Source organism: Rutilus rutilus (genome assembly GCF_951802725.1).
Source record: "Rutilus rutilus genome assembly, chromosome: 9".
In the NCBI taxonomy this organism is placed as follows: domain Eukaryota; kingdom Metazoa; phylum Chordata; class Actinopteri; order Cypriniformes; family Leuciscidae; genus Rutilus; species Rutilus rutilus.
The window spans coordinates 41,965,006-42,037,094 of NC_140223.1; the positions used below are offsets into that span (position 1 = coordinate 41,965,006).

The following is a 72,089-nucleotide window of genomic DNA, read 5'->3' on the forward strand; positions in this document are numbered from 1 at the left end:
CTACTGATATCAACTGTCTTTCACTTTAATTAGACTAAAATATATCTACTAACGCTTAGTTGAGAAGTTCTATTAATAGTCTACTGATCATAAACAATTTCTTTGTCGACAAGCAACAAATAAGCAAATACATGTTATCTTTAGTTGACTATCAACAGATTATCTACAATTTTTAAAAACAGTTTTAAATCAGCTAAAATAATTATTAATTTGATGCATATGAGACCCCTTGAGTAGGATATACAGTATCATATACTTCATATGCTGACATGACTGTTGACATTTAACTGACAGATTGATCTTGAGTTGTTGGTACTCAATCTACAGAAAGTTAATTGTTTAATAACCTGTTGCAAAATAACATTGACAGTCAACAGGCACTTTTTCGTAAAATCTGTAGATTAACACTTGAATTGTACCTTATAGTCTATAGGCAGTCAGTTGAACGTATGTTACTTGTCTGTTGAAACAGTGTTGTTGAATGTCAACTGGTGCACTGTTAACAAGCTACTGAATGGCTACTAATAACTAGTATAGTCTCAACGAACGGACTATCAAAATAAAGTGTTACCATTTTTTTCTTTTCCTGGAAGAACTTGATAGACCTGCTCTGTTTGTAATATGACTGCTGCCCAGTAGCAAACGTGTAGCAGAAGTTTTGGTGAATGTTGTCAGGAGGTATTCCTGAGTTTTTATTTGTTTTGTTCATTTTGGCATTTTGTTTTGTTTTTATGACAACTGAGTAATAAAAATCTCTAAAGCCTTGCGGATGTGTTCTCCCTCGTTGACTTCACGGAGTTGAGTCTGAATGGCATCATCTGTTCCTGTGGCTGCTCAAGTATTGCACAACTCTCTGAGTGTAGTGGGGTGTTGATGAACTGCAGATTGAAGTTCTCACAGAAATTGTGCAGCACAATGCATGCTGTGACCATGTATTTTATGTTGCTTGTCCTCGAGTCATTCCTTTTCATCAGAGTCCGCCATCTGCCCTTAAGGCGTCCTCATATGCATGCACACATGGATGGGTGCCCGACTCGGGTGCTCATTGAAGCTGCGCTGTGATGCAGTTACTCTGCCTTCAGGGAAAGGCTTCATAACTTTCTTGCTTAGACTGTGTGCAGAGTCGGCCACAATCAAAACAGGTATATCAACCCTGTTAATCTTTCTCGTTATTTTGGGAAAGAATGATCCATTCTCAAGCTTTTGGAAGAGGAGAGAACATTCAAACACGAAAGCATCGTGGCATTTCCCCGGTCAGCCAACATCGAAGTCAAGGAACTTGTACTTGCAGTCTACAAGGCCCTGAAGCAGCACACTGTACCAACCTTGACAGTTGTGGTATGCTGAAGGTGCACTGATGGGGATGTGTGTGCTGTCGTTGGGAATCCAGACTTGCTTTCAAAGACACCAATGATAGCTTGCATGTCTGCCTCATTTTTTGGCCTTGTCACATACTTCTCCCTAATTTGGCAAAGTGCCTTGCACACCTCCCCAAAATATGTCTTCGCTGATACCAACTCCAAATAAATTGGCCACATCATGGAACTCCATATTGCTTGCCAATTTATAGAGAGTGATGAAAACTCTCTTTTCCAGGGGTACAGGATTATTCATCTTAGTTATTTGGGGGTGAATGGCAGGGGCGAGGTCATTGCAAAGTTGATTAAATGCTGTTTTTGGCATCCTGAAATCGAGGTACCAGCCATCATCATCAAAATGTTGCACATCTATATCCCAGAAATGTATATGTATAATGTATAATGACCCCTGTATATTATCTTTTGAGGATTTATAACACACTGCAGCGATGCTGGTGATGTAAGTGTCATCTTTATGAATGTATAACAGGGGATGTATAACACTACACTGGATCTGTAAAACTATAAACGATTTTAATTAAACAAAAACAAAAAAGCTACACACTTTACACACTTTCAACAACATACACACTTTCGAAAACTCACAATTCACCTTTGTCGCAATGTGGAGAAAGGACCAAAAAGCGAAAGCTGGTTACTGAGATTTATTGCTCAGTAGCATAAGGCAGTCTGCCATTCACCAGCCATTTTGGCGGACACAGAACTAGGGAAGGAAACTCAAAAATGGCCTGGCAGCAACCAGTCGGAGTTTAGGAGGTATGCTGTAGACAGAAGACACATAGGGAGATATGAGCGCAGACTCAGCAGCACAGTTACTGCCTTTTCTGTGTTTGCGAAGGCAGTTGGCTGGCCTGTCAGGATTTTTTCTGCAAACTAAAAAGTAGTATTTCAAATAAACACAACTAAACACACTTATTACAATCTAACAATCTATTGTATGCTTACCTTACATACAAAAACACCACAAGATGTGCCGTCACGTTGCACAGGGTGATGAACTGTGTCACACTTTGCAGCCTTTACTCCTCATAAAGACTCTACAAAGAGAATTAATAAATATTCATGTAACAGTCCCATTGTGCCCATAACACTAAAGATACTAAATATTGTTTTGAATTTGTTACCTAGTGGTTTCCAGGCACTTATGTAGTTTGCGTGATGATTCTCCCATGGGATCCAAAAAAAGGGTTCTCTTTTGGGATGAATAAATGGCCTAAAAATTAAACAAATCACAACCTGTCTATCAGTTGCTACATATTGAATATAACTTTCAAAACTGTTGCTTTTATTTCACAAATGATTGACCAAGTAGTCTCTGTTTGCTACCGTTGGATTATCTGTTTTGCTTTATTGACTAAACTGCTTTGTTGTTTAGTACCTTGTTTACCTTCATCATCATTGGGCATTAAACGTTACACATATTTGCGAGACGTACATTTAATACAGGTTTAATCAGATTTAACTTCATTTTGAGGTGTATTCATGGATACTCACAGCAATAGTCCAGTGATTATGCTCATTTATCACACCCAGAAGAACTTTATACTGGCGTGGATCACACTAAAATAACAATAATAATAAAAACAGATTACTAAATCAAATTAACAAAGCAATACAGAATAGAACCAATAAAAAAAATATTAATCATTAGAAAAGATTGTTAAATTAGATAGGGAAAATTAGTTTTGTAAAATATTTATTAGTATCAGTCCTAGATAAAGTTACCCTGCTTAAGGTGAGATATGACCCTTCCCATATTTTGGTCATTGCGTAGGAGTCTATCATGTATGCCTGGTCCTGGTTATCCTGGTTATACTTCCTCACCAACATAAAAATGTGTGCATTAATAACCTTCAGAGAAACAAACATATTGGTGTTACATTGGTAACATAGTCTTGAATTTTAACATGTTTTGAATTTACAGGCTATATATATAATTTACATTTTTAATACATCTAAATCCTAAAACACCAATAGCACATGATGAGTATTCTTTAGACTGAAAATGCTGAATACTGTACCTCGCTCTCCGCTTCCCTGCCAGGTGCAAGGTTTGATATGTCCATGGAAAAAGTTTTGTATGGCCCAATTTTGGCCATCAGGACACAAACATTTTTACCAGACCAAATTGCATTGATGCCTGCGAAAATTATGTAAGGGATAAATGACATTAATAACAATAAGTTACCTTGGTTCAGAACTGAAAAAAATATAATATAACCAGGCCATCAGCACCAGATGCACCTGCTAACGCTCTCTTCAGTACATGATCAACTCTTTCATCTGAAACACCGTTCCAGTGCATACCCAGTTACCAACCACCTCTGTTTCCCTGGTCAGGTGAGCCTTTGGAAGTTCCAGCTGTGAACCACTGGATGCAGGAGCGTGAGATACTATATTAAATACTATATTTAAGATGCAACTTACTTTTTTCAATATCACAGACAGGGACCGGTGTGCCTGGGACCAGGACCGGAGGCGCTGGGTTCACTGTCTCAAACCTTCTAAGCCTGTGAGGAACTCGAGCTACTTCCTCCACAAATGGGACCAAGTGATCTAGATTAATTTTCTTGAATTTCACTCCATCATCGCTAATTAAATCTGCACTTTTGCCTTGTAAGGAAGTAATCGTGAAGGGCCCCAGAAAACCTCTGTCTAACTTCCCTCCTTTCCTCTGCTGACTTCTGATGTTCCTTCTGAGCACCTTTTCCCCAAGAACAAAGGTGTGAATTACAGCTCTTGCATATTTTTCTTCACTGCCTCATACACTTGGTCCTGCATCTGTATGGCGGGCTTGATTAGCTCTTCCTGGAGCACATCTTCCACTGTTTCAGTTACTTAGACAATAATAGGAAATGATATATAAAAGTAGATATTTAAAAATAATTGAAACAAGATATAGATATGCAGTGAATTAACTCACACTAAAAGATTCAGGAACTTCTGAGAAGTAGCATTCCTCTCTTCCAAACATCAGGTAAAATGGTGAATACTGGGTAGTCAGTTGTTTTTTGGACCTGATGTTAAACAGCACAGCATCAAGGTATTTGTCCCATGTTTGTGGTTTGTCCTGACACAGTTTTCCAAGGGTGCTGAAAAAAATAAAATAATCTACTTTAATCTACTTCTTTGTTGATATGGTAAAACGGTCCCCCCTGTGTTCTCAGTGGAAGAGACTGATCTGTGGATGTGACAGTGTTTACACATAAAAGATGACACTTAAATACATCATCAGCATCGCTGTAGTGTGTTATAAATCCTCAAAAGGTAATATACAGGACCACTTTTTCTGGGCCTCCTGGTAGACGAGTATCATAAAATATCGTAAATGAAAATTGCCCTCTCGGTTGGTGGCAAAACTCGTGCGGTATGTAAGCACATATTGCGCGGCTGGCAAAGACTTACTTGAGAGCACACCTGGCACCGGTCAGAGCTGAGCGTGTGTGATCATCAGCTGGAAACATTGTCAACAGAAAGCACTCAGCATTTGCTCAGATCAAGTTGAGCTTCTGGTGTTTTTGACGAACAATATGTAGTACAAGTGGATTATTTCTGAATGGCAGTTTGCTATTTTGTGTTGATGTAGTTCATTACGCTGTGTGTTGAAGTGTGTTTTCTCAGTTACTGATGCTCGAACACAGTTTTATGCACTATTGTAGCCTAATTGTCCTTGCATGCACATTGTCATTAAGGAAATTATATTTTATTTAAGAACAATTGTTTGAAAAGTTAATGCACTTTAAAAAGTGAATGTCATTTCATTTCAATAAAAGATACGATGCTTGATTTGGTTCATATTTGTTTATTGTGCTCGCTTGCACCCTCTTGTGGGCGTAGGAGACAACACAGTACTTTTTTCCTCTAATGTCAAGTATTGCCTTTAGAATTCGAATGTAATTTGAATTTTGCTAATATTTAAGAGAGAAATGCGAATTTAGCTTTTCAGCCATTTTGACAGCCCTAACGCACATGCCATCGCAGTGACATCCTGACGCCACGTGTCTTTATGGGATTTTTACGGGATGTGTGTGAACGCACTTACAGATTCCGGAAAATCACTGGCAGTGTGAATGAACAAAATCAAACGATCCCGGGACACATTATCCATGTATTTTCCGGAATCTCTGTGTGAAAGGGGCTTCTCTCTCTCTGTGCGTGCTTCGGGTGTATGTGGCTGTGCACACAGAACACAGATGTGCAAGACCCGATTTTCGCCTCTTCTTCTGCGATTAAAATTGTTTGAATGTGTAAATTGTCAAGACAAAACACGTCCAAATTATAAACTTTCACTCTATGATGGTTAAATTTAGTAGCCTGGAAATCCAGACCTAAATCTGAAAGATTAATGGTCTGGTGTCGACTAATGAAAATCGGCCAGCTCGAGGGGCGGCACCAAGCATGCATTTGAAAATCTCACTGCACGCAATTGGCTAACACTATGACCAATCACAACAATAAACCCCATACGCTTAGCTACCAGCGGAGCTAACTGGTAGATTATACTTTTAGATAGATTAACGTCTTTCTTGCAAAGGAACAATTCGAGTGGCGTCTTCTGTTCCTGTTTTAGATAAAAAGCCAAGTCTAACTCGTTCATTGTAGGGGCCAAAGTCGTTTCAAACAACTGGTAACCCTAAGCCCATCCATAGCCATCTTGCAATGTTTACTAATGACTTCGACATCACAACGCTGTCGTCCTCTTTAGCTCGCTTCTGGCCCGCCTATATCAGATAACCCGATGTGATTGGTGCAGCTCAGATCGAGGGGCATATTTAATGAGCATCATTATTCGACACCAGAGTAAACTCGCTGAGTAAATTCAACTTGTGCTCTCGCAAGAACTCTGGATTACCAGGGTATAAATTTAGCAGTTAATCCGCGAATCACATGCATGTCGAACCGCGGGGCCTGATCCTGATCCGATCAACTGCAATCCGTTGAACCCCTAATGTATAGGCATTTCATCACCCCAAATAACAAAGTAAAAATCTGACCCAGTCAAAAAAGGCGCGATGCTTTCTGCAATTGGGTCGGGTCATGTTCACACCTGGAACATGAGGGTCTCGGTATGGGTGTTTGGTCCGCACCCGAGTGCGATTGCTGTATTCACTCCTGCCCAAAAGATCCGCACCAAAGGGAGAAACGAACTTGAGTTCGATTCAATCGAACCAAACAAGTCAGGTGTGAATACACCCTAAGACATTTTCAGGTTTTCAATGGCTACCCTCGAACAACGTCTCTTTTGATCCATCCTCAAACACTGGGGTTTTAGCTGAGGCCGGGAATAGTTTGGTTTGTGTTGTCGACAAGTCGAGAAGACGCTGTTGCGAAAATAAATTTTGCATGCAATTACAAAGTAGGAGGACTTGAGTTGTCGAAATTAAACTTTAAGTGAAACGATCAAACTGAAGCCATCGTTATTGTTTGTATCACTGTGTATCAAGTGCTGAGGAATATCCGGAGCTGAAATTCAGATATGCTAATGAGCGTTTTGTTTGCAACACACTGTAAGGGGTCGACTAATCACAACAGACTGACCAATCAGCACATCTGACCAATCAAAGCACAGAGCAGGCTCTCTGAAAGGAGGAGTTTAGAGAGACCGAATCCTTGACCTAGCTGTTTCAGACACTGTGAGAAATTAGCTGATGATGAGGCCTCCACAAAAAAAAATAGAAACCTTTAAAATAGTGAAATAGGGGCATTTACTGACCCCATGTTACCAAGGTGCTGTAATTTAAGAGACTGATGGTTCTGCTCAGGTGTTTAACCCCCTGAGGTCGGCAAACGCGCGGGCGCGTTTAGCTAGATTTTTTTCACATAGCATCAAAATAAACTTAAAATACTCCGTCATTTATGGTCATACAGACTTAAGAAATATGAAAAAATAAACTGTTAAATGTCTACTAAATGTTTTATGTGTCCACTTACAAGCGAAAAAAAAACATTGTGTTTTTGTCAAATAAAGAAAATAAACAGGGTGTGCTTTCTGCCTATCCGTCTCGGTGAACGTCTCAGCTTTTTTTGGAGCACGTCTCTAAACTTAAACAAAACTCAGCGAATACTATTTACCCAGGCATGAGCAATATATCTTTATAATCATTCAAGTGTGTACTTTTAAATGATTATTTCAAAGCTAAATCAAATATTCTCTGTTTATGTAATCTGTATGAAAAGAGAGAGATGTCAGTCGTGCTCATTATTTTTAATGTGATCCCGCCCATGGAGAGCGCGCGCCATTCAAACACAAATGCAATCCATGCAAACTGTGAACGCCCCCATATCAGCTCGAGAAAACACATTGTACTTGTTTACACCGTCTCGCAGCGCTGTGAGGAATATCACTATCGTAATAATAATAATGGAAAATGTACCTCAGAAGTGCTGGTATTTCGAGGAGTAACAGATACAGCTGAGCTGAGGAATACTGTAGTAAGTTTTTTTTCATTCTCAAGTGAATCACGTTTCTGTGTGTGAATGAATGAACGGCAGAGATGCGCGCTGTTTACCACAGCTCACAAATAGACGGTTTAAATTTTAATAGCGTTTCTGTGTGTGAATGAATGATCCGCTTTTAGCAAACTGTATTGCTATGGGCTACTGAGATGCGTAAAAATCGACTGAAATATGTTGAAATAAAATGTATTTGTATAAGCAACACATTAAACTGCAAATTAACATTTATATTCCATATAATTTTCACATCATTTTGAAGAAAAAACTCTAGGCGACGACATTCATTAGTCAAAAGTCTTGTGGACACATATTTAGTATGTGTTTTGTGGCCTTATTTCAAAAACTTTAGTTTTTAGTTTTTTCAATAACCATGCATAAACATTATTCTCTCAAAAATACAAATATGTACATACATGTTGCTCACATATTATGGTAGCCCTGTTTGTGCTAAATAGAGTGTAATTACACCTTTGCCATTAATATGTTTATAAGCAACTGAAAAAAGCACAAATGTCAGGGCATGTCGGAACACCTCAAGGACCCCATAAACACCTTAGACCCCAGAGGGTTAACCTACTTCCATAATACCATAGCTTCTTCCCCCTGCTTCTTTTACAGTTTCATTCATCCACTTTTACTTTGTATTTCCTTTGTGTAAATATGTACGAATGTATATGTGTACGTATGTAGATTAGCTATTGAGTGTTCTGTTGATGTTAAACAAACTTATGTGTACATTCACCTGCATTTTATTCTGTGTTCACTGCTTACAGACAAAGTCATTTAAACAATCCGAGCATCTAATACTGATAGTACTTTAAGAAAGTTATTTTCAATTGCCAGGATAGGAATAATCGATGAACTTTGTTTTTGGTAATTCATGGAACAGATACACGTCTTTGTAATGGGATGTGTTTTATGTGACTTCTGTGACGTCTGTTTGCTGAAAACATTGACATGCAACTAGCTGGCAGTGAAGCTTGTTCTCATGTCATATATGGATTGTTATTAACCACAAATGTGTTTCCCAAAAGCATTGTTAGCCAACTATGGTCGCAAGTACTGTCGTTATCAGGATAGTTCAACAAGTCGATGTTTCCAGAAACAATTTAGGTTCCAACAAACATTCACAAATGGCATCACAAAGTTGTGTGTTTGGAACGACAGCTCTCGACCTGTGGTTGGAAGCAGAGTTTCTTGTTTGTATGACATGTGGACTTAATAAATCCTTGTCATGTGCAAAATAAGCAAGCTGACATTCAGCACAATCTATATATTTCATTTAAAATACATACAAATGTAATTTCCATCTTTTAGTTAGTCAAGAGATTTAAAGCATTGTTTTTGAAGAGTGTGCATGTACGTGCTCTAGTACATAAGATCTAGTACTAGAACGAGCCTATGATTGAATCTGGAAATATTACTCCAACACCTGCATGACATCATTAACCAACGTGGTTGAATGACAAATTTGCGACAATTCAATTTCAGGAAACAGTCGTGACTAGCTAGTTGATTTCTTCAATGATGCATTGTACTATTGTAACAATGCAGGCTGAATCAAAGGAGGAAGCAGGATCCACGTGTAACAGCTTTATTAGATGAACTCAAAACTAGACAGACTAGGGAACAGGAGTCAGGAACAGAACAAACAACATTACAAAGTCAAGAACCCACAAACACTGAAACAAGACACAGGGTTTAAATACAGATACTAACAAGCTAAACAAGATAACAAGGGGGTGTGGCTAATCAGAAACACCTGTGGAGCCTAATAACCAAGAAAAACTACAAGGGACTACAGAACATGGTACAGGACAGGAAATGACAAAAGTCCACACAAGACAAGGGGAACATAAGACAGGAATCATAACAGAGCCCCCCACTTAAGGAGCGGATTCCAGACGCTCCTCAGGAAACCACAGTCAAGGAGGGTAGTGGAGCGGAGGCGGACCCGAGCGCGGGATGGAGGGCCAGGCCCATGGAGCGGAAGAGGGCCTGGAGACTGCAGTAGGACGGGAGGCCAGGGTGGAGCAGGCAGTTCAGGTGGCCAGGGCGGACCAGGCTGAGCAGATGGCCAGGGAGGAGATGACCCTTCAGGCAGCCAGGGAGGAGACGACCCTTCAGGCGGCCAGGGAGGAGATGACCCTTCAGGCGGCCAGGGAGGAGAAGACCCTTCAGTCGGCCAGGGAGGAGACGACCCTTCAGGCAGCCAGGGAGGAGACGACCCTTCAGGAGGCCAGGGAGGAGACGACCCTTCAGGAGGCCAGGGAGGAGACGACCCTTCAGGCAGCCAGGGAGGAGAAGACCCTTCAGGCGGCCAGGGAGGAGACGACCCTTCAGGCGGCCAGAGTGGAGACGGCCCTTCGGCGGCCAGGGAGGAGACGACCCTTCAGGCGGCCAGAGTGGAGATGACCCTTCGGCGGCCAGGGAGGAGACGACCCTTCAGGAGGCCAGGGAGGAGACGACCCTTCAGCTGGCCAGGGAGGAGACGTGTGGACCTATCAAGGGACCATTTCCTTGGGGGCGGCTATGGGTTTATGGGCAGGAACAGACACCGGCTCAGGAACAGGAACAGACAGCGTGGCAGCGGCCATCTCTTCTGAGGACTCAAGTTCAGGCTGGTCAGCGGCCATCTCTACTGAGGACTCAGGTTCAGGCGGGTTGGCGGCCATCTTTGCTGAGGGCTCAGGTTCAGGCATGGCGGCGGCCATCTCTGCTGAGGGCTCAGGTTCAGGCGTGGCGGCGGCCATCTCTGCTGAGGACGATCTCTCAGGCGACGTGGCGGCGGTCATCCTGGGAACCAAAATCAGGCGCCTTCTTGGCTGGAGACTCTTAGGCGACGTGGCGGCGGTCATCCTGGGAACCAGAATTAGGTGTGGCCACCTTCTTGGCTGGAGACTCCCCAAAGCTGCTGCTAGATCCATTTGTGGTGGGTTCTTCTGTAACAATGCAGGCTGAATCAAAGGAGAAAGCAGGTAGTGATGTGACATTTGAACCGAGGCATCTGAGCTTTTGTCGAGAAAAAATGGGCGTGCCAGATGAAGCCACGATTCGAGGCTTGTGTTGTTAACGTGAAAATCACGTGACCAATGACAAACCAGGCCTCGGTTTGTGTGGATACGTCATCGGTTCGGTCTGAGTGTCGCTTCTGGATAAAGGGGGTTCGAAACTCGCTCCACCTTGTGAGTGTTGTCAGCAGTAGTAGAAGGAGTTGTAGTGGTGTCAGAGAGTCAGAGAGTTAGAGAACTATCTTTGTCATTGTCGTTATTGTGTCATAGGCCTATATGTGTTAGGGCTGTATATTATTACATTATATCAGGTTAGAATAGTTATAGTATATTGTTATTATGAATTATAATAGCTATATTATAGTCTTGTTATATTAATTAGATCAAATTATTTGGATTGCTTTAGATTATTGGATCTGGACTGGATTGCTTTTTGATTTGGATTGCCCTTTTTGATTTGTTTGCTTTTTGTGACCTCTTCCTTTTTCCTGGTAATGGACCAGCAAGAAAGAGGAAATCCTCCCCTGTCTGGGCTCAACAGAAGCATCAGGATCCTCATTTATACCAGCTGGCACTGGCATTTTTATGTTCCCCTGCATCGTCTGTGGCTGGAGAGGTTTTGTCCAAGAAGAGGAATTGTCTAAACCCCAACACACTTGAAAAAATTCCCCAGTCCCATAAGCACAACACTGCAAACAATGTTGTGCTTATGCTTATGCAACATAGCTTATGCGAGGTCTCTGTGGTTCAGGAAGCCTCATTTTGCCATCACTAGAACCAGGATCCACATGCAACAGCTTTATTAGATAAACTCAAAACTAGACAGACTTAGACTAGGGAACAGGACTCAGGAACAGAACAAACAACATTATAAAGTCAAGAACCCGCAAACACAGGGTTTAAATACAGAGACTAACAAGCTAAACAAGATAACAAGGGGGCGTGGCTAATCAGAAACACCTGTGGAGCCTAATAACCAAGAAAAACTACAAGGGACTACAAAACATGGTACAGGACAGGAAATGACATAAGTCCACACAAGACAAGGGGAACATAAGACAGGAATCATAACAACTATAGTAGTTAAGCAGAGAGTTGTACAGGAAACACACTCAACATATTTTAGTTTGTTGCTGATAACACCCCTAGAGAAAAAAACCTAAACCATAAGGCATTTAAAATACATTTATTTCATACTAAGTATACTAAAAATACATTAACATATTTCTTGAAATATCGCTTGAGACTTACTGATGTAAATATTATAATTAAACTTTTTTTGGAGTACTTCTTTATTGCACAATGCACATTTCTTAATATAAAGCCTAAAGTGTTTTATATCACTATTAGTAAGGATATAGTTATTTCTGTATAATATCAGTCTTTAAATGGAAGATTTAAAGCGTACCTAAAGTATACTTGCAATAGTCCACTTTAGCAAAGTCAAATATACTTAATTATATCTTTAGTTGGACCTCAGTAATATTTCTAGATGACTAAAGTGCATTAAGGACAAAATTAGTTGTTCCAATTTTGCAGATTTTAAGGATACTAATTTATTATGCCAACAGTACAAGAGCAGGGTATTTATATTAAGTACATGAATATGTAAATGTATTTGTAGTATACTTAGCATAGAATAAATGTATTTCAAATACATTTTAGCATATTTATTTTTCACTCCCTACATTTTACAATTGAATTGCTTTGTTTAATGGCTTTTACTATAACATTATTAATTACATTTAGAACATGTAATTGATAGCTATTACCAATTCACCAGGCCACTTCAGTCTGAAGGTTTGTATCTAAATGTTTCAGTCATTAAGTTTATTTTCATTATTTTAACATCTGCATAGATTAATGTATGAATGATGAGTCCAAAACTTAATTAATCAATTGGAAAATTAAATTCAGTCATATACAGATAAATCTTCCTGATGGCCTTAAAGCACCTTTTTGTTATTCTGGTCTGCTCCATACCCTTCAGTGTTTTACTCATTAAAAACATTCCTTCAAAGCTTTGCCTTGAGTCAACACTGAAAAAGGAACAAAGAGTGGGTGGGAATGCTGTGTTTTATTCCCTGTAGACGCTCAGATGAATAGACGGAGTTCAGGCCACGTCTGAATTCAGCTCATTGTAATTTCATTTACAACAGGAAAGAACAGTATATTACAACATGAGTGTTTGGGTGTGTTTAACCAAGTAGGGCTTATATTTGTTTATAATTGTTCTCTGCAGCTGCTAATAATTGTTCAGATGAAAATGCCGTAGCCTGTTCTTTGTTGAAACTGAACCTGCATAAACTGCTGTACTCCCTTCTGTCATTGCCCGAGAGAGATTTAAGCTGAATGTCCATAAACTACCAGTAGTTTCTGGAGAGAGACTGAAACAGATTAACTCTCTCATGATATATAGTAATGAAATGCAATGTTATTATATTTTATTACAAGCTTGTCATCAACATTTCATCAACCGATTTTCAGATCGGATCAGAAAGTTCTGCATACACATATGATCGTAACTCCCTGAAGCACACATACTACTCTCCACTGGAAATTAATGACTTCTGGTTTGTTGGAAATGTGTAGTGATAGTACTGTAATGAAAATGAGAAGTTGGAGAAAGTTACTGTTAAAATTAATGTGTTACAATATTGTGTTACTCTCTTAAAAAGTAACTAATTGTGTGACTTATTTACATTTTATGGAAGGTAATGCATTAGGTTACTTTTATGTTACTTTTTCTCACCTGAGCTGGGCTTGCTTGCTTGTTTTTAAATAACAAAAAAGAGAAGAGCAAAAGTGAAATGAATAAGCCTCAGGCTGAAGGAAATGTGAATTCCCTCCTGTACAGTAGAGGGCGCCGCTCAAACAAACCTTTCAGCTGTGCTGCCATTCTGGATTGCAGAAGAATAGGACACGGAAGAAAAAAAAGTTCAACATTTTTACTTCAGCAATAAAAAAGATAAAAAACAACAACAGAAGAAACACAAATGTGTTTGCTTATTCGTATGGTTGAACTGGATCATTAAAGGTCAGTAGGTGCCACCGCTGGTCTGCCATCAGGACCAACGGCCTGACACAGCATGTGAACCAGCATCTCAAGGGAATGGTCCAATGCCTGGGCTCCTATAAGCCCTCTTCTTGGAGTTGGCAGTTGGTGTCGGCTGAGTACGCCGGCATCTTTTTTACAATGTCCAGTGGTTTTTAAAGCATGAAGTTCAGTATGTAACGGGACTGTAAGTCTCGCCTCGTAGGGGAAAATTAAAACACTACCTTGGAAGACTTAAAAGCGAAAGGATCTTAGTCCCCGCTCCAGTGCTTTGAGCCTCAATATGCAATATGTTATGTATATGTTTTCTCTTACACTATTTTATACTACAGGAATAGGTAGCGTAGGCTTCAGGTGAGTATGTCGACACGGTGGCTTCCTGAAGTGTATGTGGTGAAAAATAAATTGAAATTCACATCCCCACCCACCTAATCCTAATAGTGTAAGTGAGACGCCCCTACCCCAAGGTAAGTTCAAAAATAACTGTCAAATGTCTTAATTTGATCAACTGGTAATTTATTTTCCTTCTCTTTGTAAATTATATTTCTGTTGGAAGGATCTGTTTCAATAGCATCAAATACTAAAAAGTAACAAAAAATAAAATAAAATAAACAGTTTTGAGATTGTTTTCTTGAAAGATCTTCAAATAGTTAACACTTTCAAAACAAGCCTCTTTTAACACCTCAAAAGTGTCTCCCAAAATTAATGTCAGTATAGGGCACAAACTTATTTACAGACAACACTGGATATAGATGACTCTTATAGTTTGATCCAAATGATTCACTTCATAATCTCACTCCACTTAAATGACTCACTTCTAACAACTCATTTCGAATGTAGGTAACCTTGAAATCACTTGAACGATTCCCATGAATCAATTTTATGATTCAGTTTCCAAACAACTCAGTTAGCACAAACACAGTTCAAATTGACAGTTGAAACCCTCAGTTTGTTCAAACACTCAGTTCAGTTCACACTATATCAGTGAAATGTTCGTGTTTGTGTGTGTGTGTGTGTGTGTATCGAACTGTAGTACCAGTCTGTGGCAACGACAACTTTGATGTGATGACTTGCGATGACTTGTGATGACTTGCGATGACTTGTGATGACTTGCGATGACTTGCGATGACTTGAACAACAGATGTAACGATTGAATGAACAGCTGAGACAGGACAGTGAGATGTCGTAAGGATGGCAGGGCAAATAAAAATAAAAAATAAAAAACACAAGAAAGTTTCAGCGTGGCTCAGGAAAACTCAAAATGGCGCAGCTCAGCCCAGCTCGCACGCATTAATCAAATGATCTGGATCACACAAAAAAACGTCTTTCAAAAACAAATCTTCACCATTGACGATCGTCAGTCTCCCAAAAACGAATCACTCCTTCAAGATCGATCGATCAGCTCACATAAGCATTCTCGCGCACTGAAAAGTGCACTCAAATGATTCTCAGAAAAATAAATGTCTCTCGTTCCAACACGGTCTGTAGATCACCCAGAAAAACAGCAGGACGCTCAAAAATTCTTAGTCAGACTAACGGAAAAACAAGTGTTCCGAATGAAACTCACGGCTCTAGCAACTCTCTCTCGTGCTCTCAGCCAGTCTCCAACACTGTTCTCCGTCCGATGACGCAATCGACCGAGAACCTCTGTTTCAACTGCGTCTACAGTTTCACATGACAATGTTGATGTACACTAAACTCACGAAACTTAATCCGAATGTGCACCACTGTTTTACATTACAGCTTCAACAGAAAAATATCGACCTCTTGTACAGCAATCATGGCGTGCCTGCCTCGTAAACTATTGCGCTCTCTTCTTCTTCCCAGACGTCTTTGCATCTCCCTCGAGCACGCCGGAGAAAGAAAAACCCGTCAAAATAAAAGTCCCCATAGAGAAAAATACCTCCGTTACATTCCCCCCTGCTAAACCCTGCCATACCATCGACATCTCCAGACAGCCTGCCCCTGGAACATAAACAGAACACAGTTTAAAAGTGCAACATTGTACAAAATACATTCTTTTCAATCTCAAACAAGTTCATACATATTTCTCATCACAACCTCAGTTAATTTTTTCTTCTTTCTACCTTATTTCATCAGATAATCAGCTCTATACCTCACAGGTAATTTACCACGATTTTGTCTTTGAGAGCGTCTGAGCTCTGGAACATTTTCACATTCAACATCTGAAATGTCAGCATCATCAGAAACTTCATGTACTCCCCACTCTACTTCAGAGACCACATCTTCCACTACATTCTCCTGTTCTTGTGTTACACTCCCTCTTTGTTCTACATCATTGGTTTCCATCTGTACCACCCCTTTATCTTTACTCTGTCTATGTGCAGTGGCTGGAAAACAAACAAGATCTGGGAATTCGGTTTCGGAGTCTGACTGGTTTACGGGTCTACATGTGGTTGTACGTGGCGTACTAGGTGACAAAGGAAAGGTGCAGTGACGGAGCTGATCTCTGTGTACTACTCTGGACGGACCCCCTTTTTCAGGTTTGATAGTAAATACAGGTATGTCTGAATGATTCTGCTTTACTACAATGTACGGTGCATGTTCCCACTTGTCTTGAATCTTATTTCTGCCCCTATGTTTGTGATTACGTAGCAACACACGGTCACCAGGCCTTACAAGCGCTCCAGAAGATTTGCGGTCATACACTCTTTTCCGTCTCTTGGAAGCTTCCTGTGCGACCATATTTGCGACTTCTACGGCAGTCTTTAGTCGACCATGATGACTCTTCACCCATTCGTCCAAGTCTTCTGCATCACTTTCCTCCACATCCTTTCCACCCAACACATCTAATGGAAGGCGCGCATCCCTCCCAAACATCAAGTAAAAGGGAGAATAGCCAGTAGATGAGTGGACGTGATTGTTGTATGCCATTACTAGCTCAGGTAGGTGAGTTTTCCAGTCTTTCTTTTTCTCAGGTGTCAACGTTCTCAGCATATCATGCATTGTGCGGTTGAACCGCTCGCACTGAGAGTTTCCTTGAGGATGGTAGGGACTTGTACGACTTTTTCCAATACAATAGGCTTTACAGAGTTCCTTGATCACTTGCGCCTCGAAACATCTTCCCTGATCTGAATGCAGACGAGCTGGGCACCCGTAGCATACGAACCAATGTTTGATGAGGGCCTTTGCAGTGGTACTCGCTGTCTGGTTCTTGGTTGGGACAGCAACTGTAAACCGGGTAAACATATCAGTTAGAACCAGTACATTTTCATACCCTCCTGAGGACATTTCCAGCTGAGTATAGTCCATTGCCAGCACTTCTAAAGGAGCAGTGACATTGCTACAAGTCATCGGAGCTCGGATTCTTGGAAAGACATCCTTTGCAAGGGTACATCTTTTACACTGTGCTATCCATCCTTGAACATCCTTAGACATTTTAGGCCAATAGTAGCTCCGCCTCATCAGTGTCAGAGTACTCTTTTCTCCGAAATGACCCCCATGCTCATGTTGACTGTCATAAACTGATCGCTGTAATGGGACCGGAACAACCAGCTGCTTAATTTTTTCTCCATCCCTTGGATCAAGAATGCATCTAAACATCACTCCATTATGCAGTTGAAGACGTTCAAACTCTCTGTAAAGTTTTTTTGACTCTGGTGGCATACTCTGTTGTTCTGTCCTGCTTGGTTTTTTCTCTTTGAACAGTGCATTGTACACGGGACCCATCAAGGCATCAGTTCTTTGCAGCTCCCTTATTTCATTCCAGCTGTAACCATTCAACACTTTCTTGATGGACGCTTGTACGGCCACTTGAACATCAGTCCCGCCCTGCTTGGAGTCTTGCGCGGGCCACAGGCATGCACGCACTTCCTCAGAGTTCAGTCTGATGAAATCCTTCTCTGTGTCTTCCTGTTCTGGAACTTCACTGGAGGGAATTCTTGATAGAGCATCCGCATTGGTGTTCAGTCTTCCAGGCTTATACAGAACCTCGAAATTAAGCTCCGCTAACTGGGCCACCCAGCGTTGCTCAACTGCACCAAGATTTGCAGTCTCCAGATAACGCAGTGGATTATGGTCAGTGATTACAGTGAACTTGGAGAACATCAGATACTCTTTAAACTTTTCTGTTGCAGCCCACTTAAGGGCCAACAGCTCCAGTTTGAATGCACTATAGAACTTGTCATTCCGCTCTGATCCTCTCAGGCCTCTGCTAGCAAATGCAATGACGCGCTCTGCTCCACCTTGTTTTTGGCTCAATACAGCTCCGAGGCCCTGTTGACTTCCATCTGTAGTGAGGATAAATGGAAGGCCAAAGTCGGGGTAAGCAAGAACAGGTGGTGACATCAGGTATTGTCTCAATTTGTTAAACGCAGTCTGGCATTCGCTACTCCACATGAACAGTTCAGAGGCTCTCCTTTTGTCTTTGCTGCCCATCAACGCATGCAATGGTTTTGCTATTTGAGCAAACTTTGGTACGAACCGCCGGTAATAACTCATGAATCCGATCAATTGTCTCACCTCTTTCACACTTTTAGGCACAGGCCAAGCATCCAAGGCACTAACCTTTTCACTGTCGACTTGGATTCCTTCAGAGGAAATCACGTGGCCCAAGAATTTTACTTCAGATCTGAAGAGAAAGAATTTGCTTGGTTTTAACTTTAGGCCATGCCGCTTCAGTCGATTGAAGACCAGCTCTAGTCTCTCACAGTGACTCTTGAAGTCTTTAGAAAACACAATAATATCATCAAGATATATCAAGAGGACATCGAAGGTCAAATCCCCGAGCACTACTCCCATAAGGCGCTGGAAGGTGGCTGGCGCGTTGCACAGCCCGAATGGCATCCTTGTCCACTCAAACAGTCCAAACGGGGTAGTGACTGCTGTCTTTTCACGATCACGCTCATTTACAGCTACCTGGAAATAGCCGGCCGTAAGATCTAGGGTGGAGAACAGCTGAGCATTTCCCAGTGCATCCAGAGATTCTTCCACTCTGGGAAGTGGATATGCGTCTTTGCAGGTGACTTGATTTAACCTCCTGTAATCACAACAGAAACGCACACTGCCGTCTTTCTTCACGACTATTACTGCTGGGGATGCCCACGGACTTGCGCTCTCCTTAAGGATGCCTTGTGACACTAGATCCTGCACGTGTTTTTTGAATTCTTGGAAAACATGTGGTGGTACTCTACGGTGCCTTTGTTTCACTGGCGGAGCATCACCGGTGTGAATGTCATGGGTAACTGAATGTGTGTACCCGTAGTCACTGTCACTTTTGGAGAATATGTCTCTGTACTTTGCCAACAACTGATTAAGTTCCTCTCTTTGTGCAGGGGTGAGCTTTTCGTAATTCACCTGGACTGGTACTGGGGGGTTATCAGAGATTTTGACTGCTTGGACATGCGCCACTCGTCGGACATGAAGTGTCCCTTCCTCCTCCTCAAACTCTAGTGTATTCTCAGTTAACACCTCCTGTGGTTTAGACACTACTGCCACTCTGCATCTTGGGTTAAGTCTGATTGTCCGCTCGCTCGAATTCATGACACGTACAGAAACTTTACCACCCTCAGTTTTTGTTAGCACATTAGCCACTAGGAGCCCCTTGGGTAGACTCACACCAGTGGTGGGCTCAATTAATACTTGGCACTTCACTTTAGGTGGCACTCTGCAACGACCTTCGAACACCTTTTCACTTAGTGGAGGAATGGTGATGACCTGTTTTCCACCAACTTTGACGAACCCAATCTTGCCATCAGGACTCAAGGTTTCGGTTTTCTCAACACTGGCTAACACCCTTCGTATCTTTGCTTCTGCGGGTTGTCCATATTTGTTGGCTGACTTCACATTCTCTCCTGTAACGAACACGGACTTGAACTCCCTGATTATGTTCATTCCAATGATTCCTGAAAGTCCCTTTATCTCCTCTGCTTGTGGGCTCGTGTCTGTCAGCACAAAGATGCACTTCCCCGGGAGAACCTGCCCCATGCACTCCACATCAGCTTGCAAACATCCTAAGACAGGAATGTCGAGTCCATTAGCTGCGGTGAGTCTAACCCAGTGAGCAGATGACAGCCTCAGCTCTTGTTCTCCGAAATGCTTCCTAAAGTGTGACTCGGTAATAGTGGACACTTCTGAGCCTGTATCCAGTAAGCAGCTTGTCTTGACACCAGCTATTCTAACTTCAACAGTCAGACAATCTCCAAATGCGCCACTTTTCAACGTCTCTGTCACTTCGTCAGTCCATTCAGCTGTATGACTTCTTATCATAGATGGCCCAGGGCTGGTTTGCGCTGTACGTGATGGAACATTTTCTGTGTTAGTTCCAGGTACCCCTGTAGAACGTCGGGACCGATCAGTCACTGTAGCTGCTTCAGCACCTTGTGGACATTGCCTGCTAGTGTGCCCCGGTTCACCACATGAATAACAGATGTATCTGCCATCACTGTCCTTCAGGGGTTGTCTTTTTGGACGGCTCTGTTGAAACCTGCTATTACTGTGTACTGCTTGGTAAAGTTCATCTTGACGGGCGGCAATCTTTTGTATATGTGGCAGGTCTAATGAAATATATCCTGCCTGCAGGTGGCTGATTAATTCATTTGAGCTCGTCCTATCAGTGAGCTGTAATAGCGCATATAAACAAGCTGGTTAGAGTGTATGGTGTCATGAGGCACCGCCCCTTCCCGTGTCGTCATTCAGGGCGACATGCAAGTTTTCGCGGCTGGCATTCGGCTGAGGTTGTACCCTTGATGGTCAAAGTATGTTTATACTTCATGTCCGGAATGCTTAGTTATTGCCGACGCGCACGCTGTCCACCTGATAGATGGGATGAGCCCACATGTATGTTGTCTGCCTGACTGAGTTGGTCCCCCAGAGATCGCACCTAAAAGATGTAGTACGGACCAATGGGTCGCATCTGCACCACCGATTAGTTCCGTGCGGTTGACTGCGTGGGACTACTTCTGGAGGCGCTGTTGCTTTTGCTGCTTTTGCTGTTGCTTTGCTGCTTTTGCTGTTGCTTTGATCCGCTGTGGACAAAGGACTGAAAACACTGTCCTTTGTGTTTATTTTAGTGTGTGTGCCTCCATGTGAGCCCTTTATTTCGGGGTTGTCTCTGTGTCTTGTGACACCAGGAAAGTTTTCTTTTCGTTTGTATTAGTTTTTATTTTGTATTTTGACTCAGAATTTTGTAATATGTTTAACGTGAAACTGAACATCTCTACTCCAATTTCTGTCTCTTGGAGTGACAGTTCTGAGTGTGTTTCAACAGTGACAATTCTGAGTGTGTTTCAACAGTGACAATTCTGAGTGTGTTTCAACAGTGACAATTCTGAGTGTGTTTCAACAGTGACAATTCTGAGTGTGTTTCAACAGTGACAATTCTGAGTGTGTTTCAACAGTGACAATTCTGAGTGCGTTTCAACAGTGACAATTCTGAGTGCGTTTCAACAGTGACAATTCTGAGTGCGTTTCAACAGTGACAATTCTGAGTGTGTTTCAACAGTGACATTTCTGTTCCAGGAGCTGAGTGCACAAAGCAGGGGCGGATTGTTGGTGGTGGTCTCCCTCACGAGTGTGGTGTGCTGAGTGGTGTGAGTGTGTGTGTACTGGTGTGCGTGTATATGCACAGGCGTACGGAAAAGGTGACTTGTCGTGGAGGCCTTATGTGCCCTTATCCACTGCTCTGCCTCGGCTCCTGTCCTGCTGACTCAGGTCGCTCCATGTGTGCTTGTGGAACCACAAAATTGTCTACATTGAGTGCTGTTGATGTTTGTGCATTTTATATTGATTATTTATCTTTAATAAAACAAATTTATATTTTTGTACCCACGTCTCCTGCCGCCTTACTGTGGACGAACCTGTGTTTCCTTAAATAACAAACTATATTTTATTGTCCCTGGCAAGATTCCAGGGTGGCGTAGTCGTTAGCAGAGATCATTTTATGTTTAAAGTCATTCTATCCCATCCTCGTGCTGCTACATTCTGGCGCAGTCGGCAGGGTTCCACGGTTGTCAGGTGGAGACGTGGGTAATCATATTGGTTTATATTTGGTGTTTTGTGTTTTCTTGTGTTTTTTTTGTAAAGCAAAGCAGCAGCGTCTGTCTGGATTGTGGAGAACTTTCCCTTTTACCCGGGATCTCCTGTCAGCGGTGGTAAGTGTCGTTTACTCTGGGAACTTGGGGCTCAGTTAAGAAGGCAGACATGGAGAGGCTGTGCTAAAGAAAAGGCCTGGGCGTTACCCGGTTGTAGGGTTGTCAGGTCCCCATCCTTTTAAACGGTTGGGTGGATTTTAAATACCGTGTTGATCGACACGGGGAGCGTATTTAAGTTTGTCGAGCTCATGCACGGTGAGCGGTTTGAGTTTTTAAATATAACCATATTTAGTCATGGCTGAGGACTCGTGTATCACTTGTTTCTCGTCATTTAGCCGCCATGAGTAGCCGTAAAGGCAGAGGACCTGTAACCAGTGCCTTACTCACGATTTTAGTCACGTTAGAGGACTTGTGTATCACTTGTTTCTCGTCATTTAGCCGCCATGAGTAGCCGTAAAGGCAGAGGACCTGTAACCAGTGCCTTACTCACGATTTTTGTCATGTTAGAGGACTTGTGTATCACTTGTTTCTCGTCATTTAGCCGCCATGAGTAGCCGTAAAGGCAGAGGACCTGTAACAAGTGCCTTACTCACGATTTTAGTCACGTTAGAGGACTTGTGTATCACTTGTTTCTCGTCATTTTAGCCGTCATGTAAGAGGACTCGTGTATCACTTGTTTCTCGCCAGTTAGCCGCCATGAGTAGCCGTAAAGGCAGAGGACCTGTAACAAGTGCCTTACTCGTGTTGATTGTGGCAGGTCTAATGAAATATATCCTGCCTGCAGGTGGCTGATTAATTCATTTGAGCTCGTCCTATCAGTGAGCTGTAATAGCGCATATAAACAAGCTGGTTAGAGTGTATGGTGTCATGAGGCACCGCCCCTTCCCGTGTCGTCATTCAGGGCGACATGCAAGTTTTCGCGGCTGGCATTCGGCTGAGGTTGTACCCTTGATGGTCAAAGTATGTTTATACTTCATGTCCGGAATGCTTAGTTATTGCCGACGCGCACGCTGTCCACCTGATAGATGGGATGAGCCCACATGTATGTTGTCTGCCTGACTGAGTTGGTCCCCCAGAGATCGCACCTAAAAGATGTAGTACGGACCAATGGGTCGCATCTGCACCACCGATTAGTTCCGTGCGGTTGACTGCGTGGGACTACTTCTGGAGGCGCTGTTGCTTTTGCTGCTTTTGCTGTTGCTTTGCTGCTTTTGCTGTTGCTTTGATCCGCTGTGGACAAAGGACTGAAAACACTGTCCTTTGTGTTTATTTTAGTGTGTGTGCCTCCATGTGAGCCCTTTATTTCGGGGTTGTCTCTGTGTCTTGTGACACCAGGAAAGTTTTCTTTTCGTTTGTATTAGTTTTTATTTTGTATTTTGACTCAGAATTTTGTAATATGTTTAACGTGAAACTGAACATCTCTACTCCAATTTCTGTCTCTTGGAGTGACAGTTCTGAGTGTGTTTCAACAGTGACAATTCTGAGTGTGTTTCAACAGTGACAATTCTGAGTGTGTTTCAACAGTGACAATTCTGAGTGTGTTTCAACAGTGACAATTCTGAGTGTGTTTCAACAGTGACAATTCTGAGTGCGTTTCAACAGTGACAATTCTGAGTGCGTTTCAACAGTGACAATTCTGAGTGCGTTTCAACAGTGACAATTCTGAGTGTGTTTCAACAGTGACATTTCTGTTCCAGGAGCTGAGTGCACAAAGCAGGGGCGGATTGTTGGTGGTGGTCTCCCTCACGAGTGTGGTGTGCTGAGTGGTGTGAGTGTGTGTGTACTGGTGTGCGTGTATATGCACAGGCGTACGGAAAAGGTGACTTGTCGTGGAGGCCTTATGTGCCCTTATCCACTGCTCTGCCTCGGCTCCTGTCCTGCTGACTCAGGTCGCTCCATGTGTGCTTGTGGAACCACAAAATTGTCTACATTGAGTGCTGTTGATGTTTGTGCATTTTATATTGATTATTTATCTTTAATAAAACAAATTTATATTTTTGTACCCACGTCTCCTGCCGCCTTACTGTGGACGAACCTGTGTTTCCTTAAATAACAAACTATATTTTATTGTCCCTGGCAAGATTCCAGGGTGGCGTAGTCGTTAGCAGAGATCATTTTATGTTTAAAGTCATTCTATCCCATCCTCGTGCTGCTACATATAGCTTCATGCAGTTTCTCCAGTGTTAACGTAGAGGAAGCTTGTTCTGCATCAGCGCTTACTACTCTGACCCGGGGGCTGGGTTTTGGAATGTCTGGGGTTTGAGTCTCTTCTTCTTCAGCCCAAGTGATTGCAGCTTGCATTACCTGAACAAAAGTCAACCTTGCATCCTCTTTAACTCGCCTTTTCATTTCACGCCTCAGAAAATCATCTCGAAGGCCCAGGACAAGTTGTTCCTTTAAAACACTTTCGGCCTCTGGGACTCTGTTTGGCTCTCTGCGCTGAACTCGGCTGAGTCTCTCTTGTAGGTCATAGGCGTATGAGCGTATCGTCTCTCCTTGCATTTGCTTACGTTCGTAGAAATCTTTCAGTCTGGTTCCAATTGGCACTTTGTCTCCATAGGTGTCTAGTAGGACTTGAAAAATATCGTCCGTAGATTTTTCACCATCACCCAACATGAACCTCACAGTCGCTTTGGCTTCATCTTTGAGATGCTGTTTCGCCAACTCTACACGATCTTCTGCAGGTACTCTCATCACTTGGAAGGCAGATTTCATTGATGCAACCCACTCTTCAACGCTCAACTCTCCAGTTTTGGTCGAACGGCCACTGAACTCTGGCAGTTTTCTGTCCCTGGGAATGTAAATGGTAGCTGGGGGTGCTTGAGCGGTAGCCTGATGCTCGATGACAGCTCTTGCTAGTGACAGGGCCTCTCTTTGTTCAGTTCTTGCCTGGTCGAGTGCTCCCGCCTGTTCGGCAAACCGCCTCTGCATCTCTGCCATCTCCCTCTTCAGTTCCTCAAACTCTGCCATTCTTCAGCTTGAAGGCCTGGGACTTGTGACACACGAAAAAAAAGGTAAATACAGTCTAATTCTATCCTGTTCGTGACGCCAAATGTAACGGGACTGTAAGTCTCGCCTCGTAGGGGAAAATTAAAACACTACCTTGGAAGACTTAAAAGCGAAAGGATCTTAGTCCCCGCTCCAGTGCTTTGAGCCTCAATATGCAATATGTTATGTATATGTTTTCTCTTACACTATTTTATACTACAGGAATAGGTAGCGTAGGCTTCAGGTGAGTATGTCGACACGGTGGCTTCCTGAAGTGTATGTGGTGAAAAATAAATTGAAATTCACATCCCCACCCACCTAATCCTAATAGTGTAAGTGAGACGCCCCTACCCCAAGGTAAGTTCAAAAATAACTGTCAAATGTCTTAATTTGATCAACTGGTAATTTATTTTCCTTCTCTTTGTAAATTATATTTCTGTTGGAAGGATCTGTTTCAATAGCATCAAATACTAAAAAGTAACAAAAAATAAAATAAAATAAACAGTTTTGAGATTGTTTTCTTGAAAGATCTTCAAATAGTTAACACTTTCAAAACAAGCCTCTTTTAACACCTCAAAAGTGTCTCCCAAAATTAATGTCAGTATAGGGCACAAACTTATTTACAGACAACACTGGATATAGATGACTCTTATAGTTTGATCCAAATGATTCACTTCATAATCTCACTCCACTTAAATGACTCACTTCTAACAACTCATTTCGAATGTAGGTAACCTTGAAATCACTTGAACGATTCCCATGAATCAATTTTATGATTCAGTTTCCAAACAACTCAGTTAGCACAAACACAGTTCAAATTGACAGTTGAAACCCTCAGTTTGTTCAAACACTCAGTTCAGTTCACACTATATCAGTGAAATGTTCGTGTTTGTGTGTGTGTGTGTGTGTGTATCGAACTGTAGTACCAGTCTGTGGCAACGACAACTTTGATGTGATGACTTGCGATGACTTGTGATGACTTGCGATGACTTGTGATGACTTGTGATGACTTGCGATGACTTGCGATGACTTGAACAACAGATGTAACGATTGAATGAACAGCTGAGACAGGACAGTGAGATGTCGTAAGGATGGCAGGGCAAATAAAAATAAAAAATAAAAAACACAAGAAAGTTTCAGCGTGGCTCAGGAAAACTCAAAATGGCGCAGCTCAGCCCAGCTCGCACGCATTAATCAAATGATCTGGATCACACAAAAAAACGTCTTTCAAAAACAAATCTTCACCATTGACGATCGTCAGTCTCCCAAAAACGAATCACTCCTTCAAGATCGATCGATCAGCTCACATAAGCATTCTCGCGCACTGAAAAGTGCACTCAAATGATTCTCAGAAAAATAAATGTCTCTCGTTCCAACACGGTCTGTAGATCACCCAGAAAAACAGCAGGACGCTCAAAAATTCTTAGTCAGACTAACGGAAAAACAAGTGTTCCGAATGAAACTCACGGCTCTAGCAACTCTCTCTCGTGCTCTCAGCCAGTCTCCAACACTGTTCTCCGTCCGATGACGCAATCGACCGAGAACCTCTGTTTCAACTGCGTCTACAGTTTCACATGACAATGTTGATGTACACTAAACTCACGAAACTTAATCCAAATGTGCACCACTGTTTTACATTACAGCTTCAACAGAAAAATATCGACCTCTTGTACAGCAATCATGGCGTGCCTGCCTTGTAAACTATTGCGCTCTCTTCTTCTTCCCAGACGTCTTTGCATCTCCCTCGAGCACGCCGGAGAAAGAAAAACCCGTCAAAATAAAAGTCCCCATAGAGAAAAATACCTCCGTTACAAGTAGTAAAACCCGGGAGAGGAGTTGGTGGAAGGGACAAGGGGGAAAGGGACGGTCGTCGTAGGAGAAGTCACACTGCAGGACTGGGAGTTAAATCTTCTGACACTGCCAGAATCTCAGCTGAGGTCAAATCTGATCGCAACGGTCATTAATCGGCTGTTGGTGAATATTTCAAACTAATGATCAAAGATTTCAGATTTTAGCCTAGAATCAGAGGAATATTTTAGGATTTGCTCAATTTGTCTCAGACGGCCCAAATTGTACAGTGTGAACCCCGCTTAAAGAAGGTGCAGGTGATGCAAAACTTCTGAGTTTCTCTCAGTCTGAGGGCCCTATCTTGCACCCAGCGCAATTGTCTTTGTACACCAACGCATCTATCATTCCTATTCTGCACCCGGGCACAGCGGACTTTTCCCTCCACAGACGCACGTCGGTAAGTTAGGAAATTAACTTGCGCTCCAGGGGGCGGTTCAGCGAAAAGAGGAGACTATTTTGCAGTTTCAGAAAACAATTCCACCACTGCCCAGGAGAAACCTAGTCCAAAGTCAGTGGCGCGTTGCTCATGTTATTCATATGCTATTTTAAGGGCGCATGCTTGGCCATAATCAATGTAGCGTGTGCACAACGTGCATACACTTTGCTTCTCTCATCTACACAGAAGCAGCAGTTCTCATTTTTAGAAAACCATACATTATTACAAGGAAAAATATTAACGTTATTTTAATAGCGTTGATAGTTGCATTTCAGATCGTTAAAATAGGGCCCTGAGAGTCATTTAGGTGCAAGTCCTAGCAAGCTTTTGTGTGTCATGCACTGAGGAGAGGGTTCTGTCTAGCCAGGGGATCGCAGATTGGTCTAATCACTTGAATTTGCCACAGGTGGACTCAAAGGATAGAAACGTCTCAGAAATGATCCAGAGAAATGGGATGCACAAAAAAACCCAAAAAAAACAAACATTTGCAGTCATCACAAATCTGGTTTTGCTTTTGTCATTTGGGGTTTTAAAGTGTAGATTTTAGCATATGGCTACAATATAACAAAGTATGGAAACATTAAAAGCAGTCTGAATGCACTGTTTGTCCAAGCACAGCTTCAGTGAGAAATAATTTTATTCAGACTATTCTCTGTTTTATTATTTCGTTAGTCATTTAACAAGTTTATGTGAAGCCCAGAACAAACACTATTATCATGGATAACAATACAGGATAACGGCTGTTAATATTTCACTGCTGAGAGATGTGGCAGCGCCCACAGACTCCATCTGATTCATCAGCCACTATATAAATTGCCTGAAAAAATGCCAGCCAGCATAACTGGTTAGATCCAGTCAGAGTCATTAGCAACACATGCAATGTTCTGGTTGCTGGTCTTGTGTTGCGGGCTGAAGTCTTCAGTTAACAGTTCACTAAAATAGTCTTTCAGTCTTGTTTGAGTGCGTTTAGGATTTGACTGATAGAGCCAAGTAAGTTCAGGTACATTTATTTGCACACTTTTCACAACACCCACTGTTTCAAAGCAGCTTTACAGAAATGTATATTGTTATTAATGTATATATAATATCTCAACGATATTACATTTGATGACGATTTGTTATTAGCATATTTTGATTTATGTATACAGGCAAAATTGGATATTGGCAATCTCGTTTGCACCTCTGCATATTAAAACTTACCATGTTTGATTGTGCAGGGGCATTTTCCTAGCCTGTTTGCATTATGATGTATGATATCAAGGTTAAAATACTTAAGAATGCTCAATGGTCAAGACCTGCTCAACAGTGTGGAAATGCTTGAGATGGTCATTCAAATCAAAGAAGGCAGTCATCATCTGATATGATGATCATCTTCAGATTTGGGCTAGAATGTGTGGCTATGTGAGGGTTCTTCAAAATTCTTCTTTTATGTTCCACAACATAGTGTTGTCATGGTGGCTGTGTAGTATAAATCCAAAGAAGACAAGTAACATAGAATGAACGATCAAGTAGAACTTTTAATAAACACCAAGGAAAACATAGAAGCATACAACACAGTAACCATTAACGACAATGAACACTGAAGAGAGAAAACTGAGGACTTGAATACACTGAATCTGCATCCCAATCCAGTGGCTGCATCTTTCATAGGCTGCACTGGAAGGGCGATTGCGTCAGCGCGGCTCAATGAAGGCTGTCCCAATTTGAAGGCTCCATCAAATGCGGCCTTCGCTTCCCGTGAAATGAAGGATAGATGGATCCTTCACATCCTTGCCTACCCCAGAATTCATTGTGTGCCAGTTATTATTATTTATTTATTTTTGGGGAGAGAAATTGCAGAAATACACTTTTAAACGTAAGTATTGGGTTTCATCTTACTCAAATATCTAAAGATACTAATGTAAAAATAAAAATCTTTAAAGCGAATTCAAATGTTGACATAATAAGATGCTATTATATATAGTTTATACTCTTTATTATATGCAGGAATGGACCATGGTGAAAACTGCTACATTTCGGCTTGTAACTGCAACAAAAAGGGCAATCACAAAATAAATAAGGTTGCAAAAATATATATTTTTTACAAGGTTCTAGGCGAAAACAATGAAAAAATAAAGAAGACATTCAAACGCTGACTAGTCCAACCATGGCCACGAGGAACAAACGAGGATCTCATGATGGTAGAGGTGTTCAAGTCCAAGGGCACCTGCTATGAGCCCATTCCTGCGAAACACAAGAAAAGAGCAAAGAGCATCAAACAACCCCACACCACACCACTGGTTATGAACAGGGACTTAAATACCCAGAGCCCATCCTGACCTGGTTTTCACAATCACAGACGGACAGCGGCGGATAACAAACAGAAAGCAAAACAAAACCAAAAGAAAAAAACATGGCAAGACAGGTGCATTTCTAAGGCCAAAACTCTTCACAGAATAAGAGTATAGCCCAGATTAAAGGGATGGTTCGGAGTAAAATCAACCTAGGGTCCTTTGCACCATGACCTCGAGCCAAACACAAGATATCAGCCGAATGGCTTAGTGGAGGCGCTAATGGATCCATATCAGGCAAGTGATATTTAAATAAACTCCTGATATACAGTGCTATGCATAAGTTTAGACACCCATGCTAAAGTTGGCTAAAAAGAGGAATAAAAAATCATCTTTTGGAAATTGAACTTAATGCCTTAATTTAAAAAATGTGGAAAAATCCAACCTTTAAGGACACCAATTTTCTTTGTGAATGAATAATGTATCGTAAATAAATAAATGTTCTTCCTTAAAATACAGGGTGCATAAGTTTGGACACCCCTATGTTAAATTCCCATAGAGGCAGGCAGATTTTTATTTTTAAGTATTTTTTTTAATTATTTTTTTAGGATACTATGCATCCTGATAAAGTTCCCTTGGCCTTTGGAATTAAAATAGCCCCACATCATCACATAGCCTTCACCATACCTAGAGATTGGCATGGTTTTATTTCAGTTAGCCTAATAGCTAGTTTGATTTGCATTGAGAGATGATCTTATGGAAAGTACCCCATGCCAATCTCTAGGTATGGTGAAGGCTATGTGAAGATGTTGGGCTATTTTAATTCCAAAGGCCAAGGGAACTTTATCAGGATGCATAGTATCCTACATTTTTTTTTTTTTTAAATACTTAAAAATAAAAATCTGCCTGCCTCTATGGGAATTTAACATAGGGGTGTCCAGACTTTTGCACCCTGTATTTTAAGGAAGAACATTTATTTATTTACGATACATTATTCATTCACAAAGAAAATTGGTGTCCTTAAAGGTTGGATTTTTCCACATTTTTTAAATTAAGGCATTAAGTTCAATTTCCAAAAGATGATTTTTTATTCCTCTTTTTAGTCAACTTTAGCATGGGTGTCTAAACTTATGCATAGCACTGTACTTACAAACTTTCCAATGCCTCGTTTTATGAGTACAGAACCTATTTGTACTACTGGTATTGGTACCATTCTGGGCATTATTAGTGGGGTAATTTACGAGATACATCATAGGATCCATTAGCGCCTGCACTAAGCCATTCGGCTGATATCTCTAAATAAGCTCTAACTTTAATAATGTTCAACCAAGGGAAAAAAGGCTTCTGGGGGGTGTTTGGCTCGAAGTCATGGTGCAAAAGACCCTAGGTTGATTTTACTCCGAACCATCCCTTTAAGTGATGAACAATGCAATTTCTTGATCACGAGAAGTACGAGGTACTTGCCAGTAACCCCACAATAGGTCGAATTTACTGACATAGGTGGCAGAACCAATTTGGTCAATACAATCCTTCATGCGTGGCAGAGGGAAAGAATCAGGTTTCGTGGCATTATTTAATTTTTCCGATAGTCTGTGCAAAAATGGCACGTTCCGTCTGGTTTACCAACCAATAAGCAAGTGGATGCCCAGCTGGAAGAAGATGGTTTAGCAATATTATTTTCAACTATATATTTAATTTCAGACTGTATACAATGCTGTTTATCCAGTGAGACACGATAGAAGCGCTGACGTATAGGTTTAGCCTCTCCATAATCTATGTCATGCTCTATTAGATGGGTCCGAGTAGGAGCATCTGAAAATAAAACGGAAAACTCAGTTCTTTGTTGATCAGGTAAATGTTTCACCAACTGCTCCAAATTAGCCAGTGTTTCGGATCTTTTTTTAACGTGGCTGTAAAAGACAATCATGTCAAACCAGCACTTCATTTTCTTTTGCTTTTTCAACAAATTTTCTTTAGCCATCTCCCCTGTGAAAAACAACAGTCTTCTGAAACCATTTACATAATGTAACAAACTCACTGGAGGTTCATCCTCCTGTAACCCATCACGAAGAACTGCAAGTGGTCCACACACTTTTTGCCCAAAACCAAGTCAAGTCAAGTCACGTTTATTTATATAGCGCTTTTAACAATGCAGATTGTATCAAAGCAGCTTCACAGTGATAACATGAAAATAACACAACAAAGTTTGTCTCTAGAAGAAAATTGCGTCATCGTCCACCTAATGTAAGGCAGATGAAGTAATATTGTTGAATATTAAATGTCCCCAACTAAGCAAGCCAAAAGCCAAGGCAACAGTGGCAAGGAACCAAAACTCCATCAGTGACAGAATGGAGAAAAAACCTTGGGAGAACCCAGGCTCAGTCGGGGGCCAGTTCCCCTCTGGCCAACGAGCGAACAGTGTATGATTATGATCCAGGCAGCATTACAGGTCAGAAGTCAGATTGGTCGTGTCGATGAGGCCTTCACAGGGCTGATGAGGCTGGCACTTCAGGATGCGTCATGGATGGGTCCAGGTGCAGATCCACCATCTGATCTGGATATGGCCGGGGTCCACCTCACTTCAGTAAACAGGGAGGGACTGGTTGACACTTTAGGACTGCGTTGTCATCATGTCCAGGCGCAGGTCCTACAACGGATCTGGATACGGCCTGGATACGGCCTGGATCCGGTGGACTGCGGTAAACCTCGGATAAACAGAGAGACTAATATTAGTGTAGACGCCCTCCTTCTTATGATGTAACAAGTACATCAGGATTTATGGGGAGTCATTGGGACTAAACCCTAAACTGTCCTGCAACTCTTCCCAAGCTTCCAACAACAATCATGATTTATCTCCACACAGTAAGCCCGCAGCAGAGATTTTAAGGTCAGGTGGAAGCGTTCCAGAACCCCTTGACTCTGTGCATGGTAGGCAGTAGGTCGATTATGCCTCACCCCAAGCTGTCTTAACACGTCCGGAAACATACCAGAGGTAAAATTAGTTCCATGGTCACTTTGAATTACCTTAGGAATCCCAAAAATAGATATAAACTGATTTAAGGCCGTAGGAAGGTAGATGTTACCAGACTTTGACGATGGTAATGGACCCACACAGGCTATCACTAAAGCCACTTCCACCGCAGGAACCTTCCCCAGGAACTAGGGACTTTGGGGGGTGGTACTATGTGTACCGGTGTTTCCACCGCAGGAACTAGGGTCTAAATGAAGTTCTGGGTAAAAATTTTCCCCTCAGAAAATCCCTGATCGTGAGGTAGTTCTTTTTCAAAGTTCAGGAACTTTCAGGGGTGGGACTTGGGCACTGAACATGCTGATTGGTTGAGTTCACACAGCATTTTGATTGTTTGAGTCCACGCAGCATTTTATTTCAACCACCATTTTTGAAAAAGTCTGTTGCGGAGCGTGCAGTAAGAGAAAAACCAGAGAAAAAGAGCCCCACACCAGCATTCCCGTGCCACTCCTATTCAACCTGCATATGCTCCCTCTGAGCCAATGCTTCTGAGCAGAACCAGAAAATATGATTTTATAGGTCTTTACATTGGCTCCCAGTTACATTTAGGATTGATTTTAAAGTATTATTACTGGTATATAAATCACTCAATGGCCTAGGGCCTCAATACATTGCAGATATGCTCACTGAATATAAACCCAACAGATCACTTAGATCATTAGGTTCACATCAACTAGAAATACCAAGGGTTCACTCTAAGCATGGCGAGTCTGCTTTTAGCTATTATGCTGGAACCAGCTTCCAGAGGAGATCAGATGTGCTCCTACAGTAGTCACATTCAAATCCAGACTCAAAACACTTCTGTTTAGCTGTGCATTTAATGAATGAGCACTGTGCCACTGTTCGTCCAACTGTATTTTATTTCCTTTTTATTCTAAACTGTTTTAATTATTTTTTATTTCTTTTGATTATTTTAATTCCTTCTATGTAAAGCACTTTGAATTACCATTGTGTATGAAATGTGCTATAAAAATAAACTTGCCTTGCCCTTGCCTTGCCTAAGTAGTATGCCATCTTAAACAAAATAACCACTTGCTACTTCCCCCATCTTTTTAGAAGGCAAAACAGAAGAAAACATCTCCTTCAAAGTGTTATCCTCCTGTTGAGCTTCAATCAACTCCCTACGTGAGGTGAAAGAGGAAAGAACAGAAATATTCAGTCAGACATCTTTGACAAATCTCCAGGCTTGGACTCCAAATCCTGCAAACATCAGAATTATTTTTGCTCATAGCATGACTGACTGCACAAGAGACAAACACATCAGGAAATTGTGTAAAATGTGGTCCTCTGAAGAGGGAGAAGCGGTAAAGAAGGAAGTAGGAGAAGAGGTGGTGGTACATCTCTCCAAACACGACCCCCAGCCAGGTTATTAACTAAAATAACAGAAACCCCCTCTACAGGCAGTGAAGGTCATACACCTACAACTGTATGTAATGGAACAGACAAACTCTCTAATCCAATGCCCTTTATCAGCAGCTCTTTACCAGTACTTGAATCAGCAGAAAAGGGTAAAGCAAAATAAACTCCAAAATGAATGTCTCAGAGGCTTCATTATACCTAAAAATTTTGGAATTATTCTTTTTTTAACAGGAACTTTATTACTCCCCCCAACAAGAGACACAAAACCATCAGTAATGAATGGAACATACATTTGCTTTTCATACACAAAACTGCCTTTCTTAGTCAAGGAGACACTCGTCATCATCATCAGGAAGGTTGGTATTTTCAGATGCTACTGAAGACACCAATAGAGATGGTTTTGGTTCAGTCTTGACACGACTTGAAGGGTTAGTTCACCAAAAAATGAACATTCTGTCAGTAACTACTCACCCTCGTGTTGTTCCAACCCCGTAAGACTTTCGTTCATCTTCAGAACACAAATTAGGCCGGCGACACACTGGCTGCGTGGCGTGAGCGTGGCTTTTCTGTTGCGTTTTATATGTCTTTGCACACCAGAAACGTGTCTGACGCGGCACTGCTGCTGCTAGGTGACGTACAGTCTTCAATTAACCTGCCGTCGTCTATCGTTGCAAACTCGAAGTGTCGACTTGAAAAAAAAAAGTCTTTGTCTGTTGATTATTATTATTAAAGCGTGTAAAGATGCTTTCCAGACAAGTTTGTGTGATTTTTTGTTCTTTTCCCTAGCATTATTGTCTGTTGATTATTATTATCTGTCTAATAGGCTGCATTTCCCACTAATTCTCAAATATATTTTGACATAGCAGACGTTTGGACAGCCGTTCTTAATCGTTGAAGAAGGGAACGTGATGCATGGGAGAATCTTTTTTTTTCTCCCGCCAATATGATTAATTTTGCTGTGCATTCCCACACGCACACATATCTAGCAAGAGCCCGGATAGCTCAGTCGGTAGAGCATCAGACTTTTAATCTGAGGGTCCAGGGTTCAAGTCCCTGTTTGGGCGAACGAGCCTCTTTTTGTGGAGCGGTACGTTTTGCTGTTGAGTTCTTGCTGATCTACAAAGCAAAATGACGTGCCAGCTTGTAGTCGTGGGCGAGTGGTTAAGGCGATGGACTAGAAATGCCGTCGACAGCATGCTCCTGCTTTAGGTTGTAACCTGCTGGAGGCCTTGCTTTTAGACGAAGCACAATCAAAGGATCAGAACTCGAATCGCCTCCTTTACAAGGAACAGAAATTGGTTCTTCTGACAAAGCTTCCCCGCCCACTTTAGAACCTTGACAAGGTTCTGGTACAACCCGCCTTTTATGGATTGTTTCTTTGCCTCCTTGTTGACAGGAATATTAAAAAAATTCTGCAATCACAATCAGATCTTTTTTCCTACACCTGTCAAACTCTTCAACTGTCGGAGACAGTAAACTTGATCAAATCAAATTCCATGCTCAGTTATGCTGTATACGCTTCCTCACCCGCACAAGTTCGAAGCTGCCAAGAAACTTGAACAGAAGAAATGAACAACAATTCTGTAGAACTACAAACTATAATTTCTATGAAACGATTGAATGAATGGACGAGCTCCCATTATACCCTAACAACCACCCGTCCAGGGGTGGGTCACCCTGGAAGACTGCAGGAATTACAGAGTTTGCCAGAATAAATGAGTCATGGCTTGATCCAGGATAATTTGTGAATACGTGTGTAACCTTATACGTTGCATCGCAAATCACCTGGATATTGATGGAATGGGTTCCCTTATGATTAACGTATATCAGAGCATTCTCTGAAGGGATTTTGGTTAGCAGACGTCATTGGGAATTTATTGAATTTGTGCGCATGTCGGACGAGGCTTGATGTTACTGCATGTATAGCGAACTTACGGCAGGTTGGGATATGCCTCCAATTGAACTGTTGGAATGACCCACTCGCAAAAAAATCTAGTGCAGCAGTTACTTTAACAGCAATGGGGAGTGCATATGGGCTTTGTTTTGGCTTACTGGTTGTTACTGGTTGTTGACACCCTCAACCTGACGAGTCAGTTTAAATACATGTGTGTATTGGTACGATTGGTCAAATAATTAGCCAATTTCATTCGGCATTACTGCAAATAGGTAGGCTAATTCTGATACATGCAATGACTATCCATTATGACATGTAAACATTTTTATATTTATGTACACAATAAACATTTTTGTGTGCTGCTGCACGTCCCTGTGTGTGTTAAGCAAAGTGTACACGAGTTGTGGACATATTACTAACGCGCTCTTTAAATAACAAAAAATAGACTAAAAGTAACTAAAATAGACGCAAATGCATTTGCTATTTAAACAGGCTGAAACTGAGCAAAAGACACTTGCGTCGCGCCTGGCGCCGCATTGCGCCGAGTGTATGATAGGGCCCTAAGTGTAGAATAGGCCTTCCTGAGCTTTACCTTGGAACACACACTGCAACAATATTGTTAGTTCACTATCTTTCCATCCCATCAAATTTGCTAAATGCTCAAATAAACAAAAGAAAGTGTTCAACTCATCTTCATTAAACTTGGGCATGAGATTAAGACTTCTTGCAACATCAAAACCCTGCAAAGATGAGTCACCCATTTGTGAATGCACAATATTAGACAGAGCCTCTAGCTTACCTTCTCGAATTAATTTCAGTCTCTGTGCTTCACTACTCTTATCTAACTTACAAAGTTCAAGTTCTCGAATTCTTTTTCTATTTTCCATTTCTAAGAGCATCAAGTATCTCTGTTGCTCAGAAGTTAAGGAAGGAAAACTCTTTTGAGGATTAACTTGCTTTTTAGGGTCTTGAACTTCAGACACAGCAGATCTCTCAGGCCTACAACAACAACAACAACAACCTTTATTTATAAAGCACATTTAACACAATAAAAATTGATCCAAAGTGCTGTACATACAGTAGCAGGACTACACTATTAAAAAACAACAATTACAAATTTCCAAAAGCTAAGGAATAAAAATGTGTTTTCAGAGTAGATTTAAAAATGTCCAATGAAGAAGCAGACCTCACATGATAAGGGAGAGCATTCCAAAGCTTGGGCCGGGCCACAGAAAAGGCCCGATCACCCTTTCATTTGTAGCGACTTCGTGACACATTTAAAAGCAAGTGATTTGAAGATCTAAGTGCCCTAGCAGGACAGTATGGCACAATAAGATCTCAGATATACCTTGGTGCACAGCCAGACAACGCCTTATAAACAAACATAAGGATCTTAAAATCAACTCGAAACTTAATGGGAAGTCAGTGAAGGGATGCCAAAACAGGAGAAATATGATCCCTTATTTATTTATTTATTTATTTAATGCATGAATTGCAACTTCTAAATCTTTGCTTGAAAGAAGGTTCTTCAACTTTTGCAATAGATCTTAAATGGAAAAAGCTTCCTCTAATAACCGCACTAATTTGTTTATCAAAGAATAGTGAAGAGTCAAAGATCACTCCAAGGTTTTTGATTTGTTTGCATACATTTGTTGAGAGAGGACCTAACTCGCCCTAGGCCTAGTTGTAAACACACCCAAATCCCAAGGCTGATTTTACAATAAGTCCTATACTCTTTTTTAGACGTTTTTCTTTAGCTGTGATCCCAATCTTAAAGTGTGCTGCTACCTCTAATAACTGATCTTTGGACATTTTGTCCAACTCCTCCACCATAGGATGTTTCCACACAGAGGATGCTCTGTGGCCATTTTTATTATATATATATATTTTTTTTGTTGTTAGGATGATCGCAAAATAGATAGGATTACAAAATGTATATTTATTACAAGGTTCTAGGGGAAAACATAATGAAATGAAAAAATAAAGAAGACATTCAAACGCCGACTACTCCAACCATGGCCACGAGGTAGACGGAACAAACGAGGATCTCATGATGGTAGAGGTGTTCAAGTCCAAGGGTACCTGCTTTGAGCCCATTCCTGCGAAACACAAGAAAAGAGCAAAGAGCATCAAACAACCCCACACCTGTCACGGTGTGGGTTTTGTGTCTTGTTCCTTGTTCGGTTCTTGTCTGTGATTAGTCTTCCCAGGTGTTTCAGTTTTACCTCGCCCCCTTGTTATCTTGTTTAGCTTGTGTTCCCTTGTAATTTAAGCCCTGTGTTTTAGTTCAGTCCTGGTGAGTTCTTGATGTTGTAACGTTTGCTGTTGTCTCCTTGTTCCCGGTCCTGAGTTCCCGGTTCCTGTTCTGTCGTGTACCCTGGATTACCTATTTGTTTGTTTATTAAAGTGCTTGCGATTGGATTCATACAAACTCTCCGCTTCATTCCTGCTTGCATCGTTACAACACCACAGGTTATATGTAAATACTCACAGCCCATCCAGACCTGGGGCCTCATGTATAAAACTTTCAATAGTTTTTATCCTAAAAGTGTGCGTATGCACAAAAGCTAGATTTTGCGTACGCGCAAAAGTTTTCAGATTTATAAAACCAAGTATACGCCAGAACCTGGGCAAAAGATGCGTTCATGCATCTCCACCCTGAAATATATAATTTCCATGCATATTCCCATCCACTTGATACCATGTTTAACACAATAGGAAAATAGGAGAAGGATTATTTTCCCTCACATTACATTGCAAAAAATCATTCAGAGTATTCTTGCCTTGTTTTAGAATAAATACAAATTTTATAACATTTCAGGGAAGAGTTATTCTCAATCTTTTCCACTGGCCAAATAGTAGTGTATTAGTATTTAATTATTTTAAACAAAAAAAATTTTGCCCATAATGTAAACATATATTTTAGGATGCTTATATATTTTTTAATGGAAACAAATATGCCTTATTTCTTGCAATGTAAATAGTTGTAAGAGTCAGCGCGTCACTGACAAAACATTTAAAAATAAAAATAAAACGTTTCTTAGTTTAAATCAGCTTACAAGTCTTACATCATGTTCAAAATATCCTTTGAGGCCATGGAAGTTTTACATCCTAAAAGTGGTACAGGAAATGACACAGATATTTTGTGAAATTTGTTTATTTCTGAAAAATACATTCTGATATAAAAAGTGTCACTCAACTCATTTGTGTCATTATTCCAAGAGACATGTTATGACATGACATTGACACATATGGTTAAAAATACAGAAACGTGACTTAAAGGTAGTTAGTATCAAAATAACAAGACACAAATTAAGTAAAAATTAATTTCAGTGACTCCAGACGTAATTAGCCAAAAGAGGATTTTTCTGTGCTAGATTTGAGGGTGTGAAGTTAAACATGGTAAGCATGTGTTCATCAGAGCGGAGAGACTACATTCTTATGTTACTGAAAACATTAACTGGTCCCACTTTATATTAAGTGTCTTTCACTACTATGTACTGAAATTTAAATTATTTATTTGATACAATGCACTTATTGCTCTTCCCTTGCATCTAAACCCACCCTTAAAACCTACCCATACCACCAAACCTGTCCTAACCTTACAGCGCCTGTCTCACACCTCAACAGCAACACAAGGTTTTGCAATGCAACATCAACACAATAAGCACATTGTACCTAACAGTACAAGTAGTTAAAGACACCTAATATAAATTGTAACCCATTAACCAAAAGAATTTAATAAACAAATGTTTAAGTGCCTATAAATGTGTGAATGCCAATAATTCCAGACATTTATGTGCATGTCATGCATGTTTGCATCCGCAGCAGAGACTGCAGGAACGATGGAAGACGATCCCACCACCACCAAAACAAACGTCCGATCAACACAAGAGTGTGAAAATGGCCGCCACTGATTTGTGATCAAGTGCATTTAAAAATAACCCTGCATATGCCTCACATTGCATAGCTGATTACAAAACCTTCAGAATATAACATTTGCAAGAAGAAATGTTTTTTGGGATGCTGTAATAATTAAATGTTTTAATTTGCACTGGAGCAAATAATCATCATATCTCAGTCCGATCAGGGACTCCTAATATAGAGTCAAAATAATGATTTCCTTATTATCAACCAGTGATGAAGAGGACATTAATCGCTCAGTAGCAACAGGCCAAAGTGTCTGTGATGATATCGTGCAAATCCTCAGGATTGGCAATCACGCAGAGATCCATCCAGAACTTTTGCATACAGAATTCATACAGGAATCCAACACGGAAGACTTGAACATGGCTGAATCGGGCTTGTTTGTTCCTGAGGAGAAAATGAAACAAGAGTGGCCCGCAGATCAATAAAAAGGTCTTTGCTTCATCTTTAGTTCATGAGGGCCACTGTGCTCTCCGGTTGTTCTCGCACCAGCTCAGAGAAGAACTCCAGCGCCAGTCGCACGTGAACGGGCACAAACACATAGGAGGTGTAGATGACCATGGCCACCATCGTAAAGAGGACTGTGTTGAAGACGGACTGTTCCCACGGCTCCAGCACATAGATGCCTGTGATGAGCAGGTACTGGTAGTACAACCAGCCCAAATTCTCTCTCATCTTCTTCATTTCCATGTGAAGGGCCACACAGCCTCGCTATGAGCTGAGAGGGAAGACAACAGGGTGAGGCGCACAACAACAGATCAAATCATGCGTGATAATGCTGGTTAGGAGTGCTAGTGTGTGTCTTTAAAGAGCCTATCAAATTACACCACAGGAATTCGTGTCTCCGCGGCATTCAAGCGGCTCACCGTTGGATGTGGTGACGTGCATTTCATTATTTATTTTCGGGACTGTAATCTGATACTATTGATAGCATTTTCATCGCTTGAAACAAGATAAACATGAACGATACACACTTGCGTTCCGACTGAATCTCATTAAATAAATGTCAAGTACTGAAAACTGGGCTGTCGTGAGAATGAGATCTGTCAGTCGTGTCAGATATATTATTTAAATCAGTCTTTTGTGTAACCATATTAAATTATCAGTGGCTTATTGTTCCTTGTTGTATTCACATCTGCCGCTATCTGCCCTCTGTGAAGCGAGTGCTTGCCTTGGACAAAACTAACCATGTTTGAATGTGCAGCTCAAGGGCAAGTAAAGGTAACACTCCAGCATAGCAGTAATGCTCAATCTGCACAATCAGGCACACGTTCCCTCGCTCTCTCCTCACTCATGTCAACAGCATGGGAAACATTTACACTCTTGCTCATATAATGGAAACTAATACAACAACTGGGTTGTATATATATGGATTTAAAATGTGGCTAATATGTTCAGTTATTAATTGCATAAAGCTAGTGTAGTGTCTCATTGTATAAAGTGAAAATAATGTCCATGATTTTTTATTTAATTTAATTTGTTACTCAGATCGATTCAGTCCTATTCAATCCTATTTTAAATAAAAGATGTTAGATGTTACCACATGAAGCACATTAGGAGACCTGTTTACAGGACTATAGTCAGTATCCCTACAGACATAGACATATTGCATATCATAAGTTTCATCTATAGTGTATATACCCAGATGACATAAACAAAACGGACATTCCTTAACAACAGTGATTTGATGAGAACAATAACACGAGGCAGTGTGTCGACTGTAATGCCATATCCAGGCAACAGCAGAAACATATAAACTTCATTTGACTGGATCCTTTTGTTGCACTGGTTGTTAGTAGGACATAGCAAGTATTTTTTTATTTTATTTTGCTGTACTAAAACAAAAACTCCTATATGTGAACGCGCACAGGCATGAAAACAGTTAAAAAGTGCACGAGAGGGAAATATTCGCAAGGTTTTCCTTTATCTGCGCTGTTATGAGATGCTCAAACTTTTTCACACACTCTAGTTAATCACTCCATACCATAGCTGTTGCTGCAAATTGTAGTAATAGTGTAATAGTAAGTTGGGTAGTTGCAGTAAGTGCTGTTATTATGACCATTAGAGTAATGTTTCATATTCATTTTCAAAGGCTGGATCATTGCGGGCTAAAATAAAACACTGCAGTCATTTTAAAGCCTTAGTAAACGTCAGGTGTGATGAGAGGAATGTAAAGCCACTCACCTCGGCGGTAAAGCTGCAGTGAGGAGTGTGTGTGTGTGTGTGATGATCTGACAGTCTCGCTGCTCTGCCAGTTACACACACACACCACTCCCACTTATCGTATTTACTCTCACCTGTGTGTGTGTAGCAAAAGAAATAATCTGAAAACATATTGTGAATCTCTCTCTCTCTCTCTCTCTCTCTCTCTCTCTCTCTCTCTCTCTCTCTCTCTCTCTCTCTACTGTATACAGTGTGGTATTCTGTGACGTCACCTGCCACGTGGATGTTTTACAGAAGTATAGGGTCAGTTAAGTAAAAAAATCGGTAACACTTTAGAATAATGGTCCGTAGTTAACAAGTAGCTATGCATGAAGTAATAGGTAGTACTGCATTAACACCGAACTTAATACTATTAACTAATATGGAAGCAATATTAACTAAGCAGTAAGTAATAGCTAATTTAGTACAAAGGTAGTTCCTTGGTAGGTATTTGATTATTACTAAAGAAATATATCCTCATTAAGAACTACTTGTGAACTAAGAAAGAATAACCAATTAATTACTAATCACAAAAGTAACATGTCTAAAAAGTGAACAATTGTGTGTTTTTTTTTTTTTACTCTTAACATGGTCATAACATTTCAGAAGCTTGTGCCTCAAATGGGTTCTTTGTGGAAACCAGTTTATGAATATTATATTCCCCCAAATACATTAGCTACAGGTTGAGATTGTGACTACTACTCTTGCCAAAGGATGGACGTATGTTTATTTCAAACTTAAACATAGAATAATACTAATAATGATAATTTGTTTACAGTTTTAAATAATTAGGAAGTGATGCTGACACTCATGATAGGATTAGTTCACTATTATGAGCTCTATTGAGTGTCAGTTCAATATGTCTCAGACTCCAAAGACCGACCTTTATGTTACAGTAGCCGCCTGAGGAGGACTTCTCTTTAGGATATGAATATAAACATTGATGTTCTCTTGTCAAAAACAATTTGCATCCTTAATGAAGAAATTGGCTGCATTTATGTTGCGATAAGCGCAAAACCACATCTTCCAGATTACAATGTTTGTTAGAATATTACTAGTGCCTCACAGAAATGTATGCATGTACATTATGTGTCAAATATAAAATTAAATAACTTGTGAAAAACATGCTAACTCCTCACTAATTACTCAAGCGTTACCTTGTCATCCCGCAGAGACTACTAGTGATGTGACCCGTTATTTTAAAGTGAAAAACACTTTATAATACTTACTGTAGTGTTTTTAAACACTTCGCTATTATATTCCTGCGGGATGACAAGGTAACGCTTGAGTAATTAGTGAGGAGTTAGCATGTTTTTCACTGAGTTTCAGAATCAAACAGTTTAATTATAATAATACGGTTTAACTGATGTGTATTTATTAATGTGTAAATCATTATGTAAGTTCTATAGAGCAGTACTGAAGGAGATAGGCCTGCTGGGGGTGGTATCCCCTGCCAGAGTGGCCAAAAAGTGGGAATTAAAAAAACAAAACAAAAACAAGGTAAGATAATATTTATTTACAGATTTGCTTGTAACTTTACTCCCTTTGCGGAATCTGAAAAATATGTTTTTTTTTAATAAGTCATGAATTGTAAATTTGTAAATGTGAACAGAGATGCTAAGGGAAAAATATCCCTGGATTTGATCCGAATCAGAAATCATTTTTTACAGATCTCAAGCTGTAAAAGACCAAATATAACTTTCACAGACATTTCACAGCAATTAATTTCTGTATATAGTGCCAATTTATGGAGAGCTCCACCATACAGAGATGGATTGTGGATTAAATATGCATAATTGTTCATGAATGTTGTATTTGGTCCGATCTGTGCTAGCTTGAGATCTGTAAAGATGTAATGTAAGGCATCTCTGGTCACATGTTTTCTGTACTGACTGCCATTACTTTGCCCCACTGATGGTCACAAATATACGAAGAATTCGTGTGACTTAAGCAGATGGATTTGTTTTTGTCTATAATTATAATAAAACTCTGACTCATATGTTGGGTTGTACATCATTTGCTTATAAAACTGTTTTTAGGAGCTAAGGAAGCCACCGACTGGGATTGGGACTGAATCAGGAGAGTCTACTGCAGGAACATGGAAGTGGTTCGACCTCATGGATGAGGCAATAGGTGGGAGGCCATCCATCCAGCCCCCCATCCTAATTGCCTCATCAGAGGAAGACTCCATTGTTCCTGCAGTGAGTTCTCTTGGTTCAGTCCCTAAGGAGCCAGAGCAGCAGGACAGGAGAGAGAGAGGAGAGGCAGAGAAAAGATCCAGTACTGGAGTTTTTATCGAGGGAAGCTGACAGAGCAGAAGAGAGAATGAGAAAAGAGGATATGAGAGAGGAGAGACTTCCACCAATTCTAGAGAAAAATGGTTGAAAAGATGTAAAACCTTTAAATTGATTATAAAGTAAACTTGAAAAGTTTTGGGGAAAAAAGTGGTGCAAAATGTAACCTTTTTATTTGAAATAAATCATTTTGAGTTGAAAAGTTTTTTTTTATGTTTAAAAAAACAGGATTATTTAATACTAATAATAATATAAACTGTTAGAGCAAATTAACAATATCATGTACATCTAAACACATTAAGATATGATTTTAAAGTAAAGGCAAGTTCTTATAACAATGAACTGCAATACATGTTTTATATTAGCTGAAATTTAAATTAAAATTGGAAAAAATGACAAATACATAACTAGCCCAAAATAATTACACTTGTTTAGTTTTTCATTTAATTACATACTAACTATATAGTAGTTAAACATATCTAACTATACTATGTACGTGGTTGTGGTTGTAACAGATTTTATAAATAACCATGATGTCTTAGGGCTGGAGGAAGATCATCATCATCATCATCTGGAGCAGGAACGGCTGCAGCCAAGCGGTCTCTGGTGTGTTCTCCACTCTGTGGCTCTCCCACTTGCAGGTCATCAGGATCATCACCATTCATTTGTGATGCAGATGTTGTGCAGTATAGTACAAGAAGTGATGACCTCTGGAGCAAATTCTGGCTTGACTTCAAGGGTCTTAAAGAAAAGTGACCGAAATACCAAAGGATCTCTCAATGATGGATCGAGCTTTTGCATGGTGTAAGTTGAAGCGACGCTGACTTGCATTTTGCAGTGGCTCTCTATATGGAGTGATGAGAGAGACTGGGTGGCTAAGACAGGGGTAACCCCCATCTCCTAAAATGTGGTATCCCTCTGGTGGGTACAGTGCCTTCGAATAGATAGTGCTGTTTCTGAGCACTCGGGAGTCATGGACTGATCCGGGATACCCCACAAAAACGTCCAGGTATTTACCTTGGTGGTCACAGAGTGCTTGTAACTGGATAGAATAAAATAATTTTCTGTTTACAGTTTTTTACGATTGTTATGACAGATTTTTCAATACTTTTAACAATTTTCCAAAACTCTTAACAGTTAGCACTACATCCGTCTGTGTAAGCTATACTATTAACACATTTCTTGTTGCTTTAACACAAAATGCATACAATTAACACAAATTTAAACTTTTAAACACTTCTTTTACACACAAGCTCAAACAAGACCAAAACAATGGATTTTTACTGCCAAATTTACCAATGCTTTAACACTGTATGTCAGGACAGATAACACCATGTTCTACACCTAACCTTACAGTAAAGTCAAGGTGAACAGCTGCTTATATTGTGAATTGAAACACAAATATATCCCCTGTATTTTATTCCATTGCTAGTGAGAAACAGCTGATTGAAGTTATGCAAATATGGGACAATGTGGCATTCCACCATTCCCGTGCAGTCACAGCCTGGTTTGACGCCCATCAGAGGATGATGTCCATTTTCCTGGCCCCTTACTTCCCTTTCCTCAACCCCATTGAGGAGTTTTCTCAGCCTGGAGATGAAAGGTTTTTGACCATCGTCCACAGGACCAAATGTCCCTCCTGTATGCAAAAGATGCTGCATACCAAGACATCACAGCTGAACACTGCCAGGATAAGGCAAGCCAAAAGATTCTTCCCAAGATGCCTTGCCAGGGAAGATATCAGGTGTGATGTGGATGAGAACATGGACAAATGCAGAAGACCGTGCAGATTAGAAGATGGCTTTTTCTGTTTGTATATTTTGTATTTTCACATACAGTAATACTGTAAATGGCAGCTATATTGCATATTTTTGTTATCTTGCAGAAATGTCCTGTTGCAAATAAAGCCGTTACTGCAGCAATTCTGTCTCTTTTCATAACCCATACATTCTATAAAGCTACTCTAAGAAGGGGCATTTATTTTGTTGTATTGAATTTCTGCTGCAAAAAAACAACAACAAAATGCATGCATTTACATTACAAACAAAACAAAAATATAGAGACTTTCAAAAAAACAAAAAATCTGCAGTGCAAAACACAATCTATGATCAGTACAGTATACTGTGTGTTGTATAAGGGCAGACCTGACACATAAAATAATGCAGTTTCTGTAATTTCAGCTGATGATAGTGTTTTTTTATGTCATTGTGTTATGATTGACTAAATGTTCCTGTTGGAAGAGAACATGTAGTGTTTTGAATAATTATTTGATTTTGAAACATGTTTGCAGTGTTTTGTTAGACGTAGTGTATTGTGTTAGTGTATTATTGTATTTTGAAAATTATTTTTGGAGTTTAGTTTACAATGTGTGATTTTGAGCATGAAATTAACCGTTTCGCCAATTGTGTGTTTTAGGTGTGTTGGTGCGTTAAGAGTTTAGGAAACTTGTTAAAAGTATTGAAAAAATTGTCATAGCGATTGTAAAAAACTGTAAGTAGCACATAGAATCAGCAGATGGAGGCTTGATTCTAACGGGACAGCCATGAATGCTACCAGCAACTGAACCAAAGCCAGGTTTGCAAAGCCTGTGCTGATTTCCTCAAGCTCTTCTAAAGATGGGAAGTGGATTACTTTGCATTTGATTCTGAGGAGCAATTTTGAGACATTGTGGACAATCATGTGAACTGTTGAACGGGGCATATCAAATGCCCTGCAAACAACCCGGTAAGAAGTTGCACTTGCCAGAATATGAAGACCAGAATTTCTATATCCTGACCCCAACCATGATCACGATCCTCACGGACTGTGTTAATGAGGTAGGTCAGTGTTTGCCTGTTAAGCTGAAAGTCTGGCCTCAGGTCACTTCTCCCATCCAGGTACAACCTGAGGACAGGCACCGATTGGTTCAGCAGGGAGTATGGAGCTCGAGTGCCAGACTGAAAGAGTAAATATACTAAAAAGGTCAATAATGATATTTATGTCAACGTAATTGGATGCATTAATCAAAGATAATGTTAAAAAGTGTAATAAAAAATTAAAGATGTTATATATTGAAAAAATAGCTGTTATATTTATATTTTTATGAACAAATGTGACAGTGTGTAGTGTTTTGTTCTCTTTTATTTTTAAATATCAATTTAAAAAGTAAATAAATATGACAAGCAGGAGTTTTTATTATCTTTTGTTATCAAATAATGCAATAAACGTGAAAAATGAATAGTAACACAATTCATACAGCGAAAAAGGAAATATTACAGATGGGTAGGTAATGTTAATGACGAAATTGACCGTGCTCTCTGGCGCATAATAATTACGTCAGCGTCCGAATTCGCTCACTCATTTTCGTTCACTCTTTGCTGATGTAGTGCATTTGACTGCCATTCACTATATAGGGATTAGTGAATGAGTGAACGGTTTCGGACACAGCTAAAGAAACATATTGTGTTTAATATTGTGAATGAATTGAGTAAATGTTTTTACCTGGCTTCCAAAAAAAAAAAAAAAAACACTTGATATTTCACTATATAAATTTATGTATTTGAAAGTATTCATAAAAATCAGATTAAGAGAGTTATCTTTAATAAACAGAGAGAAACTCTATACATACTACACATTAACATTGACGACAACGAACCAAGAACAATGAGAAAGGAGGGCTTATATGCACAGGGAATTATAATCAGAAAAACAGCTGTAAAACTTAATTAGTAATCATGGCTGTCAGTGATAACAGAGGACCCAAGGGCAGAGGCTGATAGAGAAACAAAGTTTATTGAAAAGGTAACACAGGAGTCTGCCATCACACGGACGCAGTACTGGAGAAAACAAAAGTCAAAACTTGGCTGGTCAACAGCGGTGGTCCCAGGGTAGGAAATGGTAGACAGCGAGGGAGACTCAATCCCCAGACCAGTAGCGGAGACTCACAGGTGCGATAAGGTGAAGATCATGGGCAGCAGGATAGCTGGGCAGAGAACAGAATTAACGTACCAGAGGATGTAGCGAGACAGGACAGAACAGGACAAGACAAGACAGGACAAGACAAGACAAGACAAGACAAGACAAGACAAGAGGTTCCCGAAGGCGATAGCGAGAGGATGGTCAACGTAGAATGTACGAGAGCAAATCCTTTGCAAATAATAATCTGGCAAAGAAGCAGTGGGAACGGTAACTAGAAGTAGCAGAGAAAATTAGGCCAAAGAGGAAACAGGTGAGGTGGCAATCAGCGTGGGAGCGCGCTGATTGTGATAATGATCAGCTGGAGGAGAGAGGTGGAAAAGTGAGAGAGAGAGAGAGAGAGAGAGAGAGAGCGAGAGAGAGAGAGAGAGAGAGGGAGAGAGATCAACCCAGGTTCATGACAATGGCAACAAACAAAGAACGAAAACTCAGGCAACAGTGACAGGGATCAACAAAACTAAACAGGACATAATCGTTAAAGTAACGACCCGGGGGCGGGATGGAGGGCCAGGCCCGTGGAGCGGAAGAGGGCCTGGAGACTGCGGCAGGACGGGAGGCCAGGGCGGAGCAGGCTGTGCAGGCGGAGTACGGAGACGACCCTTCAGGCGGCCGTGGCAGAGCAGACAGTTCAGGGGACCCACTGCCCCACTGCTCGATGCGCGTATCACTCAAGCGACACAATTTCTAGTGAAGCCCCGTATCGGGGTGTGTATTGGTTTCCCAGAGTCACGTGATCGACGACAAATGAAGCCTCACTTTCAGTCCAGTCACGTGCGCGTTTCGCTTTGGGTGTCAGAAGGCTCGAAGCCCAGATCTTATTTAACGAGTCCTTGTTGGCTCAGTCTGGCTGATGGGTTTGTGAGGAGAGTGCTGTACTTTGAAAGTTAATCAATATATTACATTTAAATAACCAACATTTGTTTATTATGTTTTGTTGTTGTGGATCATCAAAGACGGGGGTGAGGGGGCCATCAGAGTCATCTGCACAGACTTAAAGGTTCCAATGTAAGTTAGAATAGTGTATGTTTTATGTGATCATAATTTAACAAAATGTCTTGTGTATTTTACACTGGCCATGTGTTTCCCAGCCCTTTCTTGGACATTAACTGTATCTGAACTTCCACTTATTATTGATCCATTTTAATTTTTGTTCGATAGATAAATGGTTTATATAGTGTTATAAAACAGTGTTGTTTTACAGGTTTAATCCAGCTGAACTTGCATTCCTCACTGAGTATGCTGCTGCCATGAGCCCAGTCACCCAGTCAACCATCATCGTGCAAGCAGAAGCAAATGCCCAGATAGGGTGGATACTTCCAACAATCAAACTGCTGACCATTAAGCTTGAACGAGCCGAGTTGCCATTGAAGTACTGCAGGCCTCTGGTGGCTGCTTTACTGGTGGGAATAAAGAAACGTTTTGGCCACATGTTAGGAGACCCTGAGTTTATCGCAGCTGCAATTCTCCTTCCAAAATTTAAAACAAATTGGACTAAGGATGATGCTACAATCAGAATAGGTAAAACAGCATGAAAATTGTGAGAATTATAATTTTTTTGTATAGGTGTACATTTTGACACTGTAATGTTGGCAATATCACAAAACAATTAGGCACTTATACATAACACTTTTAGACCTCAAATTAAAACAAACTAGTTAGGTTGAAGTCATGTATTTGTACTTGTATTAATCCTATAATTTATATTTTCATCCTCACTATTTCAGGAATGGACTACATCAAGCAGCACAAGGATGCAGCGATCTGATGCAAGGTCCAGTTCGTCTGATGAGGATGACTTCTTCTCTGCCCTGCAGTCGTCTAAAGCTCACGACAGCTCCAAACAAATGGATGGATACCTGGCCTGTTCAGCAGATCACATGGACTTGTTGAAATCCTTCCCAGCTGTGTGCAAGCTGTCTGTGAAGCCGAACACCCCTCTACCTGTCAGCATGTGAAAGGCTATTTAGCACTGCAGGACTAGTCTTCAGCCCAAGAAGAGCAAGACTGATTTCTTGCAATTTTGAAAAGCAACTTCTTTTGAAGATGAATAGCAAATTTTTCAGTTTCAAGTAATGAATGGGTTTTACTGTAAGGAAAGGAGGGAGGGACAGACTGGGAGGGAATGGGAGGGAAGGAAAATTTGTTTTTTGTTCGTTAAATTCTTTAAGTTGTGAAGAGATGTTTTCTTAATCTACATTTAATATTTTTGTTTTATTGCTGTTGTAAATTTCAGTCAAAGCTCTGTCATGTTGACATGTTAGAGAAAATGATCAGCCTTGCAGATCTGCAAACTCATGGTGCAGATTCAGCTGTCAAAGATGTTCAACATCAGGTCAGTGTGCTTTCCTAATTAAGCAGAGATTTTAGGAAGGCAAATGTTGACTGTTTAAGTTATTTAAATAAGTCATTGTGTTTAGATGTCTTTGGATGAACAATTTTGCTGGGAGTCTCTCCACATTCAAATGAAAACAATTATTTATTTATTTTTCAAATTTGAAACTGCATTATTTCTTTTACTTAACTTGCAATACACATTAACCCATTTGTTTATTCAAAGAAAACAAAATTGAAGAAACGGTTAAAACTGGACACAATCTTGAGAACAATTTTGATTTATTTGCTCCTTTTGTATTTTTCATTTACTTGTACTTTTACTTTCAATACTCAAGTACGTTTAATATCAAAAAATACTTCTCATACTAAAGTACAATAAATATCACATGCTTTAAAATTTTTACTCAAGAAATATTCTAAACAGTAACTTTAACTTTACTAAAGTAATTTTCCGGTACAATATCTATACTTTTAATCAAGTTTCAGGGTACTTTATCCACCACTGCTTGTTCTTAAACCTAGCCTAGTCGTTATTGGAACGTGCCTGTGTTTTAGGCTTATCTGGACTGCGTTCAGCCCCGACAAAACGTTGCACAGCGTTCTTTAAACAGAAACGGTGATGCGTTGAACACACTGTTCTGATGACGCAAGAGTTGCAACTATGGCAGCTGAGAAGGCCATTCTTTGTGTTCTTTGTAAAGAATTTTCTGAGCCTGATGAAGTCGGTATAAATATGTGTTTAATACTACAAAAAATGCCCGATGTTACAGTTACTGCACTTGCCGCCCAGAACAAAAGAGAACATCCCAATCGAGTGAAGGGATTGCTGAAACTGAAGCACATCTTACCTAATTCAGACTAAAACACATCTATTTAGCCTCACATACTGACTTTATTTGTAGTTCATACTGTTTTAATACCCTGTATTTTCTTTCTCATTTTTAGGAAAAGCACTTAATTACCATTGTTTATTTCTATACCAAATGTCATACACTTGCAATGAAGCTAAAAATATAAACATTATGTTGATATCCTATATTTTTACAATAAAACTTACGACAAACATGTCTTCTAATATCCTCAGTTGATGCGTATACCGAGCTGCATCGAACACATTTGTAAATTACTTTCCTTGAACCCATTGTGCGAGTTCACTTTAATACCGCATGCTTTATATACATCTTGCTGCTGATTGGACTGCAGTTCTGACACACCCACCCAACAAGAGAAAACGTATCTCAAACCCCGTTGCACACCGTCTCCAGGAAACATGACGTTCAACCCGGAAACCGTAGCAAAACGTTGCACACCGTTTTGAACTTGAACATGCCCCAGAGGGTTGTTCCATAAAACAAGATTAGAAAATAAGCCAGGCTTATTTTGGTTAGTCAGACTTATTGTCTGTGAATTCTGTTTCATAAAGCAAACTTAAAATAGTTCAAACTCAGTTACCCTGGAAACTTATGCTGGGAAACTAGCCTGGTCCGGGGCAGGCTAACTGTCAGGCTAAGCCTGAGTTGATGCTTAACCAGAATACCGTTTTAACACTGACCCACTGGGAATGTGATGATATTACATCGGACTCTCTGGCATGCTGTCATTTTATTTCATGTAGGCCTAACCACTATCAGTCCAACAATGAAAACAAATGCACTTTAAAAATAAATGTAATTCGAACATACAAAAAGTGAAACAAATGTAAAGAAGTAATTGTAGGCCTATTTGTTTAGTTGGTGTGATTTTTGTAATGAATCAATTAGCCTAAATGTCTATAAATAGGGAGCTCCACCCGTGTAGGAGGACGCATAGTCATGGCGTGTCCTTTCATTGATGAGGTGGTGGATGAGGGAGCGATAATCATACGCAGGGCATTTCAAAGAGAGCGTACTTTCAGGGACAGGGCAGACCCGTTGGCTTTTTCTGACTACTACCTGCATGAGCGGTATAGATTCTCGAGGGAAGGGATAGCATATATTTGCAGATTACTGAGCCCACACATCGCAAATAGCACACGGCGCAATAAAGCGCTCACAGTCCCGCAGACTGTGTGCATTGCACTTCGCTTTTTTGCCAGCGGAACATTTTTGTACACAGTTGGAGATGCAGAGAACATCAGCAAAGCATCGGTTTGCCGCTCTGTACGAATTGTGTACCTGTCTTTAAAAAAATTACTCAATGTGTTCATCACCTTCCCTGACCACAGAGCGATTCACAGTATTAAACAGGCCTTTTATGGAATCGCTGGTAAGTTCAAATAAGAACTATATAGAAAATGGAAATATTTATTGTCTGTTAATGTAAGACATGGCAATTGACAGACAAACACTTAACTTTTGTAGCTTTCCCAAATGTTATCGGAGCTCTGGACTGCACCCACGTGCGCATAAAGCGCCCGTCTGGTCCGCATGAAGCAGACTTCGTTAATAGGAAATCATTACACAGCATCAATGTACAGGTACAGTCCCACTGAGATTATATTGTAGGCTAGAAGCGATTGTTCTTTACAATAAGCTGGGCACCTGTGTTCTATTCATTGCAAATGCATTAACAATTCTCTCTCTCTCTCTCTCTCTCTCTCTCTCTCTCTCTCTCTCTCTCTCTCTCTCTCTCTCTCTCTATATATATATATATATGTGTGTGTGTGTGTGTGTGTGTGTGTGTGTGTGTGTGTGTGTGTAAGTCCAGTGTAGTGACCTACATTTTTAATTATTTAGATGATTTGTGATGCAGACTGCATCATCACAAATGTAGAGGCAAAATGGCCTGGCTCAGTGCATGATTCCAGAATCTTTCGGGCCTCTTCTCTTTCCCACCAACTGGCACAAGGTATGTTAGTCACTTAACATATAGCAAAAACTACAGCTTTAAAAAAACCTTCACCAAATTTTTTTTTTTTATTCAGGTCAATTCTCAGGAGTTTTGCTGGGAGACAAGGGATATGCATGCCTGCCTTATCTCTTGACTCCCTATCAGGAGACGCAGACTGAGGCACAGCACAACTACAATATTGCCCATGCACGCACAAGAGCTCGTATAGAGATGGCATTTGGGCTCATCAAGTCAAGGTTCCAGTGCCTGAATTACCTCAGAGTGATTCCACAAAGGGCATGTGACATTGTAGTTGCATGTGTTGTGCTACATAACATTGCCTGCCTGAGGAGAGAGAGGCAACCAAGGATGGTTGTAGAGCAAGACTGGGACATTGAAGGCATTTTTGATGACAATGAAATAGGCAGGGTTATAAGAGACAGTTATGCCAATAATTATTTTAGTTAATACTGTCCAAACCATGTTAAAGGTTTTCACTTTCCCCTTAATTTACCAGACACACAAGTCATATTTTTTTTTATTTATTTTTTTATTTAGGTTGAAGCTGCCTGTTGGGGGTGAAAACATACAATTAAATGTGGTCAAAAAACAAAAAGGTCATGTGTCATTGTTTTAAATATGGCAGTTCTACTTGCATTTTTCTCAAGCTGTTGGATTTCCAGCTCCAACTTTCTCATCTTGAGTTTTTTATATTGGATGTCAGTATCTATGGCCTCCATTTGTTTTGTAGACTCCCTTTATGTTCTGGGTCTTGTAGGAACAGATTTTTTTTTTTTTTTTTTTCAATTTGATCTAGTGCTCTTGGCACTTTTTTGTAATTTCTTAATACTCACTTGGTCACATGTCGTCCCAGACTGAGAGGGCTCTAGAAGGGTGTCAGCATCCTGTTGCCAATAATGGAAATACACACAATTTAGCACCTCACAGGTAGGCTATTAAATATATAATGTGCAAATCTGTGCCTACCTCAGGCCTCCTTGAACACACTGACACAGTTTCCTCATCCTCCTCAACTGTAGATGGGCCTTCAACCTACAACCATTAATTAAACTTGGTTTAATAAATCACCACTTGACAAATCAGTGCTTTAAACTCATACTGTCATACTCACAGGGTTCAGCATGATGTCTGGTGGATCCAGAAAGCACACAGAATTTGGCATCACTATAAAACAAAAATATTTAGTTAGGAATGGAAGAATAAAAATAAATAAAATAAACAAAAAATACCTTTTAAGTAATGATCTCTTATACTAGATGGAATGGATCCAGATGCTGTTCCCCCCTCTATTCCCTCAATGACAGGCCTCCCTTTATTCAGGTCTAATGCCAGCTCCTCTGCAGGAGTAAAGTTGGCTGTTGGTGGCCCTCCCCCAGTGCCAGCAACCTCACTCTTCTTTTTGGCAGCTGCAATTATTAAACATCATGAGACTGGACAGTTGTAACATCAAGCTGGCTATGCTTAAGTACTTACATAGATTTATACTTTATAATTAATACTTACCATTCTGAACAATATTTTTATATTTTATTTTCACCTGCTGCCATGTTCTTTTTTCTTCACTTAATTTGCTGCTGTAAAAGTCACACACACACACACACACACACACACCAATGTATTGTGACAAACATTTAATTTAACTTTAATAAAATATAGTAATGTAGGCCTACATTAATTGCTACTTACGCATTGAGACGATCAGCAATTTCCTGCCAGCCTTTTTCTCTCGTTTTATTAATTGCTGCCGTATTTCCTTTTTTTGTAATCATGTGTTTAAATTCTTCGTAAGATTCGAGAAGTAATTGCTGCTCAGTTGCCGTGAACATCACTGCTCTCTCTTTCCCTTTAGTTGCCATGTTAAATTGATGAATCTATGCTCCACCATCAGGGCTTCTTAAGAATAGCGTGCACGCGCAATTATCTAGACTAGATAAACCTGGTTCAAATTAGTGAGATTGCGTGAACTTGAATTACCTTTTATGAAACCGCCTTAAGCCCCAACTGATTTGTTAGGTTAATTCAAGTCGGGTTTTGGAGCTTAATCCCCGCTTTTCTAAGCTTCTTTTATGAAACAACCCCCTGGTGTCATTGCCAATGTAGCCTGGTGAGGTTTAGCCCCGGTACGATTGGCTGGTGTCACCCAAGCCTGTGAACCAATCAGTGTTTTCATTACATTATGATTGGTCAGATTATGTTAGTCCCATGAACCTATCAGAGCCTTGTTGGGAGGATAAAAAGGGAAGTGTTTGGTTGCTTGGGATGCATCATCCTTTGGACCGCCCCTTTTTGATGTTCAGCATTGCAAACGAGGGATGTCGGTTCGAGCATCCTTCCATTCGCTGTGCACTAAGCCAGCTCTCCCCTGATCACTTTCAAGTTTCTTACAGCCTGTAGGAACTTTTTGTTCCTGTTCACACCAACAGTATTTAAGAGTCGTTTCCCCTTCAGATCCACATTCAGTGTGAAAGTTTCTATAAGCCCAATTCCGGCAAGTTCCTTGAAGTGGACCGCCATGCCAAGTTCGTTGAACCAACGGCCACTCTTCCAGGAGGCATTTTATATCTCCGTCCTGGTTCACTTGTTTACGCTGTGTGTTGAAAGTCAACTTCATTAGACGTTTGACCTCCTCTAGATTTGTATCAGTTTGCTGGGACATCATCTTCAGGTTTTCTTTCTTTTCTCTCTGGCTCTCTGGGGTCTCTCCCGTGGGCAGGACTTTTAAATCCCAGGTAATGCATCCATAAGTGTCCTGCATTGTTGCTCTCTGTTCTGGAGGGACTTTGTCTGAGTCAGACTCATCAGTGCGATGCTTTCGTTTCTTATTTTTGGGGTCGTAGAGCGCTTCGCATTATCAATCCTATATTACAGTTGCTTAACCAAAGAGTGGTACCCTGGCCCAATCACATCTCCCTCGATTACGTCTTGCAGAGATTTAGGATAATCCGCCACCATTATTTTAGCAACTTCGGTAGAACTCTTTTTACTTGGGCAAGGATTTTTTCACATCATCTCATGAACCACAATCCGGACCATCTCTCTTCTCATCCGTGGACATTTTCCTCTCTCCAATAACTGCATCAGTTCCTCTGGTAACTTATCCCATGGTCTCAGAAAAGTGTCCGCCCAGTCTGGATTAGGGCTTTGGGAGTGGTCGGAAGAGGTTGACTGTGAACTTCTGGATAGAGACTCTAAGGTTGTGGGAGGTCTTGTTGAGGCATCAACAGATGAGCTGCTGCTTTCAGGAGTCTGGCCTGCACACACACACACACACCTGTCTCTCTCTCTTTCCTCTAAGGTGGGAATTCCTCTTGGTGCAAAAGACCATTAGTTAGTAGTTGGTTTCTGGTTTCTGGCTTTGACCTTCACCACTTACAGTTCAACTCAGCTGTTATTTGTCAAATAATCACAGACAGAAACACATACAGGAGAACTGAGAGCTCTTTAATTATATTAATGATAGAAGAGAGAGAATACAGGACAGTCTCTGACTCGATATGAAACACTTCTATAAAGACACAACAATATTACAAATAACTCTCTTCTGATTTCCATGCAAGCTCTGGTTAATACTTGTATATAAACTTAGTACTCCTCTAATATATTCTGTGCACTTTAAATCAAGTCTTTTTAGGGATAGTTCACCCGAAACTGTCCACTGACTTCTAATGTATGGACAAAGAAATCTCTAAATATTGTCTTTTATGTTCCACAGAAGAAAGAAAGTTATCCAGCTTTTGGTCGACATGAGGGCATATGTACATTATGTCAGTTTTAATTTTTGAGTGAACCATCTTTTTAATACATTTACATTGAATCATTTAGCAGACGCTTTAATCCAAATCGATTTACAAATGAGGAGAACAACAGAAGTTAAACTAACAATATTCAAGTGCTGTGAATAATAGCGTGAATAGTAGTTATTTGGTAAAAGAGTATAATGTACATGCATTAGGAACACAAGCAAGACTATGACATTAAACTACTTGATGTTGTTGATCTGTCAGTCTATCGGGGGAATTAATGAGAATAAACCGTGCTTTATACAACCCTCCTCTCCATCGTATGATAAAGTCCTGCTGATACAGAACGTCAGCAGAAGCATCAACGGCACATCAATACATCTTTAATAAAACTCTGTTTACCGTATGTGTTTAATGGAGCGCAAACAGAGCAATTGAGTTTTGAGTTTAATGAATCAAGAGTTCTCTCTAATAAACCTAAATGTTTAAAGAAAGGAAGGGTGTGTGCAGTGAAAAGAAGGACATTGGGTCTCATTCATTCATGTAAATCGTGTGTAAAGCGGTTCTGCCGTAAATTTTCGGATTCATTAAAATGTTCGTATTTTCCAAATGTTAGTTGGTACGAAAGAAATCTACACCTGCTCCCAGCCACGCGTAAATAGTGCGTTTAACATCCGAGCTCATTAATAAGGCTGCATTTTAATTCACCTTAATCGGGTACATATTTACACAGCATTTTGAAAAAAGATTATATATAGTAATTACATACGGTTTTTCTTTTTACTTTTATCACGAGAGCCAGTAATAGCCTCTGCAAACGGAACACAAGTCCGCAAGTCACGAGTGTTGCAGTCAAGCTTCACGTCGAACCATTTTCTTTTCACTTCTGGGACTGTTCGATTAACAGATGAAACTCCATTAACTGCATCTGTAATATGCTGCCAAGCTTCCTTTTTTTTTAGGACCTGATACGCCACTATGTACGCTTGAAAAAAAAAAAAGTGGCGTTTTGAATGAACTTCTGATAATAAAACTTCAATTTCTGCATCTGAGAAATTTCTCTTCTTCATTCGCTTTTGAGAAGACATGTTGAAATCCTTCGTTTGGTGTCATAATATGATGCCCATATATAGTTGTCAGTCGGATTTAATGGGCGGGTTTTATGGTAATTGAGAATGAGCGTGCACGCGCGTCCCATTTACGACTGATTGGAATTCATTAACACACACATTTCACTATCACATCTGACGTTTACGAAGTATTTGTGAATCAGGAGAAGAATTTTCGGGAATGTCTCTACGCGCAAATCACTCACATATTTACTCGTATATTTACGAATGTTTCACGAGCAGAACGATTTTTTGTGTAAATCGTGTGTAAAGCGGTTCTGCCGTAAATTTTCGGATTCATTAAAATGTTCGTATTTTCCAAATGTTAGTTGGTACGAAAGAAATCTACACCTGCTCCCAGCCACGCGTAAATAGTGCGTTTAACATCCGAACGTTTTGCTCATTAATAAGGCTGCATTTTAATTCACCTTAATCAGGTACATATTTACACAGCATTTTGAAAAAATATTATATATAGTAATTACATACGGTTTTTCTTTTTACTTTTATCACGAGAGCCAGTAATAGCCTCTGCAAACGGAACACAAGTCCGCAAGTCACGAGTGTTGCAGTCAAGCTTCACGTCGAACCATTTTCTTTTCACTTCTGGGACTGTTCGATTAACAGATGAAACTCCATTAACTGCATCTGTAATATGCTGCCAAGCTTCCTTTTTTTAGGACCTGATACGCCACTATGTACGCTTGAAAATAAAATGTGGCGTTTTGAATGAACTTCTGATAATAAAACTTCAATTTCTGCATCTGAGAAATTTCTCTTCTTCATTCGCTTTTGAGAAGACATGTGGAAATCCTTCGTTTGGTGTCATAATATGATGCCCATATATAGTTGTCAGTCGGATTTAATGGGCGGGATTTATGGTAATTGAGAATGAGCGTGCACGCGCGTCCCATTTACGACTGATTGGAATTCATTAACACACACATTTCACTATCACATCTGACGTTTACGAAGTATTTGTGAATCAGGAGAAGAGTTTTCGGGAAGGTCTCTTTACGCGCAAATCACTCACATATTTACTCGTATATTTACGAATGTTTCATGAATGAGACCCATTGACTTCATTTATTGAGTGCAGATGTTTAAACTGAACTGCAGGCGGTCTGTGAATGAGACGCAGGCTTTTGCATTGAAACACAGCAGGCAAACGCTGCACTACTGTCTCGAGAGTGTTCGTCCCGGCTGTGTGTCGAACTCTGATGTGTGTCAGTTCTACAACAGCAGTGAACAGACTTCATTAACCCTCCAACATCAGGCCTCAAGAACATGTACAATACACAGTCAGCCAGTGGGTTCAGAAACAGGAGATATTCAGAACAAAACCAAATTATATAAAACAGTTTATAGCTGTAACTAAGCTCTAGCTGTGTACTGTCGTACTTGTAACTATATGTATATATAAAAGTCAGGATTATGTTCGGGAGAATGAGAAAAGTGTAAGTCAGAAGCACCAGGAACAAACTGGCCAAAATTTGTTTGCGCTTTAGAGAAGTAAGTGATATTGCGCGTGAAAGACCGCGACAAGTGCCAGCAAAACACAGAATGATTATCGGGTAGGGGATTAAACAGGCGATCGATCCAGACAGACGTCTAAAGCGCATGACAAAAAAGATCAGAGGAACAAACCAGATGATCACAGAAACGACACAGCAGACTTTCAGTGAATGATGAGATCTATACCAGATAGGGTGAGAAACCAGAAGATATCGTTCAAAAGCAACACATGCCATAAAATACAGACCCACAATCAAACTATAATAATATGCATCATACCCATCCCCTGACCCTGTGATTGTCTCCGTTAATCTACAAATGATCTGAATGAGATCTGAAAGAATCAAATGAATAACAAACACAGGAGTGGAGCGATGAGATTTGATAAGAGCACACAACGCAAACAGAGTTAAGATCATGATTGGAATCTCAATGGCTGAAATTATACTGATAATTAATGGTTCTGTAGAATAAAGTTTACTGAACAATTCCCTCATCTGACGGCTCCTTTCATCTCCAGAATAATTATTATTTACTCCACTTGATCCGTTGCTGCTGGCGTTGATATAATAATCTTCACTTGATCTGTTGATGCTGGCGTTTTGTTCTGCCATTGTTTCATGAAATCTTGACAGGCAACACTAAATAACAAACCAGTCATTACTTTAAAAAACATGCATTCATTTACTATTTACTACTTTATTAAAAACAATATGGAAAAATATGTGACATAACTTGTTTTCTGTGTGATTGTTGAAATAAAGTTTCCTCAGTTTGCTTTACATGTTCTTTAGAGGAGATGTGTGCAATGTTAGAAAGCTAAGATTAAAGTTTGGAAATCCTCCATTTGAACAATATCACAGAAGCAAGAATACTGTTGTTCTGCATATTCAGTCCAGCACAGCTGCAAGTGTACAATGGTTTATTAAACTAGGAATAAATCTTGAAGAACTTACGTTACTGACAGGATTGTGTGTTTCGTCTGCAGGTCAAAGCAGAAGTGTGTGGAGCAACACACAGACTGACAGATGTTTCACAAGTTTCCACTGCCGTGTTTAAAGAGCTCTTCATTCACTGCACACACTGTAAAAACACACATCTTAAAGCTTGTGGATCTAATGTAGGAAATGCCTGAGATTACAGACAAACTATTTGATCCAACGTGTGCAACTGTAATTAACCTTAAAGACACAATTAACTAACAATGGTGGTTTGAGTGAAAAACCAGTCTAACTTTCACAAACGGTTCGGCTCGACTGCGACGACTGAAGTAATCTGAGAACGCTTTATATCTGATGCTTTCAGTTTTAAAGTTCACTCTGTGTTTATAACTCTTTCCCTGCAAGTGTTTTTGCTCATTTTCATTTTCAGGCCCACAGAATATGTTGTTGTATGAATATCTGAACATGTAATATATTAAAAGAAAGTTTTTTCTTTTTAACAACACTTGAATGTGGGAAAGTTTAATAAAAAATAAAAAAAACATTTTGAGCAAAAAACTGAGAAAATCATGTTTATGTCAGACTTCATCCAGATCATATTCAGAATGATGATCAAACTCAGATGGATTATTTATTTAGTGATGTAATATTCATAGTGTACTCTTCAGTAATACAGGTATAACAGAAATGTTCTACAAAAGTGTATAATATAGCTCTGCCATAGCATTTCACTGATCTTTCATGTATTATAATGTATTTTGTTCAAGAGATTATATCTGCTGCTGTACTTTTGTAATGTACTCTAGGTATTTATTTTGCAATGTACAAGATACTATATTAAAGTTTTCTTGATTTCAAAGTGTGTCTTCACATTTATATTGAATTATTTTTGCACTTTTAATATATCATTTTGAATACTGATTAAAACAGCTTTATAATAAACTATTAGTGTAATGCTAATATATTTCTAATGAGCTGAAATGCTATTAAAATGTTCTTGAAGTACATTCAAATTAAGCCTCAAATATATGATAACTGTAGTTTAAGAAATATGAAAGTATATTGGTAACGCTTTAGATTACTGTCACTAATAGCGCCTCTGTGGCCCTTTCCGACCGAACACAGCGGGAACCATCACCCGAATATTAGTTCCACCCGGACTCTTTTCTCACACGGACCCAGTACTTTTCCGTCTCAGCTGTGGCTCATCATCCCATTAGTTCCCAGTACTTTTCCGTCTCAGCTGTGGCTCATCATCCCATTAGTTCCCAGTACTTTTCCGTCTCAGCTGTGGCTCATCATCCCATTAGTTATCGCCTTTATAAGGCGCAGACTTTCTCTTGTTAATTGCGAAGTCTTATCGTTCCCTATGGTCGTAATTCTGAGCGTTTATCTCTGTGTTGGATTTTCTGTGTATGACTCTGGACTGTGTACCCCGTTGACGATTCCTGCTACCTGCCATTGCGACCATTGCCTGTCTATTGAACTGTGTCCCGGATTACCTACGTTGTTCCTGTTTTCTGGTGATTATTCCTGCCTGTTGACGATTCTTAATAAAGCCTTGCAGATGGATTCGAATGTCTCTGACTCCGTGTTACAGAAGACTTCGCCACCTCAGGATCCAGCGGCTTTAGATCAAGTGGTTACTGAAGTGACACGGCAAGCCTCTCTGTTGACTGTGCATCACCAACAGTTGGATCGGCTGACCACCATGACCGAGGAGTTGGTGCGGTCTATGCGGTCGCTCACACAGGCTGTGCAACAAGACCCCACTGCATCGAATCCTCCCACTGCAGCCCCCACCGCGCCGTCTTCCGCGGTCTTCCCCACGGGAATACACGCACCCCGCTTGGCACTTCCAGAGAAGTATGACGGCTCTCCAGGCAAGTGCAGGGGCTTTCTTATGCAGTGTGCCATCTATGTGAACTCGCTGCCGCCGGGCTCTGTGACGGAGGATGGCAAGGTTTCCCTCGTCTGCACCCTTCTCACCGGTAAGGCCTTGAGCTGGGCAACGGCCTTGTGGGAGGGCCAACAGATGGTTTTCCCGTCGTATCAGCACTTTCTCACCAAATTCCGGGAGGTGTTTGATCACGCTGAGGATGGCAAGGAGGCGGAGGAGGAACTATTAAACCTTCGCCAGGGATCTTCCACCGCTGCGGATTACGCCCTCACGTTTCGCACGCTAGCAGCCCAGGCGGGCTGGGAGGGAAAACCCCTTAAGGCCATGTTCCGTCGAGGGCTTCGCACGGACCTGCAGGCTGAGCTCGCTTGTCGGGATGAGAGCAAGACTTTGGAGGAGTATATGGAGATGGCGATCAAACTGGACCATCTGCTCCGCTCTCGCAGGAGTCGCCAACCACGATTACCTCTCGCCTCACCCCAGTCTTCGGCTCACACCCTGGAGGAGCCCATGCAAGTGGGATTTTCCCGCCTCTCTGATGAGGAGCGCGAGAGAAGGATGAGAAATCGTCTATGCCTCTACTGTGGTCAGTCTGGTCACTTCCGAGCTCAATGTTCCGCTCGTCCTCCTAGAACCACCAGCACTCGGGTAAGCCACAATTCCTTGTCACCCTCTCTCTTGTTGGATGTGTGCTTGATCGTCCACGGCCGCCACATCAAGACTAAAGCCTTTATTGACTCAGGGGCGGCCGGTAACTTTATTGACCAAGACTTTGCTAATCGCCATCGCATATCTCTTGTTCCATGTGACCCCCCTATGGCGGTGGCAGCCCTGGATGGAAGACCACTAGGTGCTGGAAAGATCTACCACATCACTGAGGCCATCACACTGATCACCAGCTCCCTGCACACCGAGACCATCCAGCTCCATGTCACCCAATCACCTCACCACGCCATTATTCTTGGCCACCCCTGGCTCACCCTCCACGATCCACAAATTTCCTGGAAGGATCAGGACATCACCCAGTGGTCCCAATCTTGTCTCCAGAGGTGTCTCAAATCCCCACAGAGGAACAATCACGTGGTTCCAGTTCCCCAACCTGAAAGTCAACCCCCGCAGGACCTTCCCGAGGTTTACTGGGATTTCCACTCTGCATTCAGCAAGTCCCGAGCCACCCAGCTTCCACCTCATCGGGACACGGATTGTGCCATCGAGCTCTTACCTGGAGCCACGCTCCCCAAGGGTCGTGTATACCCCCTGTCCCAACCCGAGACTCTGAGCATGCAGCAATACATCGACGAGGAACTCGCCAAGGGGTTCATCCGACCCTCCACCTCACCTACCTCGGCGGGCTTCTTCTTCGTAAAAAAGAAGGACGGATCCTTGCGTCCCTGCATCGACTACCGAGCCCTCAACGAAGTAACAACCAAGTACCGTTATCCCCTACCCTTGGTACCTTCAGCCCTGGAACAACTCCGCACTGCCCGTATCTTTACCAAGCTCGACCTGAGATGCGCCTACAATCTCATTCGCATCCGGGCAGGTGACGAGTGGAAGACGGCCTTCTCCACGACGACTGGCCACTATGAATATCTGGTCATGCCCTTCGGTCTGTCCAACAGTCCCTCTGTCTTTCAGGCCCTTATCAACGATATTTTCCGAGATATGCTCAACAAGTGCGTCATAGTTTACATTGATGACATACTGATCTACTCCGACACCCTGTCCGAACACGTCCAACACGTACGGGCTGTGCTCCAAAGACTAATCCAGAACCAGCTGTACGCCAAACTCTCTAAGTGTGCCTTCCACCTCTCCACTGTCTCCTTCCTAGGATACATCATCTCTGCTGAGGGAGTCACGATGGATGACAGCAAGGTTTCCGCCGTGCTACACTGGCCCCGTCCCCAAACCGTCAAAGACCTCCAACGTTTCCTGGGGTTTGCCAACTTCTATCGAAGATTCATCCGGGGTTTCAGTCAAGTGGCAGCTCCTCTAACTTCCCTCACTCGCAGTGGAGGTGGATCCAACAAGCTGGCATGGTCTATGCTTTGCGAGAAAGCGTTCCAAGATCTGAAGACTCGTTTCACCTCGGCTCCCATCTTGAAACACCCAGACCCCCAACGTCAGTTCACTGTGGAGGTGGACGCCTCCAGCACAGGTATCGGAGCAATACTGTCACAACGCCAGGGAACCCCAGAGAAATTGTACCCGTGTGCCTACTACTCTCGCAAACTCAATCCCGCGGAACGTAATTATGACGTCGGGGACAGAGAACTGTTGGCCATGAAAGCGGCCCTGGAGGAATGGAGACACTGGTTGGAGGGCTCGACCATACCCTTTCTCATTCTAACCGACCACAAGAACTTGGAGTACTTGAGAACCGCCAGACGTCTCAATGCCCGCCAGGCCAGATGGTCGTTATTCTTCTCCAGGTTTCTCTTCACCATAACCTATCGGCCCGGGTCCAAGAACGGTAAGGCGGATGCACTCTCCCGCCAATACGACTTGTCCCAATCAGACACCTCTCCGGCCACCATCATTCCCATCTCCCAGATCGTCTCCCCCGTGCAATGGGACATCATGGCCGAGATCAATGAGGCCCTAGAAACAGATCCTGCTCCTCCGGAGTGCCCTCCTGGACTGACCTACGTCCCCGCTCCCCTACGGCATCGCGTACTGACACTGATCCACGAAAATCCCAGCGCCGGCCACCCCGGCGTCCAGGCGACCAGAGAACTCGTTCTCAATAAGTTCTGGTGGCCTTCCATGACTCAACAGATTCTAACCTTCGTCAAGGAGTGTGTCACATGCAACCAAACCAAATCCCTACGCCAGCGCCCTGCCGGTCTGCTCCAGCCTCTCCCCATCCCAGAGAGACCATGGTCCCACCTGGCCGTCGACTTCATGACCGACTTGCCACCTTCTCACCACCACACCGTGATCCTCACCATCATTGACCGGTTCTCCAAGTCATGCCGCCTTATTCCGCTTCCCAAACTTCCCACTGCATGGGAGACTGCTCAAGCCTTGCTCAACCAGGTCTTTAGATTTTATGGTTTGCCCGAGGACATAGTCTCGGATCGAGGACCCCAATTCACGTCCCGTGTGTGGAGGTCCCTCTGGTCTCAGTTAAATGTCAACGTCAGCCTCACGTCAGGGTACCACCCGCAATCCAATGGACAAGTGGAGAGGCTGAATCAGGAACTCTCCCGCTTCCTACGAGCTTACTGTCACCTCCATCAGGAGGACTGGAGCGAATACCTCATGTGGGCTGAATACGCCCAGAATTCCCTAAGGAAGCCCTCCACCCAACTTACCCCATTCCAATGTGTGTTAGGCTTCCAACCTCCACTATTCCCGTGGTCCGGGGAACCTACTAACCTCCCCGCAGTGGACACCTGGCTACGGAGGAGCGAAGCTACCTGGGATCTAGCACACACCAACCTACGACAGGCAATCCAACGAGTTACCCGCCAAGCCAATCGCCTCCGGAGAGCCGCTCCCCCATACCAGGTCGGACAGTGGGTCTGGCTCTCCACCCGGGACCTGAGACTCCGACTCCCCTGCAGAAAGCTTAGCCCAAGGTACGTGGGTCCGTTCAAAATCTTCAGACAAATCACTCCTGTGTCTTTCCATTTAGATCTCCCATCTCATTACCGCATCTCACCCACTTTTCATGTATCCCTGCTCAAGCCCGCTGTGGAACCGGGAGGAGAGGGGGACCAGGACGAGGCCGCTCCGGCAGAGACTCCTCCCCTAATGGACGCAGAAGAGAGCATTTATCAGATCAACCAGATCTTGGACTCTCGGCGCCGAGGCGGGGTCCTCCAGTATCTCGTGGACTGGGAGGGATACGGCCTCGAGGAGCGGTCTTGGGTCAATTCTAAGGACATGCTCGACCCCCAACTTACTGCTACATTCCACCGGGAACACTCGGAGAAACCCGCTCCTCGTCCTCGTGGTAGACCTCGGCGCCGAGGAGGAGCTCACGTCGGGAGCCGTTCGCAGGGGAGGGGCTCTGTCACTAATAGCGCCTCTGTGGCCCTTTCCGACCGGACACAGCGGGAACCATCACCCGAATATTAGTTCCACCCGGACTCTTTTCTCACACGGACCCAGTACTTTTCCGTCTCAGCTGTGGCTCATCATCCCATTAGTTCCCAGTACTTTTCCGTCTCAGCTGTGGCTCATCATCCCATTAGTTCCCAGTACTTTTCCGTCTCAGCTGTGGCTCATCATCCCATTAGTTATCGCCTTTATAAGGCGCAGACTTTCTCTTGTTAATTGCGAAGTCTTATCGTTCCCTATGGTCGTAATTCTGAGCGTTTATCTCTGTGTTGGATTTTCTGTGTATGACTCTGGACTGTGTACCCCGTTGACGATTCCTGCTACCTGCCATTGCGACCATTGCCTGTCTATTGAACTGTGTCCCGGATTACCTACGTTGTTCCTGTTTTCTGGTGATTATTCCTGCCTGTTGACGATTCTTAATAAAGCCTTGCAGATGGATTCGAATGTCTCTGACTCCGTGTTACAATTACAGCCCGGAAAGTACTGCGTAAATAAAATGAAAGTACAGTGTAACGTTCGGTAATTACAGTGTACCTATAAAGTACTTACGTGTAAGTATAGGGGAACAATATGTAAAGTCTTGGGAATAAAGGTGTAACAACCAGGAAAATACTGCGTAATTAAAACAAAAGTACAGTGTAACTTTCGGTAATTACAGTGTACCTATAAAGTACGTACGTGTAAGTATAGGGGAATAATATGTAAAGTTTTGGGAATAAAGGGGTAACAACCAGGAAAATAACACATTATTTAGGCAAATTATTTAGACTAAGTATTCCATGTAGTAACAGGGTAAGTATGACATTGCGGGCTGTAAATTAAAGTGGTGCTTCTTACCCTGTAACTACATGAAACAAGAGGGTAAGAAGCACCACTTTAATTTACAGCCCGCAATGTCATACTTACCCTGTAACTACATGGAACAAGAGTATATTTTCCCAGCATAAAAAAAAAAAGTTGCAATAGTTTTACTTGCCTTGAAACTTAATCAGTGCACCTTTGCAATAATAACAAATTAGCCTACTTTATAAATGCACTGATATGTACCCCGTAATTAAAAAAAAAAAAAGCCTTTATGTATTTTTATACACTATTATTACAAAAAGGTGCAGTGTATGTACTCGCTAAATTGCTCACAAAAGTAAGATTCTAAAATACTTAGTATAAATAATTTGCCTAAATAATTTGTTATTTTCCTGGTTGTTACCCCTTTATTCCCAAAACTTTACATATTATTCCCCTATACTTACACGTACGTACTTTATAGGTACACTGTAATTACCAAAAGTTACACTGTAATTTCGTTTTAATTATGCAAGATTTTCCTGGTTGTTACACCTTTATTCCCAAGACTTTACATATTGTTCCCCTATACTTACACATAAGTACTTTATAGGTAAACTGTAATTACCGAAAGTTACACTGTACTTTCATTTTAATTACGCAGTACTTTCCGGGCTGTAATCTAAAGCGTTACCAGTATATTTGAAATGAACTGTAAAGAAATGCACTAAATGTGCTTGAAGTGGTTCCATTTTAGCACAATTTAATATATTAAAATATATTGCAAATAACTTAAAATTGATCTTAAGCAAATCTTGAAATACACTTAATATACTGTTGTTTCAAAATAATACATTTAATACGCACTTAGTACAGTATAATTTAAATATATTAAGTATGTCCAAAAAAGCACAATTTAAATACATTTCCTTTTCACCTGGGAAACAGATGATGAAGTTTTTGAGCTGATCATCATCATCATCAAATCAATATCAAGAACCTGAAATGGAAACTAAAGAAAACTTCCAAACCTGCTTTAAACAATTCCATCTTCATTTCTTTAACTTCTTCTACACATAATCAAGCACACTAGAGAGTCAACAAGCTGAACACCATGTGCTGACGTCTGAATAAAGGCTGAAACACACTGACACAATAATATGATCTTACCGGGAATCAGACTGAAGACTGAAGACGCTGCTCATCAGGAGATGATGGTGTTTATGAGCTGCTCAGAGCTCTTTTATAGCCTGAATTAACTCCAGAAACACCAAACAAAGATGCATTAAACATCATTAACAGTTAATGCACATGCAACCGCATCAGCGATCAGCAAACCAAACCAAACGCCACAATATAAAACCATTAAAAAAAGACAACAGAATGTGAACATCCAGAAATACAGTGATATAATACTAAGATTTTGTCACACTGTAAGTTGATCAGATTATGATTATGCAGTAAGGACTGAATAAAAACATCAGTAAAGACAAAATATTATAACAACTTTTACTACTGAAAACAAAATCACTTTATTTGCAGTTTTATTCCAGACACAGAAACCCTGCAGCATACAAAATATGAACACATTAAACAAAATACAATAATAATAAAATAAATAAATAAAAAAGACACAGATGTGTGTGAATCTCCACATCAATCCGTCAGTAAACGTTGAGTTAGTTTGATTCTGCACTACGCTTTAATAATGTTCCACTTAGGGATGGGGCCGATCCGATCCAGTATCGGTATCGGGACCGATACCAGCGTAATTCACGTATCGGATTTTCCCGATCCAACCTGCCGAGATATCCGATATCAATGAGTCATGTCTGCGCTCGCTTTAACGTCTGCTGAAATGACTCCAAAAGTGATTCCCACCGGCTAGTCTGTTAGCTGTCTGCAAACTGCGGAATGGATTTCCTGAACGGAGGCGCGGCTCAATGAGACACAGAGTTATGAGACACGCTCCCGCTCAGGAAATCCATTCCGCAGTTTGCGGCTAGCCAACAACGTCCGCTGTGTGGATATACTTCACACTGGAAACACCGCAGAGCAAGACAGCAAAATGCAATGTTTGCAATGATGCAATGAGTCCTTTGAAGCTCCCTCGCGTCGTACAACACAACGAACGCAATCAAACATTTAAAAAAGCACCACGTTACTGTGCGTTCACACCAAACGCGTCTACCGCGTCTAGTTGGACGCTTGAATATTTTGAATCCATTCGCGCGTCCAGATAAAAATTGACGTGCGTAAAAAGCAAAAGTTTGAAGCGAAATCGACCCGCGTCTGAGGCAAAATCCGCTTGTTTGTTTGCACGATGCTGATGTTGATCGAGCATTTACTGCATCGGAGCGAGGATCACCCTTCAGATAGTGTGTGTGTGAGATGTTTACACTTGCACTTTTCTTATATTTCAAGACGCAAGTATTTGACATTTTGGGAATGTAATAAATATTGACATGACAATCAATTTGAAACCCCAGTTGCATATTTGTTTTCAGAATGGGATTTTTCCTGTTAACAGGATTTCCTGTTTTTCTGACTTCCTTTTCTGACCTTATAACTTACCTCAAGTTGCCTTTTGGGACATACATGCATACATAGGCTACGTACATAACATATTATTACTTGCCTGTTGAGAGAACTTTATTTCAGCATCATATAAAATAAACAAAAATGATAATAATAATATTAAAGCAAACACAGCTCTGGTATCGGAATAGTATCGGTATCGGCCGATATCCAGATTCAGGTATCGGGATCGGATCGGAAGTGAAAAAATGTGGATCGGTGCATCCCTAGTTCCACTAATCTGTGTCTGATTCTAATTATGGACACTTGATGTAGTGATAAATGTAAAGCATATTAACTGTATCCACACGAGAAATGGCCATTTCTGTTAAATATTTACAAATCATTACAAAATGTGCGTTCCACATGTTACATTGTTGTTGTTGTCACGGTCACTACATTTCCCATCATCCTCTCTGGCCCTCTCCTGCATGCACTTCCTCTGTGTTCAATGTTCAGTTTCCATGGTTACATCATTATTAGCTCTTTGGTTTCAGCTGTGTTTCAGCTTTAGTAGCTCGTTTCAGTGTGTTATGTAAGCCTCACCCTTGCCTTCGCTCTTGGTCCAGTCTCTGTTATGTTTAGATGTGTTTGCACTGTCTGTTTGCTTGCTTTTTGAAATATAATTAAACTTATTAGTGTTTTGTGAAAAGAGTCTTCTGGCTTCAGCTTCCCTGCATACATCGTTACAGTTGTGTTAAAGGGGCCATAGAATGCATTGATTCAATATTTTAAATTCTCTGATATCTACATATATGCAGATATGCATGTATGTGGCTTAGGTAAGGGCCAAATCCTCCAGATACGGTTTTACATGTTCATTTACAACCCAAGGATTTGTCCCTGGATGAATGGGCTGTTATTACCTTATTTGGAAGGGTCATGAATAATAATGTTGAGCTCTTCTCTGATTGGCTGTTTCACAGATTTGTACGCAGGAGCTGTGATGTACTCTGAAATACAAACGTGCAAAATAATCATACTTCAGTTCGCAAACAACACAATATTTTAACAAATTGACTAGATGCATTTTCAAATGACAATCGTTTCAACTGAAGTGGTGAAGGTCACGTTCGCTAGAAGGAGCGAGTGAGCTATCTGTAAGCAACCAAACTAACCTAGTTAGCTCCTGAGTTATGTGTTGTTGATGAAGATAGGCCACATTATAATACTACCCAACAACTGCCCCCTTCTTCAGTATCAAACGCTGAGAGAAACCTGCTTGATATTGTCCCAGGTTAGAAAAACTGGCAGAGCAAACTAACATAATATATGACAATATTGGGGGCGTAAATATTATCTCGACTGCAACGTCACAGTCGGTGTTATGCTGGGATTCGCCCGTTTTACATAGATTTACATACAGTTTGAAGGAGGAAACAGTGGAGTTTGAGGCTCACGGTATGTCAGTTCCATGTCCAGAACTCTTATTATTCAACTATGCCAAGGCAAATACAGTTTTCCATTCTGTGGCACCTGTAATATTGGTGAAAAGTAGGGGTGTAACGATACACCAATGCCACGGTTCGGTTCATATCACGGTTTTGGAGCCACGGTTCGGTTCGGTTTGCTGTGGGAGCAGGGTTCATGGCAGGGCACCAGCAATAATAACACTAGATTCACTTTTAACTTAATAAAAACAACAACAATAATTTAACTTATTAACTTTAACTTTATTAACTTAACTTTATACAGTGGCTTCATGTTTTCTTTAGAGCAGTTAGCGGTGTGAGTTAACTAAAATGAAATAAATGCCTCCACTGACTAGTCAGAAATAAACTGCACACCTGAGTAGGGTTGCCAACTTCAGAAAAGTAAAATGCGGGACAATCGTGGTTCTTTATAGGAAAACAAGGGACACTCAAAATATTTGTACTGTATCGCACAATGTACATCATTTCAGTGTCTGCAGACAGTTAATATGTTTAAAAGGTTTTCAGACAAACACATTTGTATTGCTTAACCTATTTATGTACAATTTAATTCTAAAAATAATTGTAATGTCATACACACAAAATGTCACATTACAAACAAACCTCCATTCAAAATAACAGCATTTATCTGAAATAGAAAACTTTTTTAACATTATACATAGGCTTACAGTTCAAAAGTTTAAGGTTAGTAAGATTCTTTTT

At 41.0% G+C, this 72,089-nt stretch overlaps 1 protein-coding gene across 1 annotated transcript; it reads right to left on the bottom strand.

Moving 5' to 3' along the window:
* Nucleotides 1-40,149: 40,149 nt before the first annotated feature.
* sptssb (serine palmitoyltransferase, small subunit B) lies at nucleotides 40,150-40,392 on the bottom strand (the record flags this gene model as incomplete). Its single annotated transcript, XM_084419452.1, has 1 exon — nucleotides 40,150-40,392. One exon carries the CDS (start codon nucleotides 40,390-40,392, stop codon nucleotides 40,150-40,152), a length of 243 nt encoding a protein of 80 aa, XP_084275578.1.
* Between the last annotated feature and the right edge of the window lie 31,697 nt (nucleotides 40,393-72,089).